Here is a 72,089-nt window from a genome sequence, read left to right as displayed (position 1 = left end):
AATTCAGTTGTTTGAGAAACTTCCAATGGGAAGAGGTAGTAGATTACTTTAGCCCGAGGATTCTCATACATTTAACACACTGAAACTGAACCAAAATACCAGGAGAATGGTGTTGCATTCATTCCTGCAATTCATCGCCCACTCAAAGGCGGATTGGATTGAGATTTGAATCTATGGCATGAGCTACACTGGAGTTGTAAAAGTGCCTCAACGTGCAGTGGAACTGGAAAAGTAAAGGGTCAACACATGTAATTGGATTTCACAGATGCAACCATTTCCACTGACTGTCTCTTTGAACACTGAATACTGTGTGAGTGCATCACAGACTGAAAGTAGACACTTTCCATGCAATTTACGGGAATATTAGTCATTTTCATTCAGCTAAATTTCTAGTTATCGTGTGTAAAAATACTAATCTGTCTCATTAACAGGAATATGACTCAATAATTTGCATTTTACACCAGCAACAAATGACACATGAAACATTTATTAAGTTGTTTTGGGAAGTTCTGTTACAGTGTTTTACGTCAAACTGATCTTGTAGAAGTGTCAGTATGTCATAATACACCATCACTTACTGTATTTTCTTTTTATGGAATCCAATAGATGTTAGCTATACTTGCAACGTATTAGCCAAATTGAAGTATAAAGGGTGAGAACAGAGAAATGGGGTAGTGTTTTTTATACATGTAGGGCATAAATTATGTCCGATCGTGCAAGCTTGATGCCACCGTTGAACAGCTAGTCAATGGAGAGGGCAGGGAGAAGCAATGGAGCGAAGTAATGTGTAATCTTACTACTCAATGGGCTGTGCCCAGCAACGGGCCTCTGAATGCTGGAAGTGTCAGAGAGATAAATAGCAGAGTGTCCCCCTCGAAAAACATGATTAATACCCCGCCTGGTGACGCTGCTGAAGATGAAGTGGGAGCAGCTGGCTCAGGCAGCGTAGGCACGCAGGGAGAGGTGGGAGGGGGGACGGGAGCGAGCGCAGCGGAGCAGAGAGGGCAAAGAGTAGGACACACTGGCAACTAGGGGAAAGGAAGGTAAGGCAAGGGCAATCCGGGCCACCATAGGCACTGGGACCCTTACCTCCCTCATCTCCCTGTGAATGCAGCTTTATTTATTGTCTCCTTTTTTGTCACGGTTTAGCACATAGAAAAATCTTCAATTATCCACTTCCTGCACATGCTGTTTGTATACACAAATACATGCACACATGTATACATTCAGGACTTCATGACATGACGTCACATTGTCCCATGGAAACTGAAACCTTTAATACAAATCTTATTAGAAATCATAGCAACCAGGAAATTTATCTCAATTCAATTAAACAGCTCAACAGTTCATAACCTTGCCATTTATGATTTCTCTAATATCCCACTAATACATGGCACTCGACCATTTTCATGGCTGTTATTCACATGAAGGCCGAGACCTGCATGTGCCGATGCACTGCAGAGCATACTGTACTTTGTAAATGTATGTACCCCCTGCCAAAAAGTGCAGTTTGCATTCTTCACCAACATATGCCAGGTACTTAATAGCTTTGTAACCACTAATGCACACAAAGTTTTGTCAGTGTGTAAGAATTCTAGCTGCTGTTAAGTACAGTGTCCCCTGCTGAGCAGGGCCTGTTTCAGTGAAAGCAGTTGAAACTCTCAAAACACAGAACAGTACACATGGAGTTATTGGGTCTGTTCTGTTGTGTAAGTAAACATGTCGAGGGGTGGGCTACTTTTTCATGGTTCAGGGGCCCCAACCCTCCCCTCACACAATTAACTTTTCCAGTGTAATGAGATGATTGATATGCTGGAAGTGTGTGCTTTAAGGAGATATTAATCATTCCCTCTGGTAATTTTAATCATGCGTTCCATCATCCCCAGCTGCTGAGGATCACCTTCCTAGCAAACAAAGGGCGGCCACGCCACTTGCATAGTCATTCTGTTCTAGTTTAACTTTATTTTATGCTGGTTCCTCCCATCTGTTCGCACAAGCCTCCACAGCCCACGTTGCACGTTGACAAGCTGGGGAAGCAGAGTGTGGGTGGGTGATTGTATGAGTGTGTGTGCGTGTCTGTGTGCATGTACGTGTGTGTGTGTAAACTTTAGAAACACAGGCATCTTTGAAATGGTAAATCTAATCCTCCAGGTCCGTGACTAGTTGGTACACCGCCACCAGCCACCTCCACTAACACGTACACGTACAGTGCATACAAAAAGCGGGCACGCATACACACACAACAGTCTCTCACACACACATTGAGACACACATCCTGACGTGCACACGCAGGGACATATACACAAGCATATATACAAACACACATATACACCACATGGTGTGGGCAATATGTCAGAGCAAAGCATAATTTGGCATTTGAACCAGTCACTATTATTGGAAGTATGAAGAAATGCTGCAGGGAAGATTTGTTTAGATGACAAACAACTTGGAAACACTTTCCCTCCCCTGAATGCTTTGAAAGTCAAAGAGACTTATATATTCCCAAAACACTGATTAGTTCATGTTGAGCGCCTCCATTGTGCTGTACTGTACCTTTGCGTTGTTGTTCTATGTTTTTACCCAAGGCTATGTAAGATTTGGAAGGGTATTCCACAATCAAAGGCATTTCTCCTATGACTTTTATTCAGCTGCTGCATTGTCACAGTCAAGGCCACAGGGAAGCTAGTGTTGACCCAGTAGTGCTTTCAAACACAAAACAGAACAAATCCGACTATACAAAAAAAAAAGAAAGACCTTCTCAGAGGGAAAATACAGAAGCCAAATATTTCCAGGAGGTTGCAGAGAATAAGCTGATGTAGTAACAGTTACAGCCAAGTTAAGTAATAATAAATAGCACCACAAAAATCAAGAAAAGTCAGTCATGGTTTTATTATATAATTGACTTAAGAATTTCACTGACCTTCACAGACCACAAAGAGCTGTATTCTTCTACATGAAGCAGTAAACAAAACAAAGCCTCACAAGGTTTTATATATATATGAAAAAAGAAAAAAGCAGCCTGTACTCAAACCAGTGACAGCTCAAAACTTCCACTTGACAAGACGTCGTAAATGCATGCTTAATCATTTACAAAATTAATGACATCCGGCTGACAGATATTCCATCATCAATGCAGAAGTTTTTGAAAGTTATTGAAGGGGGCTTGTCTGGTTGTGCGCAGATTAGCATTGCTTGCATGCAGTCAGAGGCCAATGCAAAGTAGATAGGTTAATCCCCAGGACGAGTTGATAGGACACATGCCTAAATGCACTGAGCCTAGCTGCTTCTAAAACCCATTAATTGTGCCCAATATAAAAAAAAGCAATTTAATTTTATATCAAGTCCAGCCTCATCTGTTATCTGTGGCACACTTCTGCAGAGTACATAAAGGTAATAGAGGTTTTCAGGGGCTATTCCCCACTTATTATCTAATAATGATGAATGAATATGCCGGGAAGTGACAGCTGTTTAGACGTTTAGTTGGTGGAAAGGCATTTATTTGCAACTTTTCTGGAAATCGGTTCTCGCTCACTTTGAGGACATGAGGCTACTTTAGTGTTGTGTGAAAACACAGGAAACACTGTAGCTTTATAACTCAAGACAAAACCACACTCCCAAGATATCCAAAGAACGTTAAAAAAAAAAAGAAAAAAATTTATTAGGTGAAGCTGTTTGTTAAAACTGCATTTGTTTTGGCACTCTGGAAAAATTGGCAATATTTACTTGAAACATTTTACCACAGTCTTGCTTTAAAAAGAAAGTACTCTGTGAGTTGTTTTCTGCTTTACCAGCAACATCAGCTTGACACAACACTCTAACTTTTCTTGTGTGTGTGTGCAAAAACATAAAGTACTGAAAATATGTTTTTAGTTAATCACACAGATCAATACTAGAGATTTCTGAGGCCAGAGTGAGCAAGAAGCAAATGCCGTAAGACACCCCTAACTAGGCAGGTGTGTTTTTACTGGCCACACAGCACCAGTATTATTACCAATGCGGTGTGCTTTTCAAAACAAGAAAACGGGTTGCCAGTTCATCTTCCGTTCCATTTCACATTTTATTATGACTTCATGCTTATCACCAATCTAAATAGTGTTGATAGAGTGAAGTACCATATAGCAAGTGTTTTGTGAAGGGTGCTTATAAAGAAAACATGACGACTGCTGGCTGGCCCTCATTATTTCCACCTTGCTTTACCCTGGCACTCCTGCTCCACTGCATGACTAAAAGACAATTAATCCTAATAATCAGGGCCTTAGCCATCATTCCTCATTCTGGCAGGCCTCTTTTTCCATAGGGGCACAGAGGGAGTGCCCGAGCCATGGATCTCTGCTGCACAGATGAACCTCTTACAGATGTTGAGTGAGCAGCGCGGTTAATCGCTTAGCCATCTTATGGCCTTCACACGTACAAGAATGGAGAACTGAAGGTGGCATTTTATCATGTCATGTCTACCGCTGAATGCGAGACTGACTGGACGTGGTTTATTCACACATTTGGTTTGGTATTCTAAGCAAAGTCACATTTCTGCACCATAAGAAACTTAATAATAGAAACACATGAATGTGGGCGCCTGTTAAAGCTCGTTGTAAGGCAACGGTCCAACATGTTGGCACTGATAATTTTAGCCTCAGTCAACAAGATAAAGTGTGTGCATATATAAATATATAGAGTGTGTATATTATAATGGAATATTAACCTTTCTGCTGAGGCAACAATCTTAAAATAAGCAGGATTGCTTGCTGGCACTAATACTGCAAACATGAGCATCCTTTTGTCAGCAGTGCCAGAGCATAGTGACACCCTTTCATATCACAGCAGAAAGGCTGTGATGCAATGTTTGACTTATCAGCATGGGGACCTAATCTTCTCAAATTAGAGCCCAAATGTTTGGTGAATGCTACAGGCTCCAGAGTGAGGAAGCAGAGGGAGTGCTATGACCGCCGCAGACAGGAGGCCCAGGCAAACAAGCAGATGCTAAGGGGCTGCTTCAGATGCGGAAGAAGAAAATCACCATCACAATGCAGCAATTATGGCAGTCTCAAATTCACTAAGCTGGAGCGCAGTGTGTTCTCACAGCATCTCAGCAGCACTCACAGCATCCCACACAACAAGCTCATTAGGCCAGCACATCCTCGCTCTGATTTAGGGTGGAGGAATTAATGCAACAGCACCTGGTTTCTGAAAGCCATCCATCCTGCCATATACAGCCGGCCACGCTGAGGTTATGCATTATCTTCTTTGAAAGCGTGAAATGTGGCCACCCCTGTTCAGTTTTAAGCTACACCTCTCTTTTTCCAGAGTGCTATGTGAGGGGCAGGCATATTAATCACACTCACAGCCACTAATGCTAACAATCAGTCAACACAGTCGGCCAGGCTCTCCATCTCTGGTGACAGCGAGGTTTGTCCTGAGGCCTGCTGATTCGTCCTGCTATGTCTGCCTCCGGGACAAAATACAAAACATGGTCAGCCTTTTATCCAGTAATCCCCCTGCAGCATATTGTCTGCCAAATTATATAATGAATGTACATCAAATACTACAGTATTTTCTAAAGTAGCTCTAACAGGAGACAGAAAATGTATTCAAAATAATTAGTGAATGATTTTTTTTTTTACTTCTTAAAAATATCAAACCAAACAGAGCAAGGGCAGATACAGTTTGCGGAAAAGTGATTTGTTATTGGAGTGATTTTCTGCAACATGGATACAGCATATGTCAAACAGTCAAGTTTTGAGAAACAAACAGCTGGCTAGTTCAACTGAGAGGAAACTGCCTACTGAGCAAGAATGATCTCTCCCTGAGTGTCATCCGCCAGCAGCATGAGGCAGAACCAGCATGTTTGGATTCCTACTGTACAACAAGAATATGGCTCCTCTTGTCAACTTCAAGCTGACAAGTGTAACATTGACACAAATTAATACAAAACCTGCACAATTCATTTCATCCTGAGATCTAACTTTCAAAAAAAAAAATCAAACAAATTAACAGGAAATTCTATGGATGTGCTAAATACAGTAATATCTCTCTGTGTGTGTGATGTGTGTATGTTTGCGTGATGAAAGTCTGTGGGGGTGCATGTTCTGTTTATTAGGTTGTTTTTTTTGTTGCATTGCTCAAAATGAAATGCTAATTATTGGGCTTCAGGTAGCGTAAAATGTACAGCTGTGGTGACTGTCAGTGCTCGGTGGACTATTGAGCTGGTGTACAACTTGACAGTGGGTGGTGTCTCTCGCTCTCATCCCAAGAATCACCCAGTGGCGTTGCCATCTTCTGCCAACATCAATCAGCAGGGTGCTTTTGAAGCACAAGGGAATCAAGCTTTATCTGCTATATTGCACATATACATGTAATCCCCTTGATTGTCAGGAAAATATTAATCTCAAACATGACTATAGTTTGACCCCTATTCAAGGTTTCTGTGCTCTGAAAAATGAGAGTTTGCCTCCATGTGTCAGGTATTGTTTAGAAGGTAGTTACAATCTGTTTGATCCCTTAACTTGTTCACACATTAGGGTTGAGCCTTCATGTTTGCATTTTAGATCACCTAACCTTCACTGGTCAAAGCCAGATGGCAGCGACAGTCTATGCACAGCACTTATAACTCAGGTCTGCTAGCAGCAGCTGTCTGCTATATTCTGCTGCTCTACATGGCCATATACCACAAGTCACAGCAATTTGTTAATAAAAATGTTTCTTTACACTTCATGCTGATGTCGTGCCAGATTGCTGGCTCTTGGGAAGAAAGTTTGTGGACCAGCTTGACGTCAACTTTGATTACTTCATTTCTGAGGAATTCCAGATGTTTGAGATTTCACTCAGGGGGATTGCCAGTACCTGAACTGACAGCATTTAGAGCCATGTGCTGTCATGAGTGTGAATGCACACAGCATAACATTGTTTGTTGGTATATATTTTATTAATTTACAGCTATTTCATAACAATGATTTGCATGTTTTTCGACTGGAAAAAAAATCGCTTCATTGTGAGAGAAATTGATCATTGTTTGACTATTTTTAACATGACAGCTGAAGCTAAGATACTGTGGGAAGACAAAGAGAAAAGCTTACATTTGAAGAAGTTATTTGTAAGTTTTGCTATTGCAGCCAGCGCTAGCCAGTGTAGCCAGCCAGCATTAGCATGAACAGCTATTTAATTACCAAACAAACATTACGCTTTAAGTCTTATAAGCTTTTGTCTTGTGAACACAATGATGGCTGAAGCTCAAAGCAAGAGTGATAAGTAAACAGTTTTCAATGCTAACACTGGCTCAATATATAGCGACAATTGAAAATAGCTCAATAAGAGGTAGTTTGGGTGGATGGTGGATATAAAACGCAAACATCAATTGATTTTTTTTTTTTTTTTTTTTTTTTTTGCAATATATGTGAGGAGCCATAATGTTGTCAGTCAGGTGGTTGAATCAGCAATGTGCAACCCTCACACCCTGACATTTTCTGAAAGTAACCTACTAACTTTTTAACTTGATCACAGCCCCCTAATGGGTTTTCCTCATATTCCACCCATTGCTGAATACTTTGTGGGTAAAGAGTTGAATGGGGTTGAAAAGGTCCATCCTGATAGCCAGACCATGAAAATGTTAATGTGCTGTGATGTAAGGAGGAGAAAGTAGAGCCCCATTAGTGGTCTTAGCCAATAATCATAAATCATACAGCAACAACAGATAATTAACTGTTGTTTCTCAACATCACAATATGGCATTTGGCCATCACAATGTCTTATTATGAAAATTAGTTCTTCAGTCCTTTTCTTTGTTGATAGGATTGTAAAGTTTATTCTCTCACTGATCTCAACATTATGTCATAGTATAAAAGTAAAATGTATCAAGTATGTGTTGCTCGTTTTCTTATTGTTTTGCTAAGTTCACAGTTCACTGCAGACATTCATGCCCTTGATCATGTATAGTTGAGTCACACTTGAAGAGTCAAAGTGCACGACAGGGAGATGTTACAGGAGAAAATAAGCTGAAAAAAGGGAAAATGTAAAACACAGCATATGTAGTAGAGCAGGCTTGAAATTCACTTGGCTGATTTTGTCGCCCCAGGGAGAGCTAACACTAAAATGCTCTTTGACCATGAAATGGCCCTGCCCGGTAATGGTGGTTAATGGCTGTATGGTGCAGTGGTGCCGACGCTAGGCAGGAGGGAGACCTAACAGGGGCATCCTGCTTGCTCCAGTAGGCCCCATCCAATGAAGTAGAAGGAGAAGGTTGTGATAGTAGTGATATTTTGCTTGAAATTAGAAATGTCAAAGTGCTGTAGCAAGGAGACTGTATGTGAGATAGGTAAATTTAGGGCATCAATAAAAAACTGAGAATTCTGCTGAATGTGAAATTGAGATGAAAAAAAATAACACAAATGTGAATAAGCATTATCATTACAATAATCAGTGATCATTTGTTGGGTTCATACTGTAGGCCTATGTCTCATTGAAAGGATACACCAAGTCAAACAAATGGCACCAAGATGAAACAGAAGAGCCTATTATTGATATCAGCAGATATGTCAGAGAAATAAAATTGATAATTTTTAACATTTATTTGGAATTTATATACAGTAAAAGCATATATTCTACATAAACATGATGTATAGATCATTATGGACAACTAACACTGACCCCAAACTTCTGTGTACACTCAGTGTATGTCACATTAAGTTTGACTGAGTTGACCTTTTCAGAATAGAGCATATATTCTACCCTTTGACCTTTGACTCTGAACTACAATTGAAGCAGCTCATTACATGTGTCAAGCTATGCTATGATTTGACTTGCTTTTGAAAGACGTATTGCCCTCATCACTGCAAGGTTTCACAAAGGTATCCTCCAGCTGAAACCCATAAAGAGCAAAGCCCACAAGCAAGATGAGGGTATCAAGACCTCAACAAAGCAGTGGCATATCATGGGCCAACCATGACCAGATGAGGTTACCATCTGAACGCCTTCTGGAGAAATAGCATGTGACAGTACAGAGGTAATGCATGTATTGAAGCCTGGAAGTGTCTTACTCTAAAGGTCATTATGAACAGACAAGACATTATACTGCCAGACCATACAAGTATCCTTTGATAACCATTGATACAACTCATGCTGTTGTTTGTTTTTTTCATGTATGTTTATATGTTCATGTATTCATGATATGTTTCCAAATTATTTTCAAAGCAAGTACCAAATTAAAAAAGTTGTGATGTCAGAAATTTGATGTGGCCAAACAAACTATGGATTGGCTCCAGTGCTGGCCCTAGGATTTTGGTGGCCTTAAACAAGATTTTGTTTGTGGCCCCCAAAACACTCCAAGTGAAAACACGAAATCACACACACTGCTTACAACTGAATGAACGAACACACACACACACACACACACACACACACACACACACACACACACACACACACACACACACACACACACACACACACACACACACACACAGACACACACACACACACACACACACACACACACACACACACACACACACACACACACACACACGTTTATGTGTTCACTGAATTGAATTGAACCCTGGTTGGGACCTTTCTGATCAAGCTTGTCCATAAAACAATGTATAGATTGTAAGATGCAGCAAATGTTAATGTATTTTATGGACTTTTACTGGCATTAAGAGTTGCTGTAAATGTTAACAAAACGGATTGAAAAGTATTAGAATATGGTGATGTTGTTTCACTATTTAAAGTTTTGCTCTTACAATTCAGTTTTATGTGTATACATATTCTAAAAAGCAATATAAGACACAAGACATACAGTACGTGTAAATTAAGACTGTCATTTTGTGAGCACTGATTATAAAGCAAATCCAGTTTTAACCTGATTTGACGACGGGTCGCGATCAGGAACTGAGTCATCAGCTGCAGCATACTGTAGATGGCGAGGAAAGATGACGACAACTGAGGGTTAAGCTGCAAACATCTTTTGACAAACCTTGTCTGAGAAAGCTTTAGTGGACACAATGACAAGTGAAATATGGGGTCAACTATCAGTCATTCATCAATGAACCCATCCTGTCATCATTTGAATTTTGAGCACTAGGCAATATTAACCTTCATAACCCTGAGTCGCATAGGACAGCTTGGCAGTGCCTAAGACTGACAGGCACGGTATCAAAGTAACTGTTGGGTGTCACTGTAATAAATGCTTTCAGTCACATAAAGCCAGGGATGAAATGGTACCAGCATGATGATAGGCATTTAAAGAGCTATTGATGAAAGTCTTATTCGAGCTGCTTTACTCATAGACTTTGGCAACTGTACTAGGCTCTAGAAACATAAAATTTTAAGTACTGTTTTGTGAGGATATCTTAAAAATATCACCCACATTTGTCTCATACACTGCTTGTCATTTGTGCTCTAACAGATAGCTCTGCCAAGGGAAGCTGCCAAGGGCCACTCTAGAGCTTGAGGCAATTTAATCTAATTGTTATGATCCATATGAGTAGACAGAGCAGTGTGGCCTCAATGTATAGAGGGGACTTATATGACCTCTGATGACCTAATAGTTCAAGGGCCTAAAGTAAGTCTGAGATAAAGTTACTTCCAGTGGGAGCGGGGTGATATCCACTTACTGTCATTGTCATGTGGGAAATGACTGTGGTTGAGACAAGGAACTGTGACTTCTATACAATATTAACAAAGATACATGATCAGTACGCTCTGAGTGTGAATGATGGCTTTATCATGTTTGCTATCTCTGTAAAATAATAACTGGAGATAAGTATCACTGAGCTGAAGTATAAAATGGCTGCTCTCCTTTTACGCATTTAGCTGGATTATATTCTCTGTTTGTAAATTACTCCCTTTGGAGAGAGAAATTAACCTAGATTTCCATATCAAAGCATTATGAATTGAGCCATTTTCCCTGCCCTCCCGTTCTGGTGAAAAAAAAAAGAGAGTGGAGGGAGTCTGTAGAAGTAGCCTGCAGTGATATGCAGGCCATACAGGGCTCCTTTCTTACAGGAGCAACACTGCAACAGAGAGAATCAGCAGCTTTCTACTGAAGCGAAGAATGAGATCACTGGGCTTTTTGTGCAAGGTCAACTTCGAGGCAAGACACATCGTGTTTAAAATTCAGTCCTACCCTCACCGAGCACTTGAAACACACTGTGCCAGCCGGGGAACCTGCTTGCCATTATGCAAAGAGGTGGCGGGCTTAAAGTAAATACGTAATCTTAATGAATGCTGAGATCTGTGGAGGTGGGAGTGAGGGGAGTCCAAGTCAAGTAGAGAAGGGTCAGAAACACAGGGTGAATAATCCTGTGAGTCAACAAGACACAACTGGCTCTCTCTATCCCAATATGTAGCCATGTTTACAGTGTGTAGAATTCAAAAGTTTTCTGACACCTGATGTTGTTCTACTGCAAAATAAGCAAGAGACTCCAGATATAATCTCACAATTTACCCCTTTTCATGTAAAAAAAAATGTGGTTGAACACCTGGATATAGTATGTGGCGTACGGACAAATTAAAACTAATTCTAATTACTAATGGATATGGGAGTCATGTATGATAAATCAACAGATGCTAATGGATACTAATAAGGGATGGCAATTATATCTGTATCTGTTAATATATGATTTTACACTTGTAAACATCATGTTTATTTGAGCTATTAAAGAGCCTGCTTATATTCGCCCATTTGTCTCATGCATTGTGACCTATGTTACTGGCCCCAACTTATCTCAGATGCATAAATTTAAAACAAAAGGACAGCCATTAGATGACATGTCACACAATATAGGGGTCTTGTTCTGGCCCTGTGCCTGCTGGCTGTGTCCTTAACTTTGCCCACTTTGCTCTGCGAGACTGCCAGGACATTGAGCCTGACACATCAGAACTGCTGCTCTCTTGGTGCCCTCTTTCATTCGCACTATCACAGAGTCAAAGCCTGCAGAGACGAAGCTGTCCAGAGACTGAGCCCTGCTGGGTTTGACTGGGCCAAGATCCGATCAAGCCTCGAGGAGAGGGTCATCCTCTTCCCTGACTTCTACTTGCTATGATCTCTGAACCGATTCTAAAAAGGCCTCTGACTTGATTTGAGCAGACAGTCCCCCTTGAAAGCTGCCTTTGGTTTGGCTTCTGTAGCCTGGAACGGGGAAGAGCAGGGTCAGGCTACATACAGGCAGGAGAAAGCTCAAGCAAAGGCTGTGTGTGTGTGTCTGTGTGTGTGTTGGGGGGTGGTGGTAGGGGGTGGGGGGGCAAAGAGCTGATAGCCATGCTCCAGGTGCAGATGGCACACTGTTTTATGTGTGGCCTCAATGGATTATGTCAGCCAAGCTACTGGAGGCAAATAATATGGAGAGATCACACAAAAACATTGTCAACCAAAATTCAAAGATTCATTAACAAAGGTCATTTCCATGACAGCAGATGCCTAATAGACGGCCAAGACTCTTGAAGCCACCATGAGGATAAAAGCAGATTCAATAGAGAAGCCTTGAAATGAGGACATAAAATTGAAATTTTGAAATTTTACTAAGGTTTATGCAGAAAATCATAGAGCTTACATACTGTATAGGATTCAGGTGACAGTCCCATTAACATGATATTTAATCATTTTACTTTGAATAACACTTTTCGAATTAAAATGCTTTATATAGCCAAATCCTCACATTACAACAACAATATATAAACCATCTACAGTAAACTAAATACATGAAAGAAAACCTTTAGCTAAGGGTCCAATTGTTAGCCCAGTGTTAATACTTAGTATTAGTTAAGTGATTCCTATCTGTCCTAGGAGACAGAGCATTTGTTGTCAAGACCCTGAGGCTGTGGAATGATCTGCCTTAGGTAATAAGGTTGGCAGAGTCAGAAACATTTTTTTTAACCCATTCTCAAAACATTTTTTCTTCTATTTTGACTTTATTTGTGTTTTTAGTTTATTTGTTTTGTCCTCATCTCCCACTGTTTTATGTTTTGTTTTATACTACTCACTGAACTGGTTCTATTTTTTTTTATCTGTTATCTTATGATTTTAGTTTATTTTGCTGTCCTGTTGTGGTGTTTTGAACCATGCCCTACAAATTAAGATTATTGCTATTACAACTATCAGTATTGTTACTGTCATACTATTATTATTGTTTCTGTAGATTGTGATGATATGATCGATGCCGACAATGCCACTAAGGACCCAGTGGCTGCAGCAGCCCTGAAGACCACGGTCAGAGGTCAGAAAGGGGGAAGCAAAGATCCAAGTCCCACCCTATTGTATGACATGTTTCCTTCGCCGGCTCGTCCCAAAGACTTAGTGTCAGTGTTAACACTTCAAACACTCAATATCTTCACAAAACACAAAGGACACAACTGCTTGCCATCCAAATAATTTCTTCCAGGAACAGAGATATGGATCCTTCCCAAAGGTCACTGCCAGCTGAAGTTTCAATGATTAAGCGAAGCTTTGTTGTTTGACTTTTTTCCTGTAGCAAAATCTACTTTTAGGTGCAAATTGAGTTTGTTCAATATTATGACATAAAATCGAATCATATTTTATATGTCAACCTTAAATTGTAATGGGTGGGCATTTTTAGTTTGATAACAAATTTATAATTCAAAGATGGATAAACAAAATCAAATGTCAATGAGGAAAAAAATATTCAGACAGATGAAAGAAGCCATCATCTCCACAGAGACTGCCTTTTTTTATTTAACAAAAATACTCTAGCAATGATTCAAACAGTAATGATGTATAAATATGCAGAGGGCAGTCTGAGTGGGTGACTGTAACACACCTACATATGCTCCTTAAGTTCATTTCTCAGGAACTTTCCTTGTCCTGCCACTCTTGCACCCATGAACACTGTGCCTGCAAGCATTTTTGCCACTGCTGCTTCTTCAACAACACGCTCCTTAATCAGTCAAAAGACAGCAGCACAGTTACCAGACAACTGAGTCCACTGTCTTCTCTGTTACACGTTTATGGAATCATGCACCGGAACACAGACAATGTCGTTGGCTAATCTCACAAGACTGGGATCCGATTTCAACCAGGCACGGGTGATTCAAGAATCAATCTGGTTAGCTTCCTGTTTTTAGCCTGCTGCTGTTATTCTCTGGGTGTAACTCAAAGGGATCTTCAGTTTCCCTGCTCCTAGGTGGTGATAAAACACCTTATTTTATGGGTCACTGATTACTCACTGTACCCTGATGTGTGTGCTGATACCAATACTGGCAAGCAAGCAAAAAGAAAAAGAAAAACCTCCTTATTTACAGTATCCCCCGATTCTGCACTTCTTTCCCATTCTCCAACCACTTGCATAAAAGAAATACAGCAAAATCTCACAAGTGTGGCAGATAGATATATAATTGTTTGTTCAAGTGTGTTTTGCACAGTATGGGACCTTCCCATTGCTGCACCAAGTAGAATGCACTGCAGGCAGTCTCTTGAGGGAAGGTCTCATTTTGTGCCTCCTGTCGTGAAATATTCAGTCCGGACTGAAATAATATGGGACTCGTTTCAAGGCTTAGCACTTTTCAAATATGCTGGCAATAATGGACAGGGCATCAAATAAAGCACAGCCTCTCATAGCACGGGGAGCAGAGGTTTTGAATCCACAGCCAGGGTTTCCCATAACACCGTAGACAGTGAAGTGCTGTCTGCATGTATAGTGTAGTGATTAGTTATCGGTGGGGATGAACCTATGAATTCTTGCCAATGCTTGAAAGTGTATGAGATTGATTTGGTTTTGGAGTATAAACAGACTACAATATTATTCCTAAATACTTAAGTATATCGATAAATCATATTATATTATATTATATTTCTTTATTTCTCTTCTGCATTTTGCATATTATCAGGGAATCTGAATTTTATTCAGCCTTAGAAAGAAAAGAGAGGAAAATCAAGGGCGCACCATAAATGCACCGAGATGGAGTGCAGAAGAATGTTATAGGAGGGGGCTTTGGTGAAAGGATTCAAGGATTTAACAATCCCACATCCTCTCAGCCTGTCCTTCATCTCTAATAATCAAGCTTGGCCACAGAATATCCCTCTGGATGGGAAAAAAACATGTTGCCTGTCTGCCTCTCACTCATCTTTAGACTGCCAGTCTTGGGTCTTCCTCTTGAAGTCTTCTGTCACATTTATGGCTTCAAACAGTAAGCACAGCCTTCTTTTAACTGACTGCCATGTCTTTAAAGCTGGATATCTTTTTTGTACTACATTAGCATGAGATGAAGGGCAGTGTGCCTCATGCAAAGGAAGCCCTGAGAAGGCTGGACCACAGATACTGTGAACTTGTTTGTTACTGAACACCAAAGGCCACCGACACAAGCTAACCAGCTTTAGCTCAGGTGAAATATGATGTATAAGCTCACAGTATTACTGTACATTTATTTTTGCTTCAGGAAAGAGTGGTGCTTGACTGAGGTCAAATTTAAATTGGTTTTCCCTGCACACAGGACCATGACAAAATATACAGCAATTTTAAGGGGCCAGAGTTTTAGAAAAACTAGTGTGTTGTACAAAATACTAGGAAATCACCTATCACCTGCTCTTTAACCCAGAAATGACACCTGGGTGGCCTCTAGTCAAACCACAATGTATGCATAATTATCTATCTATCTATCTATCTATCTATCTATCTATCTATCTATCTATCTATCTATCTATCTATCTATCTATCTGGGTGTATGAAACAATTGTGAGGAACATAAATACACAAACTGATAAATACTGTACATGCTATGTTTTCAAGAGGGATACTTTACTGACTAATATTTTATTACACTCATAGTTGGTCTTTCAAAATAAAATCATTAAAAAAAAACACTTTATAAATACAGGTATTCTTTACAAACAAAAAGTTTAGGGTTCGCAAACTTGAAAAAGAGTGCCTCTTTCTCTCATGCCGTGACTGAGAAATGAAGAGAGGAGAAACAGGTCCTGAAACCGGAGTGTCCACTGAGCGGCGCCGCAGCCCGCAACTTCCACAGGCGGAGAGAAGCCGGCGCTTCCTGCCTGCTGCTCTCTGCTGCTGCTGCTGCTGCTGCCGCCTCTGCTCCTGCAGGCCAATCCCGCTCACTCACTTCCTCAGTCCGTGTTGGGTTACTCTGACAAGGCCCTTGTCTGAACCACGACTTTTAGAAAGATAATATTACAGGTAGGTGCAAGCCACGGACCGTGTCACTATCGATGGACAAATTAAGCATTGAAAAACAAGACCGTGACCCAGAAATTCTCGCTTTAATCGGGTCACCGTGCTCCTTTTCAGCACTGAGTGATAATGGCACCTCTCACTGTCCCTAGCATTTGAAGTCCCCTTACCGCAACCTGTAGCTTTTGGAGCAGTGAAAATTGTCCAGCTGGACGCCTTGTCTTTCCCCCCATTGGTGCCTTTGTATGGGTTTTGAGCTATGTACACCTGCCTGCTGATAGCTTTCAACGCTTTTTCTTTTTTTCTTTTCTTTTTTTATCTACAATAGTTGAAGGTCAGTTTACCCCTCTAATGAGCTGCAGTGAGGGTTCGGATCAGCAGAGTTGTAGTCATGAATGCAGATAAATGTGTAGCATTAATTCACTTGGAAATAAGTTAAATATGAATGTTGGCACAATCAAAAAAACAAGAATGGACTCATTTTCTTTAGAAATGTGTGACTCTTTTTGTTTAGATTGATGGTCACAGCTTAAATATACAAAAGTAGAGAATTAACCACATGATTCTGGCCCTCTTGTTCATATAGCTATATGCTGGAGGACTGTGCTTGATTCAAGTCAAGTGAGGAGCTGCAGAAAAAGAAGGGTGAATCTCTTAGCCGGGGCTTCTTATGTTGCACATGGGGGGAAAAGCTTGAAAAGACCAAGTAATGTTGTCGGGTGTCGAAAGAAACGCAGAAATGCAAGATGAAATTTCCCCGGAATAGGCCGAACACAAAGTCTTTTTGCTCCTACAGGGTTTTGTTCAGGGTTCCACTGAGAAAGCCCAATGCAAAGTGGGCCTACAGCCAACTGGGATGGATTCTAGGGTGGAACCTAAACAGATGGGAGATAGTATAAAGGTGAATGCAAGGTCAAGCTGAGCTTCAGTGATAAAGCTGTGGGCACTGCTCATAGCAGTGTTTTAAAAGTTGACTTGAGAAAACAGATTGTGTGGTCAGAATAAACTCTTAAGACCATATTGGTCCATTTTTTTTTCCAGGCTTCTTTTGTCTAGATTGCCACAGGCGGAAGCAGCAGACACCAAATGGTCAAAAAATTGTTATCATTATGTTTGTCTGGAAATCAGTAGAATGGGGGTGTTGATTTCCAGCGGGTGGGTTTTTCCTTTGTCCCTTTTTGTTCTAACCCAGATTTTCATGTATAACAGGCTCACAGCTGATCCATCCCCCAGTACACAATTGAGACAGAGGAGGTTAAAGCACTCTGAACGCATGGGACCATATTGCAGGTAATTAATATGTCAGCTCAATGATGAACTTCGTCAATACATCTATCACCACACTTACTTGAAACTGGAGTAGCACATGTGGGATGCTGCAGAGAGCACAGACTGAGAGTACATTTGTCCATTAGTAAACACTTCATAGTGTGTGTTGTGATTGGGGAGGTAGCGGGGCTCCTCTCTGTCCAGTTGCAGTCATTTTCGCCCGTCACCTCCTCATTGCTGTAAAAACACTTGCTGTGGTTCGGTAGATTAACAGAGAGCCCCCTAATGGAGTAATTACACTGAGCCAAACATCTATTTTTCACCTGTGGTCTGCCATTATTCTCTGTCCCCTATCCACTCCATTGGAAGTCACTTACTCTCCTTACAATGAGTTATCATTGACTGCCATTTAGACGTTCTGGAGCAATTTGTCTTACTGAGGCCATGTGCTGGCCTCATTGCAAAGAACAATCATTCTCCCTCCAATATATAAAACATTCATGGGGAAAAGGAAGAGAAAATGCCCCACAAACAGATAGTAGAGAGAGTGGCTAATAGATACTATAAAGGTGACAGACAAGGAAAATAATGTAGGAGATTACTGGTGCAGGAACAAGCCTACAACCAGTACAAAAGCTTCAGGGACTGTACTGCTGGAAAAAACAATCCGTCACGAGACAAATGTGTTAAATGGCTTGTATGGCAGCTATTGGTGGTGGTAATTGCTGTTGTTGCAAACACACCATAAGTCTCTATTTAAATTCAAATTCTAAAATGTTTGAATTGCAGTCAAAATTCATCGCAATTTTTCTTTTAATTATTGCCTTATTTAGTTAACTGTTAACTATGAGATTGTTGAATTCGGCATTTCTCTGGTCTAACATTTTGGATGGCCTTTCTTTCCTGTTCTGGTTGTTTTTTCTTTTTTTCTGTGTTCTTGTTATGAATTATTATTGACTGACTACAATGTCCAGGCCATAGTATCAGTTCTGCACCAAACCAATGGGATTAAAGTACAGAATATTGGACTGAAGTTTAAACATGGAGAAGCTATGTGGCCTTTTTGTTAGTGCAGACAGATTTTCTTTTATTAGCCTTTACTACCCTCATTTGAGCATATTTTTTTAGCCTCATACAGTTATAGACCAGGGTATAGCTGCTGATAGATAATTCAACTACGAATCAGTTAGGCACATCTTTTACTTTTGAGAGAGGCTTGACTACTGTGCACAAACCAGCGTACATCCCACTCAGCCTCACCAGAGAGGGTTAATCACATTCTTAACTTAGCCTTTTGTTAGATTAGTCTCTCTCCAACTGCTTAACACAATGACAAATAACCATTATTCTTTTTCTTGCACTGATAATCGGGACAACTTAAACATTTCTTACTAGCACAAGTGAAACCATTAATCCTCAGTGATACCACTGATAAGTGGTGACTTTGGAGTAATGGCCCTGTCACCTTTAAAAAAAAAAAAAAGGGGGAGAAAATTTGAGCAATTAAAACAAGATACCTATTATATTCTGTGCATCCCATCTCTTTGTGTCATCAGGAGGCATCTGTCAGTGGTAATGGACTAAATAATGGAATGGGTTTTTGTTCATTATGAATATATATTGAAAGATGTCCTCCATACCAAAAATGATCAGTTTAAATACTCACAGTGAATGAGGAGGGATGAGTTGGTCAGGAGAGGAAAAGCATAAAGTATAAGTACAATAAATATGTGTCAGCTTTATAATGATTTGGCTGAGATTTGCATAGAGGTTGTAACAAATGTTCAAGGCTGCTCAACTTGAGCCCAGGTACACATAGTGTACTGTACCTGGGCTCTGATGTGTGTCATCACTATCTGTCCTTCTGTCATGTCCTTGGCGTAAATTTGCCAATGCATTGTTTCAGTTATATTTATACAAGGATACATTTACCTCTTGAGCTGCAACTATTGGTTGATCAAGTGGTTATTCAGTGAACACAAAATTGTTTTGCAACTATGTTGATAACAGCTAAAAGATTTTTAGCATTAAAGGGCTTGGCTTCTTGAATATGATGATTTGTTGCTCTTCTTCTCACTAAACTGAATGTTTTGGGGGTTTTGAATTATTGGTTGCACTTAACAAGGTATTTTATGACATCATTGTTCTTTCAAAAGTTGTGATTAATAATGTTTGAGGAAATACATGGTAGATAAACCAGTAAAATTTCCTACATTGCAGGTCTTTCGCCTCTCCTTCAATCGGCATCTGACTTCCCACATTGTGTTGCACCTTGGTCCCATGAATCTTCTGAAAAAGCAGCCAGAGTAAACATCAAGAGCTCCAGATGGCATTAAAGGTGAGTGTTGTAAACCACAGCTGACTAGTGTACAGCTTCATGCTGAACAGTGAACTGGTAATTTGTCTGATACCACACTTATAGTACATGACTAATGGTATAGGAAGGCATCAAATCACTGAGTATATTTACCTTTTACTGTACATTCTCCAAATATTCAGCATATACCGCATGTCCATGGTCTTGAAAGTCTTAACTACAGTGTGTATGTGTGCTGTTGTGATACGACAGTCACACTGTATGGCTCGCTGTGCAGTCTGTGATGATAGCTTTTTAAATATGAGCTAACCACCAGGGCGATAAGGAAATAAAAAAAAAAAAAAAAAACCTTGCATAGGCTAATTGAAATTGTCTCAATTTAATCATCTTCTCCATCATATGTTCTCTTTGTCATTACGGTTGTCTCCAGCACTAATCAGTTGTTGATGTAGCTGCCGAGAGGTGTTACACTATAACTGACAGGATGATAATAAACATGCATAATTGAGTTTGTGATTGAGTATGATTTTAGATTATTTGCTCATTTTCATTTAACGACTTCAGGTATCTTGACATTAAAGGAAGGAGATTTATTAATGGCACTGCACATTTGGCCAGGTTACATTGTTAGTCTTATTGTAAAATGTGGTCATTTTAACTTTGAATACAGTTGCCCTTAATGGATTTATCATTAGAATAAGATGAAAACATGCCCAATTAATTGCTCAAGTCTGCTTAAGATGGGAAATTCTATTTGAGTTTGAATATTTTTTATTTCTTGTTTGTTTCATCAGGCTCATTGACTTTAACAGTCAACATTGAACTAATTAGCTAGATGGATATGTCCAGAGTTAACACATAACATCCACAAAACAGATGGTAGGAAAGTGATTTCACCATCTTATTTAGTATTTATATGTCATTAGTTTAAACAGAGTATCCAAACTTTTAGCTAAAATTTGTTGGAAATCAAAACATCTAAACTCCTATCGACTACACTCGGCATCCATTGTTTCTTTTGCGATGTAAAATAAAGAGGCTTTATCACTCATACAGTGATATGAGTGTGGCTTGATACAGAAGTGTCATAATATAGTCTTTAGTTTAGGAGAGTTAGGGTGGGGCTTGGTTCCCATCAGAGCTGAGGGTCATCATCTTGTACCATCAAGGCACCCAATTTTAGAAAACTGTTCTACTAGAATAGAATAGCCTCCATCCTTATTAGCTTCCTACTATTCTGTTCTTTATTATTGAACGTATAGTGTCTCATCCTACATGCGAAACTCACGATTCTTTGGCAGCTCCACCACAGTCTCAGGCACTTTATACTTAGTATTTCTATGGCCGTAGTTCTGTTTTGATCAAAGGGGCTCAGGGGCCTAAGTTTCAAATCCCTCAAAGCCCATTTTGGCTACTCTTTGTTTAGCCCATTGGCATCCTGACCCCATGCTTCTCAGACTTTGAACTCAAAGCTTGGAAAAGCCGTATCGCTTCTTTAAACACATTATCAGTGGGCAAGGCTTTAAGAATATCACTAATCATCTTAAGGTTTTAGTGCAGCGTGGCATTATCATTAAAGCCTTGGGGCCCATTTACTGGCATGGGCACTGTAAGAAATTTTCTGTGAAATATATGATAACTTAATAGCAGCAAGTGGTTTGTAAGTTTATGCTTTTCAGATTAAAGCGCCTTAAATCAACACCATTACTGTAATGCGCTGTTAAAGTGATGTATTTTAACCAACTGTCTAAATTTAAAGCCCAATTTTGCGGCTGTACAAGGGTTTGGCGCAGATTTGTGGAAGGCATGGCATGTGTGGTATTGATAACGTCCATGGGATGTGATTTGACTTCTTGTAGGATTCTCCACGTTGCTTCTTAATATAGGATTGTAGTAACTATTTATTTTCATTTCACTTATTGAAAATGAGCCAACAACCCTTCAAAGATCACTGGATCTTTGGCCTCAGCCCAGCTGTAGGATACGCTTGAATTTCAGAGAATAGTTTCGTCTCATTTCCTCGTTTCACTCTCAGTCTCCAAACTTGGTATTTTCAAACCACTGAAACTAGATTGACAAATGTATTTGCTGACATTAATCAATAACTTAACACTTCGCCTTCTTTGTGTATCAGGTTAAAACTTCCTCCTACACATTAGAGAACTTGGCTTGAACCGTTAATGCTGTGGTTTAATAAATAATTGATGTAGGCCTTCTGCATACCTTTTGAAAGGGCATTACAGCACATGCATATTATACAAAGATTATACAAAGTTGAAACAAAGGGATCAAATTTCTTCAAGTGCTTGAATGAATGAATGCTTACCAATGTTTTATGTCAGTCCATGTCAGTCAAGCTGGATTTTTTTTCTTCATATTTGTAGAACTATCAACAATTTTTGAAATTTCTCATTTACACTTGACCACAGTTGACACAGAAGATTGTTTCTGTCTCTGTACTAGTATTTTTCTCCCATGGCAGTAATAGGAAAAATGAAACAAATCTTACTTATGGATACAACGTTTGAGAATGGTAATGATGATTTACAGAGGCAGAGTGAATTTTCTTTATTGAAATGGACACACTCTTTATCAACCAGTCAGGTGTGTTTCTGAACACACCGAACACTTTATGTTCAGTTGTACATACAGTATGTCAGGTGCATCTGCTCCATCTTACTCAACACTATACACTAACTGCAGAACAGTATTTAATATTGAATACATAATTTAAACTTCTACATTCTTTACCAATTTGAATAAAAATGAATGTGACCACACAGGACCAATTTTTTGTGGGTGTCCTTCTAAATTTGTGCACATATGATGGAAGTCTGTTTGTGCCCCTTAGCTCCTCTCATACCTCTTCACTCTCATCAGCCCCCATGATTAAGACTTGGCACCTTGAGTCACATTGTCTTCATCTGGAAATATTTCAACTGCATTGCTGCCACTCTAAAGAAAGATGAAGATAAAGGAGAAGAAGGTAAAAACACACCCTGTTGTGTGAATCCTACAGAAGGCCTTGAACCTTGCCATTCATCCCTTTCACTTCATCAGCTGAGTCTAATTGCCAGAGAGGACAGGATACCCAGGGCCCAATTGTTCCTTATCCTCTTTGGAGCCTCTGAGGCATGAAAAGCGAAAGGCCTGCTTTTGATCTTTTTTTTTTTTTGTTAGTTTTTTTTTCTCCTTTTTTTCTGTCTACTATCCTTTGCCTTAGAGTGAGACACTCCATTCACACTGTGCCCCCCTCTTCATCCACGCAAAATAATTATCAAGCTCTGCTTCATCAAATAATGGTGGATATTGGAGGTCATGATGGGGAGGACCAGAGGTCTGCAGGGGTGGCCCAAGGACGTGGTGGAGCTCCCAACTTGTCTTAGAGGCATGCTCCTTAGCTGTGGCTACCTTTATGTACCTTGACCCCGGTTTTCGTTTGCCTGTCCTAATGAGACCCTCTCATGCAGCCAATGCAATAGAGGTCTTGCAGTGGCAGGGTTGGGAGGCCACCGTACAATGAGACACAGGGCTGTGCTCAGACAAGGGCGCATCTGTGCCATCTTATTAAGCCTTGGAAAAGAGCTCATGCGTCTCAACGTCCCATAGGCGCTGAGAGCAGATCTATTGACACCTACTTGTCCTTTGCGGTCAACACCTTTCTGTGAGGACGCAGGCACACCCAAGTTCTTGTTAGAAGTAATTCTTGGCAGAGTAGTTAGTGAGGCAAAGTGTTTAACTCGTTTTGGGTGGCCATGTGGCTTAAGGATAAAGAATGTAGTTTTATAATGATGAAGAATTCCTTGGAACTACAGACATGACCAGAGATGTCAAAGACCAATTTGTCAAAAGCAAGCAGTCCTCAGATTTAAAGAATGAAGGGCACCTAAGTCTTTCTTAATACTTTCTTTCATAGTAGATTTTCTTATAGGTTCAAAGGCATGCTTTCGAATACTGTTACTAATCATATTTTAGAAACTGTTTATTCAGAACAATATTTCATTTTTTATGCCCATACGGACCTGGCATTTCTCCCTGCTCTGAAATATGTGAAAGTATAACACGAGCTAACCCTTGCTGATTTAAAAGAAAAAAAAAATTGTAAGAAGAAAAAGGCTTAACAGAGTCAGCCTAACTACCTGTCTAAGTTACTAACAAAAGGGACAGCAGGATGTACTCTAAGTAGAGCAAAATGACAAACAAAAACACAAGTAGGCAAACAAAAACCTTTAAGCAATCATGTTAAGCACGCCTAACATCTGAGCACTGAGAGAGAACAAAGCAGGGCTCCTGTCAGTGCATCGATCCACTCCTGAAGGCACACACATCCATAGCTCTCTGATTGCTCCCTGCCTCTCGCGCCTCTCTCCTCCGCGCCTCTAACTCTCTGCTCTGGCTCCTTTCTGAGAATGTGCTTATCGATCTGGCCTACTTCCTTGGAGTTAACTCGCTGATAAAACCTGACCAAGGGCTTCCAATGGCCTGAAAGAGTTTGGAGGGCTGATGAGAAGGCAAGATTATTAAAAATATAAATTAAATAAAATAAGTTAGTCAACTGTTTAAGTTTTGTAAATGCCTTGACGTTTTGTAATGTTGATTGTTTGGAATGTGATGAGGGTTTTTTTTTTTTTTGCCAGGGGCTGCTTAAAGCAAAAATAAGACAACCGAGAGTTGCTCAACTTCAAATATTAACCCTTTGATTTGAATCGGATTGTTAAAGATGGTGATAGTTCTTAAGCAGCTAATAACCTGCTGACGAATTAGAATTATTTGTTTATTAAAAAGACCTACTTAAAGGTTTTTGGTTGTAGTTTTTCACCCTTTTGCTACTGATATTTTTTTTTCTAATGATTTTGTTTGTAGACGAGTTGATGTTTAAGAATACATTGTGAGTGTGGCCCCTAGCGCAGAGAAGTTAAGCTCCAGCATTGTCCTGGGAGCTTTGTGTTACTCAGTCAAACTTTCTTGTGTGTCTTTTGGTTGAGCTTCACAAGGCATTTACTTTAAAGCAGTAAGAAAGCTCATTATTGACAGAGTTTGTATTAAAAAAATGATGAGCACAGTGAGCAAAACGGGGACTATTGTCTTGTTGAAAATAGCTTTGGTCATTAATTTATTTTTGATGCTTTCGTCTGGTATAATGTAATGTATCTACTATCTAGGAAGTTGCACTAGAAGTTACACTGCTTTACTGAAAATGAGTCTGATTAATAAATTACAGCATTTGTAATATCAAACTTGTGGAATAGTAACAAATGGGTCCATTGACTTCACCCATCTGGTTAAATTAGCAGTTGCATTGATTCAGTGAGGACTTTCATTGGTACTGTTTTCTTCTACTGTAAGCCATCTGTGATAACAGTGAATAGTAATAAGAAAACATGTCAAAATTGTCTTTAATGAATCAGTGAAGAACTATTTTAACATTATTTCCATTCAGTGTGTTGTCAATCCCCCAAAATCAATAGTTATGGATCACTCTTTGCAGGAAAGCGCTCACAAAGATATCAAAAATCAGTGTGACTCATGTTTTGTGTGTCAGTGTGTGTGTATTTGTGTCTCCAGAGTGTGATTACATTGTATGTCAGTTTGTGTATATTTTTGCAAGTGTGTTGTGCTGTCATGTTTGTAGCATTCCATGTGGGAGGGTCTGTTGATAAGTAAGCCATCTGTAGTGTTCTGCCGAACGACATGTTGTAAAGCGAGATTTGAGAGTGTGGAGAGACTTGACTTGACAAATCTTGGCACATAATGAGACAGAAGGGAGTAAAGGCAGAAGTCTGTCCAGAGATAAACAATTAGATTTGTCCCTGAGGTAAAGGCCAGGCAATGCAAGGACTCTCAGACTAACAAAATCAATATGGCTTCCAGTAAGAACACTCAGGGGGTAGAGTGATGAAGAGGTTATCATTCATTTCTCAGATTTGGACACATGTACACAATGAAGAACAATGCTGTCAGCACGACCGCTAACTTGAAAGCTTCTTGTCAGTGATGTATACATTTGAAAGTATGCATCTGCTATTCAACTACCTGTCAAATATAATCAGTCTAATAAGACATGATGGATCAACAGGGATTCTGAACCACGTTAGTCAAGCCAGTTTTCTTCAGCAGCTATTGGGAGAGGATCATAAAGGAGACAGCATTTGGGAATGATGCGTTCACACCCCCAGAAAAAAAAAAAAAATCATAATGGAGCATGAGCCATAGACAGAGTGGGCAGTCCCTTTGCGCTGCATCCCCTCCCAGGCCCTGCCCAGACTTGCAGGTCTAATATAACATCTCACCACTGTTCCCAGCAGGCTCCACAAGGGTAGCACTGCCATGGCAGGGATGGTTGGACTGTTATAGGGAGGGGGTGTCCCGAGCCGTGCTTGCACTGGCTTGAAAAAAGACAACAAAAAGAAAGGGTGAATGGTTTTGGGGGTCGGAGTGGGGACCATCACAACTTGCGTGCAACTGCTGTCAGGCAGGGAAATCTCCTTAGAGATTCTGACTCGCTGACCATAAAGGTGTGAGTCTAGCCTGTCGCCTCATCTCCATGGAGACAGCGACGTGGCACCCCAGTGGGCTTGTCTCTGCTGTGGCCTGGAGCAGCAAGAGCACTTGGGGATGTGGCCTGGCCATCACCTGGGCTCCAGGGGACCAGGAGGCACTGCTCAGATGACCTTCAACAACATGCCAGTCTGTCATCTCGGCCTGGGGAATAACAGGAAAAAATCAGCTAGGGATTTGTGTAGACACATTGTTTACTGGGTCAATGTATCTTTGGAGAAGGCTCTTTGTTTCACTGAGAATAAACTAGAGTGAAGAATACACTTCTCACAACATTACTTGATGTTCAGAAATTTCCATATAAGATGAAGTAAATGTGAATTAATCTAATTAGACTGCAAAACTGATTGTTGCATATCTCATTTAAAATTGTCTTGCCAAGTGACAACACAATCAAATCATGGTTTGACATACCCCAACTCATCTTTAGTCAACACTTTAATTGTAGGAAAATAAAATTGTTGAATTTAAAACTGTTGAACCCTTTGTGACTAAAGACATCTTGTCATCATTAAATCTAAAAAAAAAAAAAAAAAAAAAAAAATGCTACGGCAAGGTGATACCATCTAATAATGTGCAAATTGGTGTTTCTCTGGTTACCTGAAATATATGAGACTGTTAATTGATCTGTGATCTATATAATGACAAATATAGTAAACATTGTCCATTACCCTTTTTTTTAAGTCCAATACTCCAAAAAAACAATAATAAATGGACAATAGAATACATCCTCACAATTGAAAAGGTTCATGTTTGTCATTTTGTTACTTGTGGGTGGGGGGGGTGGGGGGGCAAAAGTATTTAAATGATAAATCAATGACCACAAATGTTGATTCATTTTCTGCAGATTGAGTCTCTTGCTAGTAGATGCCATTAGTTCACAATGCAACCCACATCAGACATAGCATACTTGGCACACAGCGTTGTGTGCCTGTAAAATCCTATCCTAAGAGTTCTGACATTTTAGTTGCCATTATTTACACATTGTGTGCATTGTTATGCATGTATTTGTATTTGTATTGTATTTATACTTGTCTTAGGTCTCAGGCTCAGCTACATCAGAATATCACAGGTTTTCAAGAGGAGGGATTTCTTTTGGCTCAGAAAGTAAAACAAACATCAGAAAAGCAAAATGCAAAATAAATACGATCTTCTGTTTCAGCATCATGAACATCAGAGTAATTCCTGTATAATGTTATAGACTCTTGTTGGTAGCACTGTGCTAAATTATTGCCAAATGATCTCAAATCTTCTACATTCGAGTGTAAAGCAGTGCTATCCAAACCATTCCCTGGGGACTCTTGTGTTGCATTATCTGACAAACCAATACAGGAGATTCTGTGAAAAAATCTGTGCTTTCTTTTCCTTCAGCCAATAAGAGAGAGGATTTTGAATGGAGTGGTGATTCTTTATGCAGAGCTGAGACGCGACACCTTCCAGACGGTGAGAGATGGTGAGCCCTAATAATACAGAGCTGTACAATGGTTCTGACAGGCGAGCAATAAAGCAATCAGGGTCCCAGGCATTCCAAATCTCTTTACCGCCCACCCTCTAACACACTGAGAGATGGGCGGCTGACCTGTGAGCTGTCAATCATGGGGGATACCTGCTGGAACCTGATCAGGGAGAGCTGAGGGCACCAGTCCATCAGATCTGTTTTCACACTCCAGACACTAACATTGCAAGCATAACCACAGACACAAAAAAGCCCCTCTGCCTCACTCTTAATTAGGCGATGTGTGTGTGTTGTTTTGGGGGGGGTGGACTTGTTTGGTTTAAAAGGGTATGGGAGTGTCTTAGATATAGGGGGATAGTAAGTGGAATCCCAGTGAGACAGAGAATAACCTTTTCCCTTGATTTAGGAATCGGGCATTGATCTGTCACACTGTTTTGTACAAGCAAGAGCTCTTTCAGCATTGCTTCTCAGTGTGTGTTGCTTCTCGGTGTGCACGCATGTGTGATGGACTTGTTCATTAGCTGTCTGTAGCCCATTCCAGCAAATAGATCACCATAATACTGCGGTTAGTTAATGGCTTTCTGGTATTTCCTCTAGAGTCTTCCTGTCTGAGGGCTGACTGCTAAAACTCCTCCACTGTTTTTTCCTCCTTTTTTCCAAGTGGGGAGTCTTGTGTTCTGCTGCCTAACTCAGACAATTGGCTTCAGCCAGTGGCCAAGTCTGTGAGCAGTCTGGCCGCATGGACTCGCATTAGACAACTAAAAGCAACATCACAAAAAACATGCTGATCTGACATTCTGTCTCATTGATGACTGGAATCATATTGGTTCTCCACAATTAAAACCCAGTCTGTGACAGGAAATGTGCTATCAGGCAGGAGTTACATTTCTGCACCCCGTGACATATTCGACCCATTTTTGTTAAAATTTGAAATGTCACGTTTCACAACGCAAATGACACTGCACCTCTGTAAATAGAAACAATGATGATTTCCAGAACATTCAAACTCAATAGCACAGAAATGCAAATAAAAATAGAATCATATTGAATTTCTCCAATTACTGTCCAGATTGGATGAAATTCGACAAGCATGTTTGTAGTCCCTGGAACATGATTCTGAGCTGACACCTTGTTGTTGTCTTCAGCATCTCTCTTGGGCCCTTAGATGCACTTGTAGGTTGTAATGAGCAATGCTGCCTCCTGTGAGGTGGTTGAAGGATCACTGGGATTTATTTCATAGAAGATAAAAACACCTAAATGGATATTATTTTCCCCTTAAAATACATCGTTTTTTTTTTTAAACTAAATCTAACTGAAAAATTGATTAGAAAGACTGGAGTAGCAAATTCCCTCAGTTTGATTATTGTTTGCTAACCTATAGCTTGTAACTTTATGGTATTTTCCACACAGGCTAAACTTTTCTACTTCTACTTTATTCCCTTTGACTTAGAATAAAACCTGCTAAATGAAAGAAAGAAGAAAGATGGTCATAGTTTGTAGCCGTTTATTGCCACTGGAATGTATGGAAGTTATTACATCCTGTGTATTGTTGAATATGTAATGTTTATAGGTTTTGTGGAAAAAAAATCTCTCTGCCCTTTAGAGTTCATCCAAAAAGCAAAAAGTGGCAACCTTAGCTGTTTGCGTCACAACAGTCACATGGCCATTGTGAATGGCTAGTTAGCTGTGACTGTCTCTCTAATACGTTTTGATTTCTAAGTGTGAGAGACAAAGAAACAATCTTTGTGTATGTTGAGGAAATATTAACTATGTGCAGAAAATGCATTGGTCATCAGGTTCCATGTAATAGATTTGATGTCAGCATGTGACTTTGCTCATGCTCATCATTGTTATGGTTATTGAGAAGTAAAGGACACTTTACACTTCCATGATTTTAGATATCATCTGCAAAATTCATTACCATTTCTCCATTGTCCAATATAAAACAGAAGTACATGCACAGTAAACGAGATATCCAGTCACAATATTACAGAACCACAATGTATTCTAAAACCGACCTGTTCCAGTATACAGAAATACAAAGTTTCTCATAAACTGTTTGTCATTATTGCTCCACTATCTTTGTGTGTCCAGCATTGTCAAAATAGTACAATCCCTCAGGTATAGTGCTTCACCAATTAAAATGCCTCACAGTCCTGCACAGTCAGTTGGAGCTAATAAAACAGTCAAAATCTGTTTTTCAGCTGTGCGCTCTGTTTATACAGTTAGTTCCCCTTTAGTTGTAATCCAATAGGGATTTCAGCCTCAGGATGTGTTGGAGGGACAAACACAGATTATGTCTCTCTGAAATGACCTTCTTTTGAGAATAAGTTAGAGCACTGCCAATGAAAATACCAACTTTATCAGACTGGTTTAATGCAAATGCAAAATCAGTTACTGTACATAAAAAGTGTGTCTAGTTGAGTAGCATGCAGAAGTCAAAATAACATGAACATGATGCCTGGTGAACTTCCTCATGCACATGCACTTTTTGATTTGAAGATATTTAAAGCATTAATGTAGAATATTAGTTTACAGGAAAAAAAACTGTAGGGCAACTACACTCAGGTATTACTTTAGGTACACATAACTACAGCAACATCTTTCATCTTTTATTAGCTTTTGAAACCTGTTTTTCTAATGTTCTACCTTTGCCTTTTTAGCTTATAAAATAGCACTTGTTTACATCCCTGATTCTTTTTGAGCTCTTATCAAATGGGAAAATAATGACTGAAAAGTAGACTGGAGCAACTGCTGATGGGGGATTGGACTAATGTTACCACCAGAGGCTTGTTTACAAGCTTGGGTGTTTGCAGTTTGTGACTGCAGAGTTTGGCTGTCTGTATACTCACACATCGCCGTTTCAAATGGTGGAAAAGAGAGTTTGTTCTGTTTTTGTATTTATCTGCATAGGTTACCTGATATTGTGCAGCAGAGAGGGCTTTGTTGTGTATCTGGCTTAAGCGAGAATGTGACCTCTCAGATGTTTTTGTGGTGTTTTGTGCCTTTTGGAAGATTTTTGTGTGTGCAAATATCCAACAGATTTGTTGTTCAGTTCATTAATTAACTAAAAGTGAGGGACTCTCTACTCCTGTTTTTTTAAGGTGAGTGAAATTCTGGTAGTTTTTTTTAAATTCATGCTAGCACTAATATTCAGATATTGGTGTGTGTGCCTTATTAGCTTTGCTCATTTACTGCCTAAACAGCCAGCAATTGAATTGTCTTTAAGTAAAACATTCAGACACCCAGTTGTAGAACTTGCTCAACTTTAAATGTTTGTTGTTGTTGTTTTTTGGCTTTTCATGCCTTTTTTGGTAGTACAGTTAGATAGAGACAGGAAATGGGGAGGCAGAGAGAGGGGGAATTTGGAGGGGAGTTTGGAGAACTCACCCTATTACAAAGTTTTGTCACAATTTCATTAGAGAGAAAAAAAAGGTTATTGAAATCAGAGCAGCATAAAGGGATGGAGAAATACCAGATGACAGTTTTCCACAATTAAAGGGATGTTTTTTTTTATTTATTTATGATTTTTCTTAGTCTCTACATGACCTGCATTACATCCTGAGCAGTGCACCCAGTTAGGAGATGTGATCGTGAGCACCGTCAGACTAGCAGAGCCATGTGTTACTGTGCACGGGGCCACCAGAAAAACATCACAGACGTGTCTAAAACAGCCACTGAAACCATTCAATATCCATTTTAATGTATATGCTTCATGTAGACTATTTTAAAAGGTTTATCTTCATGTGAAAGCAGCACTTTCCTTTGGCACTACATTTTTAAACCCCTGAACTATCATGTTCCCATGCACAATGGAGCACACTATACTCTGCAGCTGCAGGTCAGCAGAGTGAATAAGAGAGTGGTGAAAACGGATATTCAGTTGTTTTGGAGGATGTTTATAAAAGTGTTTAAAACACATGTTCACAGTCGGTTAGGCTCAACTGAGTGTGCACTGATATGAATCTATTGCAGATAATATGCCGACTATGCATGACTGCCTCACATAGTCCCACATATGAAAACTGAAACCATTCCTTTAAATGAGGCTATTCAGTTGTGTATTTAGATAAATATCATTTTAATAAAACCTCTACAAACCAGGTAAATTTCTAAATACAGTGGCAGAAAAAGGTATGTGAACCCTTTGGAATTTCTCAGTTTTCTGTATTATTTGGCCATTTAATGTGATCCGATCTACATCTAAGTCACAAGTATTAACAATCACAATGTGACAACCTAATACCACAGTTCACACAAACAATTATGATATTTCATGTCTTTATTGAACATATCCATTAAACACTCACAGTGCTGGTGGAAAAAGAAAGTGAACCCTTGGATTTAATAACTGGTTGAACCTCTTTTGGCAGCAATAACCTCAACCAAACGTTTCCTGTAGCCGCAGATCAGAACTGCACAACACTCAGGATGAATGTTGGACCATTTGTCCTTATACTGTAGAGCTGCTTCAGCTCAGCCATGTTCTTAGGATGTCTGGTGTGAATGGCTCTCTCAAAGTCATTCCATAGCATCCCTATTGGATTCAGATCTGGGCTCTGACTTGGCCACTCCGAAAGGTGATCATAGATTATCTAGATAGTAGATTTACTTCAATTATTAGGGTCATTGTGCTGCTGCATCACGCAACACGCAACATATATATATATATATATATATATATATATATATATATATATATATATATATATATATATATATATATATATATATATATATATTTCAGCTAGTGGACAGCCACCGTGACATTATCCTCTAGGATGATAAAAAAATAAATTAATACATTTTAAAAAATACAAAGAATGAAATCTTAGTTTCATCAGTCCGCTAAACATTTTCCCATTAGTGTGGTGGAGTGGCAAACTTCAGGCCTGCAATGAAAAGCAAAGCAATTAATGCAGAAAACTAGGAAATTCCAAAGGGTTCACATACTTTTCTTGCAACTGTAGATGCATCACTGTATTGTATTGTATGTTTGAGATCTCCTTCCAGAGAGCCGCTTGTATATTGAATATGACTGTATATGTGCGGTGGTTGTGTGTGTGTCTGAGGTGGTGTCTCGTGCTGACTGGTTTGAAATCTTTAAACGGGCCCCTCTCTTTGCAAGCCTATGGTATAGTTGTTTTATGTGCAGAAACGTAACGGTCAATGATAGAAGATGAAAGGACAGTGTGTTTTATGGTGGATTTTTACCTCAATCATATTTGACAGTGAATGATGAGTTTTGCAGAAGTTTGAATTTAAACTGTCCCTCAGTGGTGCTCAGTAGAGTCACCACCCCCTACATATGGGGAACTAGATCACCTCTGGGGCCAGCAGCCTGAAGTCTTGGGTCCAAAGAAAGGCTTGTCTTGTTCTTTCCAGATCTCTGATGTCATGCTTTACCAAGAACATATATGTGCTTGTCTGTGGCTGGAAGAGGAGCACATGTGCATTTTACATCACCCACAGTTATTTTAGGGTTTACTGGACCATTCACAATCTGGAATCACACTGAAGTCTGGTTGAGACTGGATTTTTCTTCCCATGTTCCTGTCAATTGACGAGAATATCTTCAAAACACATCATATCTTTAAAGTTTTTATATCATACTGCATGATTTGACTTGGATGTCTGCATTCAATGGTTTTACCTGATGTCGAAACTTTGGTTTGGTTTGCTGCCAATGCAAATGGTTCATCAGATAATGATCACTTCTTCAACTGTAATGTCCACAAGATAAAAATGTGCTGGAATATTTACAGAAATCATGGACAGAGATCAATTATATATTTGTAATGAGCTTTAGTTTCATTGTACTCAAGTCAGATGAAGCAAAGAGGATTTTCACGTGAGTGATTTAGAATCAGAACTCTTTTTGGTGGAGGATGAAAAAAATATATATCGTACTGGCTGCTGTAGTGTGCACGTAGGTTTTTTCATTTTTCAACTTCAGCACAAACACACAGCAAAACAAACAAACGTAAAAGCCTGGCCCAACAACTTCTCCCTTTTATTGGCAGCTGATACATGAACAAGAGGTTGTCTTGGCTGAAAAAAGCAACTGCTGAGGCGTTGCTGGACCTCCAGACCTTTGTGACCAATGGCGTGTCATCCCTCACTTTGTCATGTTTAACTAAAACCAATCCCCATTCAAAGCAGCATCCATCAGTGTTAGTTGAGAACAATGACAGATTGCCTTTCTTCTGCACTCAAAGCATCTGGATCCTTTCTCTACTCCCCCCTTTTATTTATGGTAAACAGCCTGAATAACAGCTGGGCAATGGGAATTTACAAGTTAATCAATTGTTTGTTAGGAGCCACAGCGATGCCCCATACCCAACCATCTGCAAGTTAATGTTCATTTACCATGCTAATTTCCCCATAGGTAACAGCATATCTATTGATTTCTCCTAGTGAGATTTATCCACTCTTACCATTATGAAATGCTTAATATAAAAAAGGCACCTTTTTTGGAGGCTACATTGAAAATACGGGGGAGTTTAATTTAGTCCATGAGGAATAAAATGTTCAGCCTTTGGCATAACTTGATTCGGCTGAAAAACGAATTCAGCTGATGCTGGTAAACTTATACTAATGGTGCCAAAACAAGCACAAAACTTAAAGAGAAGTAACCCTAAGGTCTCGTGCACATTTTATTCTTTCTGTGGGATATCCTGGAAGTCATATTAAGTTTCACACACTGATGATGCGTCTAGGTAAGCTCTGTTTATCCTGGACATTGTGCTTCCTGTTAAAGTGAAGTTGCCTTTGTTTCTCTTCCCAGGTATTTGTGCCTGTGGCAGGGTCTTGGTCTTTTGTTTCCTCGTGCTCCCCCTCAGCTCCACGAGACAACCCTCACGCACACAGGCCTCAGACAGGTCAGTTGAAAGTATCATTCAACACGCAGTCAGCAGTCGACAGTCCACATGACTGGCCCTTGTACGATGTTATGTTTACAAATTTTAGACTTTATAAGTGTGTGCTGCAAAGACAGATTTTTACACTGAGGGAAATTTGTGAAAAAAATGTTTGTTTGTTAAATCTTTGGGGATTCAAACAACAAAGAAAGCACGGCAAGCACAAGATGAAAAAGAAGTTTGTAATCCTCCTACCATCAGTAATATTATTATTTAAGATTTCAGAAATTATTAATAGTGATGATCAATCTGACAATAGAATGTTAAATTCAAAAATAAACAAGCGTAATCTAGTAAAAATCTAATGCAGAGACAGGGTGATATTTTTTTCTAACAAATCTACTTTATTTGGCCATGCTATCTTGGCAGCCTTGAGCCAGTGTTAGTATTGGGCACCATTTACAACTGCGCTCTGAGCACTGATATTCACCTTTCCCTATTTCCCGGCTGCAGCTGCACAGAAACCACACGCTACTTTATTTATAATCCAACCAACCTCAGTGTGTAACTCTTGCCCCATGCTCTTGCTCGCATCACACAATGAGGTCACTTCCCTCTGTACCTCCACCACTGTTCATGCATTCCAACATGGCTCTAGGACAGCAGCCCAGCAAAGCTCTATACTCCTCAAATCACAAAGAGGCCCAGATCAGAGCTGAGCTGGACGGGAGCCAGGATCCAGGATTCAGGCCCTCACAGCCCAGGCAGCTGGGGGCAGCCTATAATAAGTGGGAGACAATGAGAACTAGCACACCTCCCACGCTTTGCATGTGGATGTCGATTCTGAATTGAAATTAAATGGTTTCATAGGTTTTCTGTAGATCACACTAATTATGAAAAGATAGGAAAACCACTGGTGGGCTTAAACTACATATAGTCCATATTAAGACTATATTTCTAACATTACAAACCGCAAGTTAAGACAAGATGCATTATGCAATTCACTTTTTTGAGTTTTGAAAGTGCACAGCTGAAAAATGAAATGATCCAATACACACATGAAGGCAGAAAGCGAAGCTTTCTGGAGTTTTTGTTTTTACTGACACTTTAAAAACTATAAAACTATTAATTGATCCTGATTTATTTCTAGGCCACTTTATTTTTTATGTCTTACCTACATGTTTTAAAATCACCAGACTGAGTTTAATGTAAAAAAAAAAAAAAAAGAAAAAGAAAAGAAAAGAAAAAAGGAAAAAAACAACTGGGCAACTGAATAGTTTTCCAATAGTCATCAAAAAACATGTATGTCAATTTTTTCACATGGGAAACTAGACATATTAAAGGCATTCTATTTTAATGAATAATAATGAACAGTTCACTGTGATGTGGACGGCAGTGGTGCTTTAATGGTCCCTTGTAGCCTCTTAAGCCTCTGGTGATAAATCTCACACAGGCTCACTCGTATAACTAAAACCCAAACCTCATTCAGCTTCACATCCATCAGTGTTTGGCTGAAAGCGATGACAAAGCACTTTCAATTACACCAGTAACTGACTCTGGAAACAGTTCATAGCAGGGTCCAGGCCTGAAGACTAGGGGAAAAACACAAGGGGGAGGGCGGAATGGCTGGTAGGGCATCCGTTTGACTTGCTCCCAAATAATAAAAAGGGTGGTGTTAGCCGGGGACACAAGGGATGCCGCCAGCATTGCGAACCCAAGGACAATTCACCTATTTTGTGTGCTGTCACCCCTGTAGTCTGATTTATGGTCGGGACATCCTTCCTATGACCCATTCGTCCATCAGCTCAGCACTATAAGGATACTCTGGTGATTAGAGGCTGAAGTATCAAAGCGTCCTCAGTCAGGGCCCTTGTCTAGTACCAGAGGGCCTTGCACCGCTGAATGGGGAGTGTGGCAGTTGGGAGGGAGAGCGTTGTAGCAGCAGAGGAGTGCCATTCTTAACCCTGAGCACCACAGGATAGAAGAGCTTTTTGAGAATCCATCAACTGTAAATGCTTCATTCCATAATGTTGGTGTTTTCTTTTCCGTTTTTCATCCCAATTTGTAATTATATTATGTAGAGTGTGTGCTCTCTAAAAGTTAACATGGCAGTGTTTAATTGGAGTGATTTTACTCATAATTGCATGATCCTCTCTACCACTTTTGGCTTCCACTTTGTTTGAATAAGCAGGCTAAATTAGGAATCCATCCTCAAATTAATCAATATAGCATACTTAATATTGAAGTTCAAAAATAAAATAATTGAGAAAATGTAAATCTAACTTGAATAATGGGAACCTTACGCATCAACAAAAACAGCAAATCCAGCGATGACAGTGCCAGTCAGGGAAACATCTCATGCAGCAATAGATAAGTGATGATCATTTTTCTCTCTTTTAAAACGCCTTTATTACATAAATAAAAACAGAGTCTGATCCTCCAGAGTGCCTGATCTTTTAAAGCAGCGCTGACTCCAACCCCCCTGATGAAAGGCCCACACTAACATCAGGAGTCCAGAGCCTTTACTCTCTAACTTCAGGCAATTATGACACAGAGGAGATCTTTGCCTTCTGCACTCAAACAGAAGAAGAAGAAAGGCATCCCTTTTTTCCAAGCTTAGTTGTAAAAATAAGCTTGCTCTCCTCAATTGCAGTCACCCCGTGCCCTTTGCAATAGCGGCAAGGATGTATCGGAACAAGCCATGGGGCAAAACAAATCACTTGTGATTTACAGAATTATAAAGATTTTAATAGCTGCAATGTTTCTCTCTCAGATTGGTCTTTATTTCCAGGAGTCAAAGTTTCCTGGGTGCCCCAGGCTTTTAAAAAGCAGTAATTGGCCAACTGAGAGACTTAGGATCTCCCTGAGTGATTGAGTGTATTTGTTGCTATGAACTTGAGGGTATCACTCTAAAGATCACAGGTCCAGGTTGTGAGAGCCTGCAACTTATCAAGCGCAATTCAGTTTACAGCTGTGGAAGTCGGGCTACTTTTTCATGCAGTTTTGTTTAAAGTTTTAACCTCTCTGTAGAACTTGATGTTTTTTTGCTGATTAGTTGTGTTTCCAAATAATTCAGCATAAACTACAGGGCTTTGGTTTGTGAACTAAAGACGGCCCGGAATTAATGCAAAATAACAGTTATGATGAAGTGCATGACTGTTATTCGGTGTGTACGGAAAACAGTGGTACACTGTGTTGTACGTGTTTGGGAAACAGCATCATTCATTTGTGTTGGTGTGTTTAATTAGAGATGATTTTTTACTCTCCTCTTTGTTTTCATTGTAAATCAGCACGTCACACTTTTACCATGAAGTCTTTCTATACACTGGGTATACAGCGTTTTTTTATTTTTTATTTATTTAACAGTGCAGAAATAGCAGCAACAAAAAAATGTTGGGGCTTGGCAGTTCTCGTGTAAGATGAGCCCAACATTACTTCCACTACTATGCCTAACAAGAAATACCCAATCAAGCAGAATTCCTACTACACAGAATTAATAGTTAGAAATTTAATAACCATGCACACGCTGCTTAACAACTCTTACCTCTTCTCTTGACTGAAACTGAATACCCAGCTATCTCTTAATTAAACAACCTTTCTCCACCTCTTACCTGTTGTGTAGTCAGGCAGTAAACAGTTCACAACTATCAGCATAATTAGTGCCCCTTTCTCAATAGGAACCCTTTACACTATGTTGACAGTTTATGAGTCGTATTAAAATTGATTAACTGTTTTTTTTTCCCCTCATTGTTTAGTGGGTACTTGTGTCTGTTATATTAATTAATGAGTGCAATATATATTTCCTTTATGTTCTTTAGATACAGTGCTGGATTTTACAGTACTGTACCTGACACAACTGCAGAACAGTTCTCATAATATTGAAAGCATGTGCTCTCTGTTAGAAAAAACAAGCCTGGCAGTAGCTAAGCTATATTAAGGAAATCCACCAGGGAGACATAATCGAGTTTGACTCTCTACCGGTGGTCTCCTTGTTAGTGTTGTGAGTGTCAGAACTGACAGTGCAGGTAGCTCAAATGCCACTTAAGGTTTTAGCTTCAATGGCTTTTGGAAAGAAATGACCGTGACCTGTGTAGCTTGAGCCCACATCCCACACCCTTTCTGCCTGACAGCCGCTCAATGGCAAGTGTCTGCCAGCATGCCGAGGGGAACGCTGCCAAACAGCCGGAGATAGAGATGATTACCACATCCCTCTCTCCCTCTCAGGCTGCTCCCTGAAAACTGATACCTACTAACAAACTGCTGTCAACATGTTGGCGAGGCAGGGAGAGTGAGAGCAATAGTATGTGCTGAGAGAGAAAAAAAGGGAGAAAAAGAGATGTGTGGGAGAGTCAATGTGAGGAGTCCAAACAAGTTAGGATTAATGACATTGAAACAAGTTTTTTTTTTTTTTCCCCCACCGTTTTCACAGCTAACGCTATTGCAGCAGACTTGAAGAATGCAATCAACACGATAAGAAAAAGGCTGGATAGGCATGCACTCACCTACGGAGTGATGATCAAATGACGAATGTCAGACAACGTAGTAAAGGTCTTGAGTTTTCAGGCTCATCATGCAAACGATGCAGGTCTACATTATGACTGCGAGAGAGGATTTCTCAGGTGGAAGTTTTACTTTTTTTTTTTTTACTGTATAATTTGTTCACAGGGAACACTACACTCACAAGACTTTCTACTTTAAAGTTTTAACGGTGTTGTGCAGATATGCAAATCCCTGTAGACCTTTACTCCAGTCACTTAAAACTTAGGCATTCCTGCTGAGCACAGAATGAATGCAGTTCTTCCACAGCAGAGTTAAAAATGTCATTGTTTCTGAATAAATCTCCCACTGCGCCACTTTTGAGACACACATTTAAGTGATATAAAGGAAAAAATCACAGCTGACATATATTTTCCTAATTGTTACAGAGTGGGCAGGAAGCAGCATGGAGTAGCTCGAATCTTCTGTAATTAGAATATCGCTGTGCTTAATTACAAAAGATTTTGATTGTCTGATTTTCAGCAGAAGGCCTATTTTAGCTACTGTATTAATACACATTTGTTTTTGAAGACTACGAATGACAATTATCACAATGTGCATCCCAGTGTGAAATATTTCTTGTCAAAGACAGGAAAACAGGATATGTTAAGTAGACGTAATACATATTTTTTTTGTAATTTGAAAATGAAGCTGTTTTATTCAGAGATTACTTTCAGGAGACAACGACTGAAATTAGGAGACGACAGAAATGCTGAGGATTAAAAGAAACAAAAAGGATTTTTGAAAGTAACGTCTACATCGCCTACACCTGGCAGTATGTAGGTTCAATACACAGTCAAGTCTTCATTCTTTTCTCTTGAGGTTAGAGTAAAGCCAGAGATTCTGCTCTGATATGAAAAATGTCAATTACTTAAAGAAAAGGTAAGATTTTGTGTCCAGAGCTTCTTGTTGTTGAGGCTTGTTTTACAGTTGGACTCTGTAGAGTTTGGTGGTTTATTTCTTGTTTGTTAATTTCAGTTATTAAATGCCACACACTGAGGGAAAAAAAGAGGGACACAGTAAAACTGTCTGCTGTAATTCACTATGGAACTTTGTTGAGCAACAAGATAAGTATTTCTCAAAAAATCAATTTTCGAGAAGAGACAATGGAAACAAACCTAAGTGCTAGTTTGAACCAACCCCATAAGACTTCCAGGGAAACCACCAAGCCTAAGAAGCACTTTATTAGCCAGCAGGGGGGGGTCAGGAGGACCAGCCCTATCATTGATTGAGGTTGGAGGATGCATCCACAGCTGCACTTTCTCTAAATTTCTAAGAGTAAATATGCACCTTTGAAGTGGGGGGTGCCTAGGAGCACTCCTCTGCACAGATTGTGTGGGTTTCTGTGGGGAGCTGTAGTTACGGGAAAGATCAATGGACAGGGCATTAGGGGGAAGAGTACACTGTCCAGCCCTCCAGCCTACAGAACAACTCAGCAGCTCCTAGATGGCCAGTATTATTGAGCTTAAGGCAGTTTAATTCTCCATGCTGTTTTCTCAGACTGAAAAATTCCAATCTTTCCGACTGCAAAATGTATTGGAGAAAAAGATGAAATGTACTATGAACTTTATGTACTGCACAACTACAGTTTGGTTCATATTGTTCTCCAGGATTGTGTGTTTTTTTTCTTGTTAACAAAGCAGCTCCTGTTGTACAGTAGTTACTGTTTGTCTTACTGTTTTAGAGAACAATCATACTGTATATTAGGATGACAGCTGAGCTGCACATCTTTGTAACTCTAGCATTGACATACGTATTTATTTCTTGAAGTAATTTGTGTCTGAGTAGCTAGGTAGTTATTATTAGATTAGATTAGATATTTTCACTTTACTTTTTTATCTTTTTGGGGTTCCTATAATTCAAGGAAGAGGCTGGATTTCCCAGCTTTTCAAATAAAAATCATCTCATATTTTTGACTGGAATAGTCTTGTCTGCATAATTATTGACTGGAAAACTTTTCCATCCACTTCGGGAAAGCATGGAAAAACCCATATCCTGCTCATTGTGTGGCTGGATGTATGTGTACTTGCGGCAAGCTTTAAGTGCATTAGATGTGTGCTGAACACACAGCTTCCATATTGTGGTTTGTAAAGACTATGGAAAAGCCTTTGGGGTAGCCACACTTGCAGATGAGGCTAATCTGCTTGTGGTCGGTACAGAGTGATAAGTGAGCAGATATTTTTAAGCTTTTTGTTTTCTGTCTTAAACTTGGTCTTGATTAAAAATTTAAAAAAAAAAGATGACAGCACTGAATAAATGGTCAAATGGAAGATATGGGTTGCAATTAAATACAGAATTTTTCATGGGTATTTTATTGACCATTAATTTTAACGAGTCTGAATAAAATTTTGTTTAGTACAGTCAATGCTAGGATGAGATGACACCATGTATCATCTCCCCCAGTGTGTCAGAGTGTAGCGCCTCCACCCTCCCAGGTGTCACTAGGGTTTGGCTCCACCAGGCTCGGAGATGCAGCCAGAGAGAGTTAGCGCTTACAACCCCTGTCACACTCCACAAAACACTGTGTCACTCAAGCACGGCCTGTGTGGCAGCTCTGGCATTAATGGAGACGTTGACATCCTCCGACAGAGTGTTTATCTAATACTAATGCTAAGCAACCAGAGCCAGTTGCCCCCCCACCACCACCACCACCACCACCACCACCACCTCCCCCCACACGGAGCCATCGAACCCCACCACAGACCCCACTGGCAATCACACTGGTTTTCCCATTCATCCCTCAAGACATATAGAAATCATAACAATAAGTTTTACTGCTAGTCTCTGTCATGTCTGGGGTTTTTTTATTGTTCAGCCAGACGTTTCTCACCACCATCCACTAGACAGGTGCTTGGACAAACTTGAGTAAATTTATGACATATTGCAGGAAACATCACCAGGGTATGCTGGCGTGAATCTTGAGCTCAGGGCCTTCAACAAAAGTTGTTTACCTATTTCTGCTTCATTCTCAGCCATTTTCTCCCTTCAGATTTTTTCGTCACTACCCCTTTCTCTCGTGCGCACACACACACGCACACACAGACTTCTACAGCTTTGTAGAACCAGCCTCATCTTTTGAACACGCACTTTTTTTTAACACCTTATGAAGACATCCTATTCACAGTTTTCATACTTTTTTGTCATTTCTTGGTTAAGAAGAGGAGGTTGTAAGTTGTTTCTAGACTAAACATATTGTGCAGTATTCAGTGTATAAAAGTCCGCGCAAATTCCTATATGCTGCTATATGTATCAGAGACTGATGATGGGTTCATGAAGTGTATGGAGCTATCTTTAGAGGATTGATTTCCCATACTGCCACGCAGTTGGCTGCATTTATATTCCATGCCTGTGGCTCCGTGACCCCTGGTTCTCCTTTGATGTGGCAGGCAGAAGCACAAACCAGGATGAGGCAGAGAGAGAGAAGGCTGAGGGATAGCAAAAGGTGAAACAGTCTACAATGGGTGGGGGGTAGAGATTTTTCTTGTGGTGCAGGTTTCTCGAAGGGATGAGAGGACGGGATGAGGGAGTGTAAAAAAGACCGGTATGAGTTTGCAGGGAGCGGCGCGAAACCAATGAAGCCATCATCTGACAGATCTGTGAGAGTTTGCACTGAGGGCGGGTTGGTGGTGGGTGGGCAGAAAGGAAGCTAGGCTGAGGGGAAAGGGATCGGGTGATGGTGGGGGGTTGGGAGAGGGCATGACGGTGGCGCGAGCTGATAGAGACGTCAGCGCCGCTTCAGTAATCTCACGACGGCTGGCTGCAGCGAGGGGCCATCGAGGGGCCCACGAGAGCAGAGACATGATAGAGCAGACCACCCCGACAATACTAGCAGGGGGCCAGGCAGTATGGACAAATCAAAGCGGGAAGAAGTAATTTTTGAGAAATTACAGAAATCTCCATGGAAATTAGCATGAAACACTTTCTAATCTCTTGCTTTTCACCATGGACGATAGGGGTCAGTGCTTCAAGTTCTCCAGCGCTTGCTGTCTCTTTCTCTCTCGCCCCATCCCTAATTTCATTATTCCCTCTTGATTTTTTTTTCACCCTCCTGCTTTTTATGTATATTCATTTTACAGCCCGACACTCTGAAAAAGCCCCTCCCTCCGCTCATATTCTTCAACCATTCATTTGCTTGAACCCTTTTCATTGACCACAATTAAACGTTTAGATTTCAAAGGCAAATCAAGGGAGAGCCAAGCCATGCCCTCACGGTGACACAGGATCAAGCTGTTGGGTGCTTTGGAGCCTCAGATGGGGTGAATCCCCCAAGATTTGTCCTCTGCACCCTTGCTTTCGTTCTTGTGGTGTCTGTCAGAGCTCAGAGCACTGTTCAAATGAATAGGAGGAGTGAGGCACCCCTAGTTGTGACCATGTGGTTATTGGTAATCATCAGAGTTTACAGCAGTAGAATGACACCCTGAGCCATAATTCTCCTTCTCACAGCTAACAACGCTGGGAAAAAAAGCAAGTGGGACAGTATTTTAGATGTGCATACAAGAATTTTGGATTGCTCTGCAGTTTTCGTTCTTTTCTATTAAATTAATTTTGATTTGATTTAGAGAGAGATGTTACCGAGTTTTTTGTGTTTTTATATTTAGTTTCTTATTATATTTATTATTTATGTGTTTTTTTTATTATCATTTTTTCATATACACCCTTTTTACTGTTCAAACACATGAAAAACTGCAGTGTATTTCAAGGATTTGAGGGGTTTTTTTTATCGAAAATTTTATAATGATTATAATAATAATTTATTGCATTATTACATCAATCAATACATCTGTCGACAGTCAGTGTAGCTTACAGAAAACAAAGTTGTTTTTTTCCCCATATTGCATCCATGGCAACGCACTGTTTGTCCTCTTTCATGGTCGTGGTCATATCATCAAACATTGTACTAAACAGAGCCGCTCCTGCTTCTGTGAAGCACTTACACAGAGAGCGAGACTTTGTTATTGTGCTCCATGTGAATTGTTCCCCCTCGCGTGTTCGTTTCAAGGCTGGACTTATTATTATTAAACTTATTTAGGTAAAATTAAAGGAGAAACCTCACATTTTTACAGAAGTAATGAACATAACATAATGAACTCTAACCTGAAACTGGATACTACATACATACATTCTAGTGAATTTGTCAGGTTCTTTATAAAAGAATCCTCATATTTTCTGATTAATGGTTTGATTAAATAATGCATTTAAAATGTTTTCTCATTCTGCCTCACTACTAAGAGACAGCAAAGAGAAAGTGTTGCCAGAAAATACAGTCGAGGCGTATCCAAAAGAGACCAGGGTCTCTTGAAGCCAGAGAATTGAGGGAAAAAATAAATTAGGTCATCTTTCTATCCTCTTGTACTGCTATTTAGAAAAAATAATAACATTTAGTCGCCATTGTGCAATTTGTCTGAAGTTAACTAAACTGGTTTTGTAATTTTATCAAGGATTTGCAGTTTTTATTCAAAGATAAAGTCATGGTCATATTCAGTAACTCTCTTGTCTTTGTCATAATGGTGAATGATATTATTTTGCACCTTATTAAAAGAAGATGCACACAAATTCACTAATAGAGTACAGTAGACAAGACAGAAATAATGGCCATTAGGTCTGCAAGTAAAATAGTGGCATTTGATTAGCATTACGTTGTATGCTGATTCATGAGGAATAGCTATATAGTAATGCTGCTGGAGGCTTAATTAGAGTGCTTGCAGACTTGGCACATTGCAGTGACAAGCATAGAAATGTGTGTAAGATATAGAAACCTTTCTAACCTCTAGTTAAACCCTTTCTTCTATTCTAACAGTTTGCCCTCTAATTAAGTTCCAGAGTGGGATTGTCCTCTGTTTTTTTCTGACTATTCACATGCAATTTTACTAATTGCAACCACAGAAAATGACATTTTTCTCCAAAATTATAATCTACGATAGTGTGTAACATACATTGGAAGGAAGTCGCAGGATGTATGGTAAAGTTCAGAGAATTTTTACAGCAGATTTTCTTTTTAAAATTACCATTGATAATTAAATTAGCTGTAGATAATATACACATTAGTCGAAGTGATTGATTTTTTTAACGCAGAACCACATATTAAAATGATTTTCCTAAGCGTTACTGTTTGGTTTTTCAGATGTAGAAGCCATGGTGCAAATTGAATATGGTCTAATTTCCTGTGAATGGCGAATATGTTCTGAGGAAAAATAACATGGAAATTCATATATAAAGCTTGAGACCTCATTTAACCTAGATGGTACAAACATTTGGCAGGGCCTGAGAGTACCTGCTCCCAGTTGCGGTTCTACTAGTAATAGATAGATGGCACTGCATCCAAGGTAGAGCAAAGGGCCAGAGACTTCTCTCAACCATCTTTCAGGGTCTTACTCTCATTATCCATACGAAAATTAACCTGTCAATTTATCAATCAACACCATCTTGAGTTTTCTGCCTCCTGTTTGGCGACTAGCATTGCAACGACGCTGACGCACAGATAACCAGGAGGTATGTGTTTGTTAGTGTAGTGAATGAGTGCATTATCACTTAAATGACTGCTATGAATCACAATTGCTGCCAGGCTGTTGATAAGAGGTAAATACACAGGCAATTTGATTTTAAAGTATATATCTGTTTATGTATTCTTTTGTGTGTCGAGGAAATAAGGTCAGGGCAAAGCAGACAGTATTTGTGCTTTGTTGCACACTGGTTTCTTTAAAAGTCCAGGTTGTATTGTCAAGACTGAATTCTCCAGTTTACTGTCACCATACGGACTAAATGACAAGCTTGCATTTAATTTATGAATTGTAAATACACATGGTGTGCTGCAGTGTAATTCTTTCATTCCCACAAGAAAGACTTGAAATAATGTTAAGTAATGAAATTTTAAATTCTAACACACAGTCATGACTAATCATCCCTAAAAGAGAAAGTGTTGCTGAAATTGTGATAAAAGAAATACAATAATAATAATAATATAGTAAATGGCAACTATATGATTATTTGTAATGAACAGAATCAATACAAATAGGGGTTAGGTTGGCTTTGATCTTTCATCTTTGAAAAACATAACTGTTTTTTTTATGTTTTGAATGTTTGCAAGTAGTTTTATAAGTAATTTACAAAAACAATTAAACCATTATTTTGTGATCATTTCAAGAAATAATACAGAATTGCATAAGTAAACATCAAAATTATAGTTTAAAAGTGTTTCAAGGACATTGCACACATTGCTTGATTCTTCTCTATTGACTTTGGAGTTAACGTTACATCTGCTCTTAGAAATATCTTAAAGAGAAGCGGATTGAAATATGTGTTTGCATGCTCAGCATGATACAGAGTTATAATAAGCACTGGGACATGTCTTTATCTCTAAATGGGTTATAATGTGATAAGCTAAACTAGACCCTCAAAAATCCCTACCAAGTGCAACCGCAGGTGGGGGACCTCAATTGCTTCAGTTCATTCTTCTTTTTTCCTGGTATTTTCTTCTTCTCTGTTCAGGTTATTAGCCGCTACATGACTGGATCACCCGAAAATGGAAGGACAGGAACAGAACCAGATAGGGGTTGTGAATAGCGGGAGGGACCTTTCTTTTTCCAATTGTTGTTATTTGCAAATGGCCTTATTGTGTAGAGGTGTTGGAGAGGAGGGGGCGCTAGTGAGGAAAAATGGCGGAGAGTATTTTAAAATGCTGACAAAAAGACAAGAGAAAAAGGAACACCTCTAGTAATTTGTTTCAGCAAGCTTAGCCTAATGATGTAAGCAGATTACTTTCCAGCAGAGTGAGAGAGGGGCATGAAGGGTTTTTTTTTTCCTTTTTTTCCTTACGGGTCTGCCCCATTAAAGATCGAGACAGAAGCCACTGCCACACAGTTAGTTCCTATCGTTGACTCTATGTATGCTCTTCCATGCCATTTGATAATTCACATACCCAAGAAGTGGATTATGATCAGATCAGAAAATTGCTTGGCACACAGCAGTGGCTTTGGGCTTGTTTTGCAGCCTATTTCAGCGCCTTAAAAGGGGAACCTCCCCGACTATTGGAGGTGGGATGTAAGCCACTCATTGCTGTGGTGGGTGCCCCTGGCCCGACTTGCTCTCTCTCCTCAGAGAGCAGAGATCAGTGGTATGCCCAGATTGAAAGCGAGGGCAGCAACCCGGCATGATGAAGGACACTGGCTCCCAGTCAATGTGTGGAAGAGACTGGAGGATGAAACACACCATTAAGATCAATTTAGAGTGTTGCTCTAAATTTCAGCAGGACTGATCGATCCTGACAGGAGGGCATCGTACCGCCTGCCAGATCACTTAAACCACTGCCCCTTGTCTTACGTTGCTTAATGTCATGTCATTGGCTATCATTCCCAGTTGAACCGTGAGCTGCTGGATTTCGTTTCAATTACTACTTGTAGGATTACCTTTTATTTTTACACATCAGTAATCAATGAGGATTTTGATAATAATGTCATAATGCGATCTCAGTATTGCATTCTGGCTCTTTTTTCCCCTCTATTCTTAATCCAAAGTGAAATCCTCTGAGACTAGCTGTCCTGTTGGTTTATTGATTTTTCTCCCTTGCTCTGTGAACGCTGGACAGAAACTTGAGAGCCAAGGTACAGAAAAGAGACTGTAGCTTACTCAAGGGTTTAACCGTCAGACAGGTGCTTTATAGGATAAGAGCAATAACACAGAGATACACGGACTCTTTTTAATACATAAATATGACATGACAAATAATGACAAAAAAATCAACTAATTAAAAAGAAAATATCAAAAGAATAAAACGTACTAGGACTGATAATGCAACAAAACAAATTTGACAACATACTGTAAATAACAAAGGAGGATAAGAAAACATAACTGTTAAAAAGGTGTTTACATCTATCAATTCTATTATAGGTAATATAGCATATTGTGTAAGATGCTCTGTATAAGTCTGGACTGCGTATGTTGTGATATGCAGAGTCTGAGCGTACATTATGTGCTATTATTGCAGTGCTACTATCTGCCGGCATGTGCTGACATTTTATATGCCATCTATTTATTAGTTGGGATGTTCATTGAAGCAGCTCAGGTTAAGTATCTTGCTCGGTGTCTGACTGGAGATATTGAACCTGCAGCCCTCTTGTCCCCAGTTCAGTTCCCTAACCACAACCAGTTTGCCCCTTTGAAGGATGAGGTCTCAGGAAGAGTGGTGCTATGTATACCACACAGACAGTGATCTATTCTGTGTCTGATATCATGTTGCTCCATGTCACTGACTGATGTTACCTGCATCCCCCCGCGATGATTAGATCCATGACTGTGCCTACAGTTCCCATATAAAATCACTTCCCTATTTTTAACCCGCAAGACGCCAAGTCCTCTTTCAGAGCAGTGAATGAGTGAGGGAGAAAGAATAGGGGAAGTTATTTTAAAGGACGATATTGCTTCATTGTGTGCTGTCATTCCATCCTTGACAAATGTTCCTCATCTGAGTTGGTGACATGCTCCACTGTATAAATGGGTTATGAGGCAGAATGTAAGTTATGTAAGTCACAATGCTTCGAGACATCTGCTAAGCACATTCATATGTAATGAAACATAATGCAATAAAAATAATGGAGGCAACACAGAAGATTTATCTGCCATTATAAGTATCCTTGCTCTGCTTTATTGCAACCTTCCACCTGCGCCCTGAACAACAAAAGGATTTTTGAAAAAGGAGAGCTGGAATTTTTTTTAGTGTTATCAAAGGTTGTGTACATGTGGTATCTTAAAAAAAAAAAAAGTCTTTTGTATTATTTCCCTTGTGCAAAAAGAGTGCTTCACCAAGTCTTTTTAACAACTTTAAATCAACTTTAAATAATAAATAATTTCTTTTAGCACTACAAATGTGGAATTTCTTCCACATATAGGTTAAAATGTGTCACTGGGAAAATAATTTAAAACCAGATAATTAATGTGGTAGGAAGCAGTGCAATATTTTTATGATCTAAACTAAACTTTAATTAGGTAATACAGAATACAGAGTGTACAAATATTCAGCTACAGATCTTGAAATTTGATTTAGTCCATGATGAGGGAGGTGGACTAGTAGCCCATTGTACCTTTAATGATTTGCCTGTATCTTCAGGGGCTGTCGGTGCCACCAGCTGAGGCGTTAATACAAATATAGCAGATAATTTGTGAACTAACCTGTTTTTAAGTGGCTTTCTACAAAAGTGTGACAGGCAGGTGGGGAAACATGCAGAAAGTAATTAGGTATTTGCTGTTACTGAACCATCCTGAGAATTCTTTTTTTTTCTTCTTAGGTGACAGAACTTTTAAATCAGAGGATTCTGATTTTTAACTAATTTATTTTTTCTGATGATTCTTAATTTGTTTATCATTCATCCTTCTCTTAGAATTGGTAAAAAATCTGAGTCATTCCAGTCTTTCTAAAAAAAAAAAAAAAAAAAAAAGAACATCGTTAAATAATCTCATTAGTTTTAGCTGTTTTCTTTTAAAAAGAAATAGTGGGGCAATTGATAAAGTCTAAGCTCCACCTTCGCCGCCTCTCCATTTTGTAATCACAGGCAGTTTGGCAGCACAACGTAATTAGTTTGCACGCCAGATTTCCCATGAGTCTCAACCCAGCTCAAAGCCAATCCCTTCCTCATCAGCAGCCCAGAGACTAAACACCTACTTTATCTGGTTCCCCCAAGGCTGTCCATCCATAGGGAGTCAGGGTGCTCTCAAAAACATTGCCAATGAGGGCTCCAATGCCTAAGGCTGGTATGGGTGAAACTTCAGATGGCAGATGGCACGGAGAAGGAAAAGGACCATATCTTTAAGGTAGAACTGCCAAACAAAAGTGGAACATCATATCCTAGAGCCGTACGTCCCAGGGCTGAGATTAAAGCATGAAATATATGTTGAGAGGAGCCACAAATGTCTTCATTTCAAAAACTGTTAAGTGATCAAAGTGTCTGATGTGTGGAGGCATGCTGCAGGGTATTTTCATGTTTTCACCAGTTGACAATAACCAGGGAAATGTTTCACAGCTTGTTCAAATGTCATCATTGATAAACGGGACTGCTGACATTGAGTGTCATTTATTAAGACGGCTATCCGATTTGTGCTGAGCTGTGTTTGCTTTGCTGTACCGTATATCACATGCACATCCGTATCGCAATATAATATCTACATATTACAATCTTTGCGACTGAGTATTTGAAAGAAATTGTGAAGGCCGTTCCCCTTTCATTGCAAGTATTTGTAGATATGCCTACATCTGAATTACCTGTGCCAGTCAACAGCAAGAAGTGATCGGGCAGTTTTTAATACCACTAGGCCCATCTGGGAGAAGGACCCTTTTCATTCGACGTACTTGGCTGCTTGTCGCCTCACCATAATAGGCGCGTTGAACGAGCTCTGAAGCAATAGCCAATTAAATGCCTTGAAGGGGATGCCTCGAGGCCCCGCATGAAAGGCTTCAGGTGTGAAATGCTTGTTTTTCAAGAGTGCTGCAAATGTTGGCTGCTTTCAAGTTTGCTATTGCCCTGCTGGCTTCCCCTTCCAGCCCACCCCAGCAGCCCTTCTCATGTGGAGGAGGGTAGAGGCTAGAGGTGATGGGCAAGAGAAGACCACTTAAGTACAATTTTCTTTTCAGCGTTCCAAACCTGTGCACTCTCGTGTTTTTCACTGCTGCCTCATAACAGCGAACAGAGTTTCAGATGATGCAGACAATAGCTTTTTAGCGCACAATGGAGAGAAGAGGAGATGCTGAAGGGCAGACAAGGGGAAATATGGATGAAACAGAAAGTCTGTGCTTGAATCCAAACCAGAGGCTGCAGTGGTTGGGCTATGGCGGGGGTTGGCTGGGAGGGGGCTTAAAAGGAGATGGATTGTTTGCTAATTGTGGTCATTTCTGACCAGAACATGACAGGTTCAATGACTACTTTAATGCGTTATTGAATACAACAGAAGCTTGAAATGCAATTGCAGGAGAAGCTTCTGTTTTAGAAATTAGTTTTCAGCCCCCTTCATGGGGGGGAAGAATGCTCATTCATAGTTCAAGTGTAAGAATAAGCTGCCTTGTCTGTGTCTGGATTGACATATTTATCCAAACTGCTTTATTTCTATCTCTATTTCATACAACATATGCACAGAGTTGAGAAACAGTCTTAGATCAATGAGGAGTAACATTAAAAGATGCCTGCAGGAACTGAGAGGGAGTAAATCCAGGGGATATTAATCTTATTAGGATCATACATCACCAGGATGTCAGGTGAAGAGACAAATGAATGGGGGCCTGTTTATCTGTGCTAGGCTATGTGGTTTACCTAGCCATTGCTCTCGGCACATATTGCCACTAATAAATTGGTTAAGTCCTCGCAGAATGATTGTAATGAAGTTAAGGGACTGGCTTGTCTGAGCTCTCGCCACTACAGCCAGCCATTCCCGTATCCCCCTTTTTTTATCTGTCCAGATTGGGAGAGCCCTTTCGATAAGATGAAGAGAGGAGAAATCAAAATAAATGGAGTCCATTAAAAGCAGCAATGCATCAACTGCTTGATAAAGTGATTAATAAACAGGCTGGGATTGTGATTGATTAAAGCATTTAATCAATCTGTTAAAAAAAAAGGACTATTGGCAATGGTGCATAAATGTCCTGCCTGGTTTAAATGTATAAAACACCACATAACCATTGTTATGTTTTTCAAAAATACAAAGCTTTGGTCATCTGAAGCATTTAAAATGTGTAATTTTTTGTTATTAATAAAAAAAAAAGCAGCTCTCTCACATAATTAATCACAAGTATGCCCTGTTATGTGGACATGGTGACTCTCTTCAGTCTTGGCACCATTTCTTCCCATTTAAACAAAAGAGTAGTGATTGACTTAAGTGGTAACATGGACTCATTACAGATGTTTTAAATATGCCCAGATACACTTGCATTAGACTTCCAAACACTTAGTAATCAATGACTAAAATCTCTTGCAAATTCTAAGGTGGTGGATGAGTGGGCCGGTAACAACGTTTGTGAGACTTAAATGTCATTCAAAGCCACTAATGCAAAGGGAAATACATAGAACAGATTGACACGTCAAGCTTGGTAAAGTTCAGCCGTGATGTATAGCACATTAAGATAGGAAATTACAGATGTTGTAATTATCAGCAATGAGTGACCTCATGTGCAAAAGGGTTTCGGGTTAAAGTACTTGTACTTTGCTTTTAAGATGTGAAGCACAAGAAAAGATTGGCATTCATCTGCAAATGGCATGCTTTTATTGAAATGAATGGGGCAAATTGGGAGAAAGTAATGTTAAGAATAATTTCCACAGTCAGAAAGAAATTTATGATGTTCATTCACCCCCATGAGCTGTGGAGTTGGGAAGGATCTAGGTTTATTCTGCTACTTAGTTTCACATTTACCACATAAATTCGCATGAATGTGCTGTTGCTGAACAAAGGGAGCATTATAGACAAATGAGAAAACACAGATAAACTGAACTACTGTGTAACACCTAGCTTATTTAGAGACCTCAGACCTGCATGTACTATGCCTCATCTTTGAGGCTTGTTTGCACTTTTTTAATATTGATCTTTAACAATGTGAAAGTGGTAATGTATAGTTGGCTACAAGAGAATATGACAAGCACATATAGTAGGGTACAGCCTATAGAGGCTAGCTGCTGGAAATCATGTGCACAAAACCTAATGTATTTTATGATGCTGTACACATAGCTATAGGTTGTAGTTATTGTATATTAATATTTTATTTGCAAATTATGAGCTTATTAATACAGTTTGATGTGTTGCTTTACGTTAAACTACTCAACTGTACATTAAGTATTTTAAATTAGCTCTGCTTCAACCAGCTGCACCACTGATGCGTACACATAAATGCAGCACTTTTAGGTCATCATCAATCATTGAATATTTCAAAATAAAAAGAGATAGGAGGCATTCTGTCCCCATGAGTGCTTCTATTAAGTACATTTTGCAGAATGTAGTAGAGTAAGGTAGTACCCTTCAAGTGTGATGCTTTTGTTGTCAAGAAAATGATCTGAAATCTCCCTCCACCACTGAGTAGCAGTACACAACTGTACAGAGGCAGCAGTTTCACTGAAGCAAGAAAAGTGTCATTGGCTGCCGGTGGGCATTTTTGAAGTCCACTGATGGCTTTAGTAAAGCAGCCATTGTAGGACTTGCACTTTCATATCTGTGTCAACCTGAAGCATTTGTAAAGATGCACAGGCTTCGGCCACACAAATGTTGCGATTGCAATGCACGTGGTTCTTCATCATTTATCTTGAAAGGGGGAGGTACACTAGTAATAGACTTTAATTTCTGTTTTTGGGGTAATAAGCATGTGACACCCAGTTGAAATTACCAGATACAGTGCATGCTATTTAATCTGAAGTCTCCTACAAATGAATAGAAGTCAAATGAATGACACATGAATGACTTGTTAATTATGCAAATGGAGTGCTGCAGGAACCTGGTAAGTTGCGGGAACTCTGTCATCTAAAAGGGTATGGCGAGTGTGATAATGTAGCAGCTTGGCATGGCTCTCTTGATGTAATGACAGGTCAATTTGACTGGCTTTATGCTCTGCACCCTGGTTCTTTTCTCTGGCTCTGGTGTGGCTGCCCCCGCCGCCTCCACCTACCCCCCCTTCCTCGTGTCCCTTGGACTTTGATTTCTCCTTTGTTCCGTTGGCTCCTCTACTGACACTTCCCAAGAATAAGAGATGCCACACAACCACGACCCTTTCACACCACACCGATGACCTCTGTCTCCTCCATGCATGACCCCTCACCTAGAAGCTGACAGCTTGATTAATTGAAGAATGTTATGATTTATGAGTATCTTCTCAGCGTGATTAACAAGGCAACAGGTGGCACAACCAAACAGCTAGCAGGAACATTTCTTTGAGAAGGGAAACAATGGAGGATTATATATAGAAACCATGTTTTGTGCAACAGTGACTGTCAAATTGGTTAAGCCATATATCATTTTGACTTTTTTGTCTACCACTGCAGTTAGGATAATGTAGCAGAAAGGTTTCTTTTGTGATCGACTCGTCAGCTCCGTCAGACACACGGAAAGATGTCATATACTAACAATGTGGTTAAGTGAAAAGCTTATCCAGTGTTGTGATTGTCAACACCTCCACATATTCGGTCCCAGTTTTTGCCTTGAAGATCTCGAAAGTGAATCCCTAAAAACACAGCAAGAGGAAACAGGTTCCTTGGGATTTCTTCAATACAAGGATATCTTTATTGTATCTATGAGTGGCTCTTAGTTCATGTGACTGCTGATGACAGTGTGTCCATGCTTGACTCTAGCAGAGCAAAGAGTGTCATTTGGAGAGCAGCATGTAAGAGGAAATGGTGTCAGTCGTGACACAGGGCCACGTCCAATTGTCTACCCAAAGCTTTGCGAGTTAACTCACCTGACAGCTTCGCAGATAAGTCTGTCTTGTAGTCGAGACACTTAACTGCGTAATGGAACTTGGTGGTCCAACTCAGGTGACAAGGGGATAGGGGGTGTTGAAGGGGTCACATGAAACCTTCTCATCAACTAAGTCAGTCACAGAGGAGGACTATAGAGTGGGATAGCGGTCTCTTGACACAGTGTCACAGGCAGACTGTCCAGCTGAGCGAAAGCGCATGGTAAGATGTGGCCTTTCCTTTTGACATGGATTTGTTCTGACCTTAGCTTCAGGCTGTGACAACTGATGGATGATTGATGGTGCCGTTTCAGCAGTGTCAGTAGAAAAAGCCAGGCACCTTGGAGAAAGCGTTTCTCTGACCCACAGTGACCTGGCTTCAACTTGTGTCGAACAACAAAAGATAGTCGACTACAGTCCGTGTCCATCATCGTTCCTGCTCTTGATAACTGCGCAGAAAGTAGTTTTTAGTTTGCTTTCTCATCATCATCAGTGTCAATCATCAAAACAGTGGCTGTTTTACATTCCTATCTTCAGCTTTCTTCAACTGTTGTATTATTTTAAAATCCTGCTTGTTATGGTTCAGCTCACACACCCCCACATCATAGTAAGACTCATCTTTAATGCTAGAAAAACAGCTGCACCACGTGAAGATGGGGCGCAGGAAACCTTTCTGGGTAAAGAAATGTCAGGGTGTTGTGTTTACAAAGCATTGCCATCAATGAAAAATTAATTATCTGAGAGTGAGCAAAGGTTAATTTTGTCAGAAACCTTTCGATCTGGAGCAGCTGACCCCAGCAGTGCTGGTCGCCGCACTTGTGCCTAGACGAGGTGACACATGCAATGACCTGTGACATGGGCAGTGACAGCAGAGTAAACTGGGCCGTGCTCCCCTGCCTCACCGCGCCTGGAGAGCTTCAGAGGGCTCCAAGGTGAGAGGAGCAGGTTAAAGCACAGCGCTGCTCCCCATGTCACCAGCACCAGATCCCATGATCAGTAGCTCCACCCTCGACAAACAACTCCCCAGTCCTGCCACCCACCTCTGTTGTCTCCAAGAGACAGTGCTGCCCACCGCTGGTTGCCCCATATGTTTGGGCTGCACACAAGGTGGTTTCTCGGATACTGTGGTTGCTAATTATAAATTTAATTTGCATTTTAATTAGAATGGTGGAAAATTAAAGCCTGCCAGCTGGAGAATTTCAAAACGCTTTCCCTCCCTCCTTTTTCTCTCTCTCCCTCTTCTCTCCTGGTTTAAACTGAGCATGACTCTGTCCTGTTTCCGTTACCAGCACCTTCTCAGCAGTGGGACAGCATCTGGTGTCACCTCTGAGTTGTTCTTTCTGCATGTGTAGTGTCATGCTAACTTTCTATATGTGTGTGTGTGTTTTTTTTTCTCAATGAAGTAATTTATGGGTCACTTGACAGCCCACATAATTTAGTTAAGCTCATGAAACTCATAGGTATTTTTATATGAATTCTAATAAGCTATTGAATATCATCTTCTTTGATAGTTTGATTAGTAAAACGAGGTCCAAATCCCTGTTAGGGTGCTCAATTGACACACTTTACACATGCTGGGAAGTAAGCGATCTGCATGTGTGGGCTGGTAATATCATTCAGTTTTGGTCATTATTTTCCAATCTCCATAATTCGTCCCGTTCCCCATGTTGTTCCCCCATGGTCATTCTCATTCCCTCTCTCACCTCCCACGGGTGTCCTTGCTCAATAATTGTCATTAATTGATTGACAGCTCTGATAGACCCAACTAACCCCAGTTCTGCTCTCATGTCTATGTTTTAAATGAGAGCGTGTACATCCAGTGACCTTGTCTGCCCATCAGCTGTCAGCCACTGTGAAGCCAATCCAGGGAATGTCTCACCTTAGCAAAGTAGACCGTCCTAAATGATTGTAATTGGTTTGTGAATGTTGTGTTGCATTCACTTGTGCATGGTGAAGGCTAGTTCAAGTTTTGTTTAAACTCTTTGTGTTCAACATATATCAAAGGCATGCATTCATCATTACAATCCTATTTAAGCTTCTCTCTTTTAATCTAATTTCAATCGTGCATTTGACCAGTAAGTGTTGTCAGGCGCTTACGGAAATGTTACCCAGGACTGTGCCGTTAAAATTAACTGAATTCAAAGATGGGCTTTGAATCCTGGAAACCCATCACAGCAGGGTTTCTTTTCATAGTGTAATTTCTCTAAATTCACGTCAAATTATGTAAATAAGAACTTTCAACTAAGAAAAATCCAAGCTCAATTTTGTTTGGCCGCAATCCAAAAAATACCATCATGTCTAAGATGTGAATTAAAGCATGAATATTAGAACATTATTACCACCTTCCAGCTCATTTCTATTAATGTTTTTTTGGTATTTATATGTAAATAATTAAGGAGCTAAGCATTTCCTGTAAACATAATATACATTAAAACTTTTCCAGGAGACAACTTTTTTTTTTTTTTTTTTTTTTTTTACAGCTGAGCCACTGTAAAAACAGACTCTATAGTTTTTTTTCTCTACAATAATCCATGCATGTACTGTGTCCTAGGCACATGTAATGTCTGACATTCTTCCAGGTTGGTTTGGTTTGGGAGGCTGCCAGCCCTAGTTTTGCACCTCTTTGCAGGCCCAGTTTGATGTGGTGTGAATAACATTCAGACATACACACACGCCCTCATTAGCATTCATTCAGGGAGGCAATGCAGGGCACCCTCTCTGCTCTGAGGGTGGCATTTGGCAAGGGCCAGATACACCTGGCAAAAAGTCCCCTTCTTTCTCCTGCCCATCATGTTCATCACATTTAGTTTTCCATCATACACACAAAACAGTCTTTTCTTTTATCCAAAAACATGTTTCTTAGTCGCTGATTACTTGACATAGAGAGTGCACAATTATTTATTTCATACCATAGTAAGCAATAATTACAACTCAAATTCCCTCTAAATGCCATAGACAATTCAATTGATATAAAGTCTTTGATGCAGTACAGTGGGGGAAAATCTCTGTAAAGCTGTGATTAGAATAATGATTAAATTGAAAAATGAAAGCACAAGAGAACAGTCCATTCAGTGACCCTCACAAGTCTGGCATGCAGTAGCTTCTCCCTCTAAGGCATGGATCCATCAGCCTTAGTCTGGAGCAACAGTGGCTATGTGAAAAAGGCTTGGCAAGAGGAAGGCACACATTCTCCAGATCTGAATCTGTGGGCTGCTGTGTCTGTTACTCTGTATAACAATCCCCCTGTCTCTTCATGTGAGACACATCCACCCTGCTATGTGATCTTTAGCATCACTCTTTAGATATGTGGCAGTACCATTGATGGTGAGGCTCCATGTTGATCTTGACATCCCAGGTGTTAGAAGGTGTCTCAGAGGCGCTTCCACTGCTTTTCACCGATTAACAGCTCTTGCGACTGAAGTTTTCGAAAAGTCTGTGGGTTTAAACGCCTGTATTTTTTTTCTTTACTTTTCTCAGCACATATAGAAATAAAATGAATAACATACCTTTAGCTGAAAAAAGCAAAGTCTTGGCAATCGGCTATTGAAGACCCCTTTTAGGTATATCTTTGTCAATTGTCAAATATTTGAGTGTATGAAGTGGTGTGATGAGGTGCAGAGACAGATATTTGAAGGGATTTTAACTCATTTGAGCAATTACATGCTTAACTGGCCCAAGATAATCTGTCATCCAAAGCTTCTGTCTCGGGCTCTCCCTCTCTTTTCCGATCCTCCACTCTCTCATACCCTCCTATGTGGCACAAGAGAAGCTCAGAATAGTGGGATTTAGAGCACAAAAGCTTACCCTGAATGGAATGAAGGCCTCGGAGAAATTAATTGCTTCTAACAAACAGCATGACTGCTAGCATGTTTTGTGTCCCATTCTTATCAGCCTCCAGAGGTAGAGGGGTGGGCGACAAGTCTGGAAAGCGTGAACCTATAAATGAGGAGAGTGGGCTACAGGAATTTGCACTGACATTATTTTAGCTTTGTTTAAGTAGAGGTATCAGCAAAGGCTTTACGCAAAGTATTTGTATAGGTATGCGCCATGCAGAGTATTTTATGCTCTCAGGAGCTATATTGCAAAGCAGCATTAAATCTGATGTTAAGGGAGTAAGTGATCAGTACAAACTGTCTCCATTATAGTTACATGAATCTATTCTGCTAAATATAATGTCCATACAGTGTGCCTCAAGTAAAAAAGGCATGTGGGTGGCTGAATGTTTTCTTTGAGACAAGAAACTGGATATTTTGACAAGATTGCCTGATTTTCTCTCAGCCTGACAGGGTTTACACTAACTCCATTTACTGCATCACGACAAAACTTTGTTTAAATGTTAAAGAATCAGTGATTTCCTTTTCTAACAGAAAACAACATGTATAATTTTCCTCCTATATTAAGCAATTATGATATTTTACACAAACACCCTGTAATCTATGTATTTCCCCACTAATTAAAAAATATCTCTATCAATCAATTAACTGTATTTGGAGAGCATTCAGGGAAGCATTAGCTAGGGCAGTTATGGGATTTAATTTTGTGAGGTTGTGTGGCATATTTGCCCCAGTTCTGTTCTCTGCTTGCTCCCACTCCCACATGTCACCATTCTGTCTACCACCACCAGCGTGGCATCTATCATCCACCACAGACGCCGCGGCACCCCACAAAAGGAGGCTGGAGCATGCACAAAGACATTTGCATTTTTGCATCTCATTATGGTTGTAATTGCATGCCAGTGTAAGCAGCTAGTTCGCCATTATCTCACGTAATTTTATCAGTGACGTTTGAAACGTGTGTTTAAATGTCAATTATTGACTACAAAAAAGGAATGACCTTTGTGGAGTCATCTCTCTCTCTCTCTCCACCATTCTCAGTTGACTTTCCCAATCTCTCTCTCTCTCCCTCTGTCTCTGTCCATAGTCTTATCTGTTCCTTATGTCATATTGGGGTCCTCTCACTGTTATACTAGCTACATGTCGACACACCCGTCCTATCACATTTTATGACAACAGTCAGTTGGCTTTCATGCCGTTATTAATGTTATATATTAATGCACTCACTGTCAACAGCTTTTCTCAAGATCTCATTAAAACAACAGCTATAATAAGGAAGGCATCCACAACAATGACACAACGTAACACACCATCAGTGCTCGGTAATGAGCCTCAGTTGTGTGTATGTACAGTATATGGGGATACTCCAATAATATCCATGCACCGTGGCATTGCTGTCACCTAGGCAATGATAAGTAAAGGTGATCAATTACAATGATTAATTAATCCAGCTTAGTTTGAAAACCATTTAGACCACTTGTTTTGCTTTGAGGATTTACAATATCTTTCATGATGCACGATAGTTTGTGATTGGTTTCTATGTAATTTTCACTGGTTTTACACACATTGTCTTTGATGCTACATATTGTGGTACAGAACAACCATTGTTGTATAAACGACAGAATTTTTTAAATTTTAAACTACTAGAAAAATGTCATTATGATAGAAAAACAAGAGTGTTATAGCAAAAAACCAGAGTGTTATAGCAAAAAAACATAATACAAACAGGAACCAATGAGTAAGAGCATTTGAAAGAGCTGATAATGTGTAAATTCCTTTTAGGACCCAAAAAAAACAAAAAGCAAACAAACAACAAAATTTGGTTCTGGTCAAATAATTTTAAAAGATTGACTCATTGTTATGTTTTGTACATTGTGTCTACTGTGCATCTCCGCTAAAAGAGGCTGCTTCCTTCATTGTTAGAGCTTTTAAGTTGTGATAGTCAGGATGCTGCATTATTACTCAATGCACAGCCTGTTCTGCCATCTGCCTAACCTTCATCCATCAGCTCCTTCTATCCTGTTATTTTAACAATGAACAGTCTCACAATAAAACATCCTGTTATATCGGGAAAACGTTCTTGTTAAAGCAAGAAACCCACTGTATTTCGACGATATATACTTTCTAGTTATAATGAGAGAAGTTTCTCCATATAACGAGATATCACGAAAGTTTTTTTTTTTTTTTTTGCCTGTGCTGAAAAGTTTTTCTTTTTTTGCGGTTTTGCAGGATCATGCGTATACAGTCCAGTATGTGGCATTTGTGTAATTCTAGTAAAAAGCTAGATGAAGGGAGATGGCAAAAATGGAAGAGGTGAGTTTCATATATTAACTTTCACAATCTAAATTCACATTTTCTCTCCCAAATATATATTTTTTTCAGAAGCCTTTGAAGGATGCAACTGACTTTGTTTAGTTTCCTTATGTTTAGAACCTCCTTTAATCTCCTCATTATATCAAAGGTCACTTTGTTTTTCACCTGAGAAATGAATAAAAAATGAATAGAGGATCAACACTCTTCATTACTTATGAATTCTTATTTGAGTCATTATAGATGAATAGAGACAGTGACTGTCTTTATATTCTCTGAGTCAGAGTGTATTTCACATATTATAACTACACACTGCAGAGTGTTGTTAATACAGTGCAGTGTGATTTATGGAAAAGCTTTATGCTCTGAATAGTGCCACAGCAGAATGAGCAGGCATGTAATGAGCTGACAACCAAAAGAACCACAATCTTTAAGAGTTTATCAAACTACTTGCACCTTCTAATTAAAGGAAGCACAACCCACCAGGATACATTTACATTTGATTTGATCTGGAGCAGAAAATCTCCCTATTAGCATCCTCCTCCCCATGAATATGACAGTAATTGCAGTCTCACTCTGTTCCTGTTGTCCTTCTCTAGTTGAACACATTTAGCAAATTTACCTCGTACTGTAGCTTATTATTGTGCCATACAGTCTGGGGAATCAAATAAATCACTTAGGTTATCTTATTAATTAAGTCAAAATAAATGTGGTAGAGCTAATTTATTCCCTCCAAATACCAGGGGATCTCCCACTGCAACTAATGGCATAGTCTGACATTTCATAGTCTTAACAAATAACCTGAAGTAATTCATTTAGATTTTTCCAATTAGAGATCATTTCTTGTGGCTGTAACATAGTACATACATATACACACATGCACACACACATATATAAACATATGCATTTGCATTGTAAGTTGCACATAATTAGTGAGAGTTTTCTTTTCAAATAGCATTGTCTCAATTGAGAAGACTTAAAAAACAACTCAGAAGTAGCAATTCATTTACCACAGACTAAATAGATGTTACATAGATACATGCTATCCATTTGCATTATTCTAAAGGGGATTTCTCACTTTGTTTACTGATAAACACATAATTTAATAACAGCCCAAAGCAACCAATGAGGCTCAGAGCAACTGCATAACCCAGGCATATGACTGTGCTGAACCTCAGTGCCCCTGCCCTCACCCGCCCCTCAGGCCCTCAGTGGAATAACACTTGATCCATAGCTCTTGAGTCTCTGTCCACGCCTCCCTTTTATGGCCTGTGGGCATGTGAAGACCCCAAGCCAGCCGTGCTTATCTGACCCTAACCTTGGCGTATGGTGACCTTGACCTGCACCTCACCCCTTCCTCATCCTCAGGGCTACATCTGTTCCTTTCCCTAGGACACCCAAGTAGTTAGTGATATTGAAACATCACCTTGGGGCTCCATTTGTTTTCTCTGGAGAGGTCAGTGAGGGGTTGTCATTAGGACTGAACTTGATCCTCCACTTCCCCATAAATTGGTCCGTCCATGCAAGGAGTGAGCAGACTGTAAATAATGAGCGTGTAATGCCGAACATGAAACGGAATCTGAAAAACTGACACTGTATACTTTTCCTTTTTTATATCATACAGGTCAATTTGTTCCAAGTCAACTGTGTCATACTACCAGAGTAAAACTACAAAACCACAAACACATGTAGAGCTGAAATGTAGCTTCCAAACCAGCCTGTGTATCATGGTTTGTGAAACAAAAGAAGCCTATATTTGATCTCATCCAGCCTCTTTTTTTTTTACATGAATAATTAAAGCTGAAAAATACACATACACAACAGTTATTTGTCTCATCACTTTTCTGATCAAGTGTAGCAGCTTGAAATGTAGCTCACCTGAAAGAAAGCATACATTACGTCAGCCTCACAATTGTTTTGGGTGCTGTCATCTCAACTCATTGGCTTGTCCCAGGATAATATCTTGATTGTGATGCCCTTTATTATTGTGCTTAGTGTTTCAGCAGTTCTGTGAATTGGCTGACCTTTTTGGGAGTCTTCCCTTTATTCTCTCCAGCAGACACAAGCGTCCATGCCACATGGCTTTACCATGGTAGACAGAGTTGATATTAATATTAATGAACTTACACCTGACAATGTCAGGTTTTAATGGATAATAAATTAAAAGATTCTCATTGATTGTTACCTCTGTGTGGGCAATAAACATCAGAAAAGGCAGAATGCCGTAAGCAACTATATAATAAATCATAAAATGTTTTTTTGTCCCTCTTGTATGGATCAAATTCATTCCTGACACTATAAAGGAAAGATGTGTTTGGGAAATTAAGAAGAAAGAAAGCCTCATAGCAGTATCGTGTTCACTAAGTACGTGAAAATGTATTTTCCATCTCTATCAGTCTCATGGTATCATATCACACTGGAGTCAAGGGGGAGGCTAAAGGTTACAACTCTGAAACATGGCATTGATCCTAACACCTGACAGCATCTCTCTCCATTTCTTTTTCCTCTTTCTTTGTTCTTTGTATTTTAACACATCATTTGCAGCTATTTTATTGTTCCTTTCACTGTAAAATAAACCAACTAAGAAAATAAGCAAATAGATGAAATAATAACTAACATTATTGTAACCTAAATGTATTGTATTCCCATGGTGTTATCAAAGACCATACTTCAGGATAAATTATTCTTTTTTCTTATTCTCTGTATAACATGGGCCCAGACATAAGGCTGAAAGCAAAGGTGTTGTCGAGCCCGGTGTGCTCTGCATATCATAAATCAGACCTAACTGACATTTTTTTTAAAGAGAATGAATATCCACCCACTCTCTGTGGAAGGGCCATGGTATTTGTATGGTCAATGTGACCTTTCTCCATACCCTCTCAGATTAGGTGTACGACATAGAAAATTGCGCTCTTGCTGCAGTCCATAAATCATACCAGGCCATTTTTTTTCTTTAAAGAGGTATGTAAATACCAGTGTACTAGCTAGGTAAACAACACTAACCCTGATACAAATGGCTTGAAATTGAAGAAAAGCACCTTATTTTTCAGCTGAAATTGCTTTTGAAACCCAGTTCTGGCACATGGGATGAAGGAGCCATGAAATGATTTGTGCTGGGGGAATAGAAATGGGTTGATGATAACCACACTCGACACAGTTCCTGTGTTGGGGAGTTCTAGCAATGATCAAAGATATCATTGTTGCACATTATTTCCCCCCGTGCAGACCCCAAATGCATCTGTATCTGAAGTGACATCCACCCCTATGCACTTAGAGTATATTTCGTTTTAGGGAACAAAGGCCCTCCACCACAGTACGGCCAAGGCTGAGCTTAACCAGTCAGTCCTGCTGCTCCCACACAGGCCTTCAAAAAAAAAGATGCCAGTATGATTCCTTCGCACTACATAAAAACTATAAATTCTGAATGAATTCATTTAGTGTAATCTGATTACACTATAATTGCATAAAATAGAGGTCTTGTGTGTCTAGATAAAACAGAAGCTATTTTGCAGTTATCTTCAGCAACTGAAAATTATAGAGAAATCTTATGCCAAAGGAAGAGGCTTTGTGATAATCTTCAACAACAAATTGATTGAAGATTGAACAAATTGAGAGAGTAGTACAATGAACATATAGGGCTTTATTTTAACACCCTAAAGCACATGGCACAAGTGCATGCAGGGAAACAAGTTGTGCTCAATCTCTTCATTGATCATAGGAATGTTTTGGGAGGAATGTGCAATAAACCAATCTTCTCTTCACTTTAAAACACACAGTACTTGGTGGTGAGTTGCACATGCAGCAGGCTCTGTGCAAGGAAGGGTCTGAGTCATGTTCTACAAAATAGCTCTGCAAATATACAGTATTATATACTAATACGATGATGTGTGTAAAAAAAAAAGTTCCTGATGAAACTGTGGTGTTGCAAATAGTCTAGGTGATGAATGATAAACAGTATGGTGGTGGTAATAAGACGGAATGCTTTTCTACAGAGCATTATCTATGTCCAAGTGACATGCATGACACATGGCAGTTTTGTGAAACATGCAGTTTACCCCAAAGAAGGCTCTGACTTACTGCAGGCTGAAAGAAGGCTCTGACTTACTGCAGGCTGTATTGTGTTCTACCTGGCTTAACCAAACATCTCAAGCACATTTTCAGCACACTTGTGCATAACAGGTAGAGTGTACAGATGTATGTAGGTGCGCATTACAATCTTGATAATGACCCTTGAAATACCAGTGACATATTGCACAACTGACTTCAGACCAGATTTGTGTTGGTCAGTTGCTTCCTATTGTCTCAAGATAGAAATACGCCAACATTGTGCCTGACCACACCACTTTTAAAACCAACCCCAATGAGCACGTTGATGGTATTTTTGATACCTAAACAACATAGATGCTGGATGGGAAAATGACACATAAGTTTCACTTTTGCAGATGGTGAAACAAAAAAGTTTGGGGCATATTTGTTGTTGCTTTCTAGTGGAACTGGGAAATTATGAATCAAATTCATTGTAGAGTTTATATTCTAGATTTCTGTGATTGCATCCTTTGCAGCAAATGTGGAGCCTCCTGCTCTTCAGTCTGTCCCTCCAGAGTACCCACCCGTGTGGAGATCAACTTCTCTTACTATTACATGTAAACAAAAGAATATTCCTCTGGTCAGTGTGTTCACCAAGCATAATGAGCCAGTCTGCATCTTTGGCTGCACCGAGACTGGCCTAAAAGCCAAAAACACGGTCAGTGCAGAAAGCAGTGTTTGCTGTTTGAGTATCTTTCCATGGCCCTTTTTGGCAACTCATCAGCACCTGCAGTCCCACACAGTGAGTCTCAAGGAGAGCTGCAGGGCACAACCCGTGACAGCTAAAGGGACAGCTAATTCCCAACATCTGGTACAAGATGGTGCTTTCCGTAGTATCACCATGATCGTGGTATCGCTGTGGTGGGCGCTGCTTGGCAGCTTGTGGCATCAGAGTGTTGAAGAATCACCCCCATCGGGTTCTAAGCAGAACGGGCGAAGAGCAAACTGTTTCATTTCAGCACGGTGGACCACTGATGCCTGCAGTAGATCCCCTGTTATCTAATCAAACAGCACTGGTCAGTTATGATGCCAACTTCTAAATCCACAGCCGTCTGTAAAGCCGTGGGGGGAGATTAACCGCTACAGCGCCAATGTCCTACATTCAAAGACTTCCTCTTAAGATCTCTTTTCCTGGAAAGTACAGTTATCCATACAAGCAAACACAGACAGAGACACACAGACATACAGCCTAAAGTAAGAGTCCTTCATGCTGTAATGGGGCTATCACAAAGACCACACAGCTTGCATTTTGGAAGAAGACTTGATGCTTTCTAAACCCTCTTTGTCTGCGACCACTAGAATATCTCAAAGAGGCTTGAGTCTCTGTCGTGGTAGAGCGTTGGAGGATATGTTGTTTTGCCATGTAGGTGCTGCCTTGTGTCTAAGATCCCCCATGTGTAGGAGAGAGAATAAGAACTCACAAAGAAAGATGGCCTAAGACATTTATCCCTTCTGTCTTACGGTCTGTAGGAGCCCTAATAAGACCACGTGTTCTGCAGTCACCCTGCTATGTGGGTGCACTTCATTATAACCCAAGAAGTAGAAGCTCTTACATAGCAAGCAAAGAGCTCTGGGCACTTTTTTAATATTTATATCACAGTCTGGTGTGGCAGTAATGATATTAGGGAGCTGACGGAATTCTCCACCCAGCTGGACATGTTAATTGAGAAGCCAGGATTTAAAGGCAAAGTTCACATTTGTGCAGATGGTGGGACAATGCAAGAAGGCAGACCTAGGTCAGTGTCATTTCCAAGCTATACCTTAATGGCAGCATTTTTTCTCTCCTTTTTTTCCTCAGGTTTGACACATACTAGTCCCTGAGGTCCATAGCAGTCTTTGGGGCTGGTCCCTGTACCTCAGTGCCCTTGACGGAGGACTATATTTCATATTTTACAAATTCACAAAATTCTCTGTGCCACCTCCACTTTGACCATTTGAGTGTGTATGTGTGTGGGCGTGTGGCATGAATATGTGATTATGTGCATTTGTTGGTCTCAGAAAAAAATGTGTTTTTATTTTATGAAAATGAAATACTATTAATGTAAATGAAAACAAAATCATTGTGTTTTGTGTGTTTATCCCTTTTCCTTTTATAATGTAGAATGATACATCAAAGCAGGTAGTTTACTTTGTTATTAATGAGCTTTGAGGGTGAAATACATGAATAGAAAATGACTTGGACCGAGCTGTTCATTTATTTTCAAAAAACTAGTAGCAGGTGTAGGCTACTTCACTTTATATGTCAGCCCTGCAGTACTGTACCTGAAAGTCAACATATATCATATGAAGCGCGATGTCACTGGAACCGTGTGCCGCAGGGCCCAGGTTTAGTTTGCAAAAAAATACTTGTCCCCTCACTCAGGGACCTGTTCTCCTGAATTATATGCAGCATTGTGTGGTGATTATGTGGTCATAAATCAAAAGCATTTGTACAAATTCAAACAATAGTGTTAGATATTAGAATAAACCATGAAGGCTAACTACGTTTTTAAGTTAAGCTCCATCTGTGGACACAGTGAAATGATGACACTGCGTGCAGGTGTCAGTGAAAGTCATACTGCTGGGAAGTCTAACAGATGGGTTTATCTTTAGCGAGATGGATACTGTCACACCACACATCTACATCAAATTAGAGTTCCCAGAGTGAGTCCTCCCCCAACTCTGACCATACACCGGAAAGCAGGTGTCTGCTTAATAATTTGGTCAAAGATCAGTGAGTTAAAGGTTGAGGCCAGGGGCAGAGAGGGCCAGGGTCATCCTGGTGGTAGGGAGGTGGTGAGACATGATCTCCTCAAGTCTGGAACAGGCAAACCCCAAGGTCATCCATTAGTGCTCTAGCCCATTGGTGCTGGAAGACCCACAATAAATTTACTGTGCACCCTTAACCCTTTTAATACTCGCCATGACCCAGATGAGGAGATCAGCTCCCTTAGGGAGGGGTGCATTACATTATTAGCACTATGCATCCATTGACAGCTATTATAGTCTACGAGTGTATTATGGGTGACTTCATACTGTAAATACTTCAACACAAATGCTTGACAATAATGTGCATTACAATAATTCTTTTAACAATTATGTTTTGTTGAGACTGCAGTACATTTCAATCAATAAAATTGCCTGAATAATTCTGCTTCTCAGTCATGTTCATAATGATGTGAGTGAGATTGCATCTTTAATTTAATTTACTGCAAGATACTTTAATATCTAGAATCCCTCCCTTGGCCATCTGTGATCAGTTTCAAACACATAGATGATAGTGTCGGTGTCTGGCCAAATTTTTAAAGAACATCTGAGTTATGACTGATCATTATCTGCTCTCTCAAACAATGAGCAATTTATCTACCTTTTTAATTCAATGCATTTTTCTGTTCTCCCAAGAAAAGGTGAGGCTGCAAGGAAGAAGGAGAATGAAATGTCAACAGTGTCAACCACTCCCTTTAAATAGGACTCTCCTATGATCCCTTGCTACCATGCTCGGTCAAACCTTTCCAGGTGTCAAGACTGGGCGTCAGAAAAAGAAATTAAAGTGACATAGTGTTGACAGGAAGAAAAGACATTCCAGTTTTCACCCCTCTCAGGACAATGAGAGAGCCATCACCTCAGCACAGACACAGGCACTAATGAATCAAGCAACACCTTAACTTCTGCAGTGCAGGGGACTTTTGGCCAGGGGCACCCATATAGTGTCATTGATAATGGGATCCTGTATTGGACTGCTGTTGATTTGATGTCTAACTCAACCTCTCCCATGGCCTGCCATTGTGACACAGCTTAATTTTGCCCCTTTGCTCATAAAGACATCCGGTTAGAAGGTGTTGCACAAGTGTTAGGTCTTCATCTTTCCTGCTTATATCTGCCCTCTCTGAGCCTGTTTTATTAAGCAAAGACAGCTCAGTTAAATTTATTACCTACACGGAATAGGTGCAGTAATGCAGGTGTGGGAGTCAGCAGTGAAGTTCTTTGAGTTTAATGTGTATACAGTAATAGGAGTGTAACAGTGTGCACAGTTTTGGGAGGTCAAGGTCAACATTTTTTGGAATTCACAGGGAGCTGCCCTTCATCTGGGAATTTTAATTATTGGGAGGTGTTTTTTCAGCTCTGGATTTACAATTGCATTCACCATATAATGGTAGCTATTACAATTTGTAAACTAATGCTGTAAACTGAGCTGATAGCCTTGGTGTTGTTAATGTATCTGTCAACACTTGGCTCACTCCTGCTATGGGGGACATTGGAACCCTAATAGTAATAATTTGCTGTTGAATCCGTAAGTAGTAGTAGGGGTGACAGTGACTGGAGGGTTGGCGGTTTGAATCCCGCTCCATCCCAGCTCCATCCCAGTCGCTGTCTTATGTGTCCACCTTACCCACCTTGCCTTGTGTGAATGTGTGTGAATGTTTGATGGTGGTCTGAGGGGCTGTTTGGCACATTGGTACAGTGTCACCTGTGGCTACAGACGTAGCTACAGACGTAGTTTACCACCACTGGTGTTAATGTGGTATGAATGAATAATGGTTTCTGTAAAGCGCTTTGGGTGTCATGAAAAGCACTATATAAATCCAAGCCATTAGTAGTTGTAGTAGTAATGGCATTGGTAGGCAAATTACTTTCATATTGATGTGCATTTCTTGTAAATAGATGTATATATTTTCAATATACAGTATATTGGTGTTGTTTCCCAGGATAGGGTGTCAGTTAAAGATATAAGTAACAGTGGCTTTGGTTCATGCACTTTTCTTTTTTTTTTACTAGCCTAGTGTTGAAGATAAATACTGTGCCTGGGCAGCATCACAATACATGAGTGAACTGCTGTCACCGGGGGAAAAACAGTCTTAATGACTTTCTCACTCTCTTAGTAGATTTTCTGTGCATCCACCCCCTTCCACTTTTTCGTCTTAAGCTGTCTTTCGCATGCCCCCCCAACAGACACACACCATGCACCCCCAATATCCCCCGCGTGCAAGGCTGGTGGCTCCTTTGTGTGACCTCTTCTCACACTGTTCCATCTCCACATCACGCAGCCAGCCTTTCACAGCAGCAATTCAGCAGCAACAATCACACACTCACGCCTCAAAAAAAGACCTCTTGCTCCCTTTGCCAACCAATTAAGAACCATCTGGGCTTGGATGCAGTAAGAAAGCTATTACAAAATCATAACTGTTTTCATATTTTCATGATATGTTTTTGATATGGAGACAAAAATGTAAAAAAAACAAAAAAAAACGAGCTTTGCTTCCATGGTATGTCTTTCCTTCCCTGGAAATAAATAATTCTTAGACAGAGATAGTGTGCTCATCAATATTTTTCTTTGTTAATTTGCGTACAGCCAGTGGAGGGCACAACACAGTTTAAAAACACGACAGAGCCAGCCGTTGCTTTTGAAGCTGCCATGCAAGTGTGTGATTCTCGATGAACTTGAGGTCATAGATTCCCAGTGGCTGCGTAGGGCAGGGAATGGAGAGCAGCAGGGTTCAAGCCTTGGGTCACTGGAGCTTCAGAAGTGGCCAGCCAGCTTTGTCCCAGGAGGGATGATGGTGACGGATTCACTGGTGTTTTCTCAAGGTCCACTGAACCCTACAGCAAAGACTCCAACTTCGAGCCTGCAGAAAGAGGGAGCGCTCCTCATCTCCAGTTCACAGAACTCCAAAAGAGGAGCAGTCTGGACGGGCTCCAGGATGCCTCGAGATACACAAAATCCAGCCGCAACCTCACGGTGGCACTGCCAAACCTCATTTCATTCTTTTCCTCCACGTATAATCTGCAGTACACATTAGGCCTCTGACATGCACCGTAATGGTTCACTTCCCCATTGTAGGGAAGTGTTGAACCACTGTGTTGTCAAGTAGGCTTTATAAGGCTGAAAAGATATGAATAGAAACTCCACCCTGTCTTTTTTTTCTTTTCAGTCTAACTAAGTTAAAAGGCTTACTTACCCCTAATCAAAATGGCAGGCCCACTGGCATGGTATGTCCCAGCTGTGGCCCTGGCGCGGCATTTCCCCTCTCCCCGTACATTGTTCTGGGCAGCACATCCAAGAGCTCTTGCTGTGTTATGTACTTAACTGAGGTCAGAGTTGACATTATCTGGGTCTTGTTGGCACTAAGGCCTCCTCTGATGATAGGACTCTTTCAGACCTGCAGCTTTTAGCACTCCCTAAGAGTTAACCTCTGTGAAGACCAGGCAATCGACCACCTGCAAATCTAGCCCAGGGCTGGGACTTTGTTTAAACGAGTATGCTTTATGACAGTCACATGTGTGCTGTTTGCCCTGACCTGGTGTAAGTTTAGCACAGATGCTCAAAGATTTACCTCTGATCTTTTTTCTTTTTTTTTTACTTTTGGTTGAGGGGGATTAGTAAAGTTTATAAGTGCAGACAGGAGACTTATGTTCAGTTGTTAATTAGGCGGCTCAAAATGACTAGAGGCCAGAGCCCTGTCACCCCAAAACAAGTCAAAATCCAATGCCTGGATTCGAGCTCAGTGACAAACTTAGAAAATCACCTGCAATATATTCTATCGCATCAAAATTTGAAAGCTTGCACAACATTGGCACATATTGGAAAATTGATCGTCAGAGGCATTTTGCCATGGATTGAGGAAAAGAAAACACAGTAGGAGATGAGTGTTTGTGGAGGTTTAGGTTTTATTTCTTGAGCTAAGCGCTGTTGTCTCCATTCAAGCAACACTTCCTCATTCATGTCAGCCCCATGGTGTTACTCTGTTAGGAATTATTTTTCAGAATATACAGCATTTTGAAAAGATGTATCTCCCCCATGCCTCTCTTGTTCTCTCATTCTCTTGCTCTCCCTCTCTGTTTCTCTCTGTGTCTTACAAACACGCACAGACACACACTGCAACATGCACACAACCAGACATGCACAACCCTCTTAAAACCGGTTCTCCCCCCTATAGCAATTTTGTCAGAAGTTGACAATGTCTTGATTTAGTTGTCTGGCTGTTCCGGCCAGTTTTCCCTGCTGCGCTAATGTGAACAGGACATCCTGCTGGGCACCAAAGAATACCACTTCACGGCAGCCGCATAGCTGGCAGCTTTTATTTATGGCGCTACCGAAATGAATGGGTATTAGTGTCCAAACATTTCACCATGCTCCTGCAGCCACACACAAAAGCCACTGATTTCCAGCAAATCTGCACTTATTTTATTCAAGAAGACTAAAGCTAGGGAGAGGGAGAGAGAGACGGAGAGAGGGAGAGAGAAAACATTTATAATGACTTAAAAGACCTCAAAAGAAGAATAGGAATTGCGTTTGAAAAGGATTTACGAGACAGAAATCGAAAAAAAAAAAAAAAAAAGGCCCCTCCATTTCA

General features: G+C 40.0%; 1 long non-coding RNA gene across 1 annotated transcript; it reads left to right on the top strand.

Annotated features, from left to right (window-relative positions):
* Positions 1–16,048: 16,048 nt before the first annotated feature.
* LOC310987837 lies at positions 16,049–34,608 on the top strand. The gene is made up of 4 exons (XR_014595467.1): positions 16,049–16,133; positions 17,337–17,417; positions 19,617–19,734; positions 34,515–34,608. It is a non-coding gene; the product is annotated as an uncharacterized lncRNA (long non-coding RNA).
* Positions 34,609–72,089: the final 37,481 nt, after the last annotated feature.

This window comes from Trachurus trachurus (assembly GCF_905171665.1).
Source record: "Trachurus trachurus genome assembly, chromosome: 6".
NCBI lineage: Eukaryota > Metazoa > Chordata > Actinopteri > Carangiformes > Carangidae > Trachurus > Trachurus trachurus.
Note: the sequence above shows the minus strand (reverse complement) of the source record. Positions and strands in the feature narration are given on the sequence as shown.